Raw genomic sequence first — 72,089 nt, 5'->3', positions numbered from 1 at the left:
AGCATTCCAACATCCTGCCTGGCATTCTCTCTACTCTAAGCAAACAAAACAAAACTTACCAGAACCTACCCTCGCCTCTGCATGTTCACGCCAAAGCCTGTTGAGCCAAAGCCGTCCCACTCTGCTCCCTCTCACTCCGCTGCCCGCTGTATATGGTGGTCTTTTTTTTTTAAACCTTTGGCACTCTGTGTCACGCGCCTGCGCAGTCTAGCCTCTTTCCCCGAGCAGTGTAAAAAAAAGTCTTCCCTCCGAGATTCCTACTCCTTCTCTCTCGGCCTCTTGCTCCATCCATGTGCCTATCCAGATTTCCCTAAATCAAACTTGCATCATCACTTTCCACAGTCTCACCACCCTCTGTGAAGAAGTTTCCCTTCAATGTTTAACATTTCACCTTTCACCCTTAACCCATGACCTCTAGTTCTGTCTCACCCAACCTCAGTGGGAAAAGCCTGCTTATCTATATCCCTCATAATTTTGTACACTTTTGTCCAATCTCCCCTCAATCTGCATTCTAGAGAATAAAGTCCTAACCTATTCAATCTTCCCTTATAACTCAGGTCCTCCAGTTCCGACAACATCCTTATAAATTGTCTCTGTACTCTTTCAACCTTGCTTACTTCTTTCCTGGAGGTAGCTGACCAAAACTGCACACAGCACTCCAAATTAGGCCTCACCACCGTCTTATAAAGCTTCAACAAAGCATTCCGACTCCTGCACTCAATACTTTGATCTGGGGCAGACGCTAGCACAACACTTTACAATACAGGCGACCCAGGTTCAATTCCTGCTGCTGCCTGTAAGGAGTTTGTACGTTCTTCCCCTGACCATGTGGGTTCTCGTCCAGGTGCCCTGGCTTCGTCCCACAATCCAAAGACATTAATTGGTTGTTGTAAATTGTCCTGTGATTTGGCTAGGATAAATTGATGGATTGCTGGGCAGTGTGGCTCGAAGGGTCTACTTCCCGCCCTACGTCAATAAGTAAATAATAAAAGTATGTGCCAAAAGCTTTCTATACGTCCCACGATAGCCCCTTTCAATGAATTATGTACCTGTATTATGGAACTATGATGTTATGGCCATTACAGAGAGTTGGATGTCTCAGGAGCTTTGTATGCCAGGCTTTAGATGTTCCAAAAAGAACTGAGAGGAAGGCAAAAGAGGTAGGGGTAGATAATTAGGGATAGTGTCACGGCTGCAGAAAAGGAGAAAGTCATGTATGGATGATGTACTGAGTTAGTGTGGGTGGAAGTCAGAAAGAGGGAAGGGGCAATAACTCTACTGGGTGTTTTTTATAGACACCCCCTCCCAGTAGTACCCAATAGTAACAGGGACATCGAGGAGCAGATAGGGAGACAGCTTCTGGAGTGGTGCAATAATAATAGGGTTGTTGTGATGGGAGATTTTAACTTTCCTGATATTAATTGGCATCTCCTGAGCACAAGGGGTTTAGATGGGGTGGAGTTTTTAGGTGTGTTCAGGAAGGTTTCCTGATGCAATATGTACATAAGCCAGCTATAGGAGAAGCTGTGCTTGATCTGGCGTTGGGAAATGAACCTGGTCATGTGCCAGATCACTTGGTGGGAGAGCATTTTGGAGGTAGTGACCATGATTCTATCTCCTTCACCATAGCGCTGGAGAGGGATAGGAGCAGATGATTTAGGAGAACATTTAATTGGGGTGGGGGAAATATGATGCTATTAGACAGGAACTCGGGAGCATGAATTGGGAGTAGATGTTCTCAGCGAAATGCACAGCAGAAATGTGGCAAATGCTCAGGGAACATTTGCATGCAGTTCTGCATGGGTATGTTCCAGTCAGGCAGGGACAGGAAGGTAGGGTTAAAGAACACAGAGTTAAAGAATTTAGAAAATCTAGTTAAGAAGAAAAGAAAAACTTTCAAAAGGTTCAAGAAACTAGGTACTGTTAGAGCTCTAGAAAATTACAAGGTTGTTAGGAAGGAGTTTAAGAATGGAATTAGGAGAGCCAGAAGGGGCCATGAGAAGGCCTTGATGAGTAGGATTAAGGAAAACCCCCAAGGCATTCTACAAGTATGTGAAGAGCAAGAGGATAAGACATGAGAGAATAGGACCAATCAGGTGCAATAGTGGAAACTTGTGCATGTAGTCGGAGAAGGTAGCAGAGATACTTAATAAATACTTTGCTTCAGTATTCACCAGGGAAAAAGACCTTGGCAATTGTAGACATTAAGAAAGAGGAGGTGCTGGAGCTTTTGAAAAACATTAAGTTAGATAAGTCACCAGGACCGGATGAAATATGCCCTCGGCTACTGTGGGAACGAGGGAGGAGATTGCTAAGCCTCTGGCGATGATCTTTACTTCATCAATAGGGAAGGGAGAAGTACCGGAGGATTGGAGGGTTGCAAATATTGTTCCCTTGTTCAAGAAAGGGAATAGAGATAACCCAGGAAATTATAGACCAGTGAATCTGACTTCAGTGGTGGGCAAGTTGTTGCAGATGATCTTGAAAGGCAGGATTTATGAGCATTTGGAGAAACATAATCTGATTAGGGATAGTCAGCATGGCTTTGTCAAGCCAGGTCGTGCCTTATGAGCCTAATTGAATTCTTTGAGGATGTGACTAAACACATTGATAAAGGTAAAGCAGTGGATGTAGTGTATATGAATTTCAGTAAGGCATTTGATAAGGTACCCCATGCAATGCTTATTGAGAAAGTAGAGGCATAGGATCCAAGGGGACATTGCTTTGTGGATCCAGAACTGGCTTGCCCACAGAAGGCAAAGAGTGGTTGTATTCTGCATGGAAGTCAGTGACCAGTGGTGTGCCTCAGGGATCTGTTCTGGGACCTCTCCTCTTTGTGATTTTTATAAATGACCTGGATGAAGAAGTAGAAGTGTGGGTGAGTAAGTTTTCTGATAACACAAAGATTGGGGGTGTTGTGGAGGGTTGTCAGAGGTTACAGCGGGACATTGATAGGATGCAAAACTGGGCTGAGAAGTGACAGATGAAGTTCAACCCAGAGAAGTGTGAAGTGATTCATTTTGGTAGGTCAAATTTGAATACAGAATATAATATTAATGGTAAGACTCTTGGCAGTGTGGAGGATCTGGGAGATCTTGGGGTCCATGTCCACAGGACACTCAAAGCTGTTGTGAAGGTTGATGGTATTGTTAAGAAGGCGTGTTGTGTGTTGGCCTTTATCAACTGTGAGTTCAAAAGCTGTGAAGTAATGTTACAGCTATGTAAGACCTTGGTCAGACCCCACTTGGACTACTGTGTTCAGTTCTGGTCACCTCACTACAGGAAGGATGTGGATACAATAGGGAAAGTGCAGAGGAGATTTACAAAGATGTTGCCTGGATTGGAGGGCATACCTTATGAAAACAGGTTGAGTGAACTTGGCCTTTTCTCTTTGGAGCAACGGAGGATGAGAGATGACCTGATAGAGGTGTATAAGATGATGAAAGGCATTGATCATGTGGATAATCAGAGGCTTTTTTCCAGGACTGAAATGGCTAACATGAGGGGGCACAGTTTTAGGTGCATGGAAACTGGTACAGAGGGGATGTCGGGGTAAGTTTTTCCACACAAGAGTGGTGGGTGTGTGGAATGCACTGCCAGCGGTGTTGGTGGAAGTGGATACAATCGGGTCTTTTAAGAGCCTCTTAGATAGATACATGGAGCTTAGAAAAATAGAGGGCTATGTGGTGGGGAAATTCTAGGCAGTCTCTAGAGTAGGTTACGTGGTCGGCACAACATTGTGGGCCGAAGGGCCTGTAATGCACTGTAGATTTCTATGTTCTATGTTCTGTGTTCTATATTCCCAAATCCAGTTGTTCTACCACACTTCCCAATGCCCTACCGTTCACTGTGTAAGACCTACCCTGGTCTGTCCTCTGAAAGTGCATGTTTGTCTACATTAAGTTCCAACTGGTCCAGATCTTGTGTCTGTCTGCCAGCCCCCCTCCCCCTCCTCCACGTTCCCAGTGCTGAGGTAACTGCCTTACATGCTGTGCGGCTGATCTCATCGTCACCATGGTGATCCCTGATTCCTCGGCTGCGAGTGACGCCAAGGCATAGACATGTCCCCTGCAGACACTGCCACCCTTAATAGTTCATTCACAGGGACATACTTTTAAGGTGATTGGAGCAATGTATAGGGGGGATGTCAGAGGTAAGATTGCTTTTACACAGAGTAGGGGCTACATGGAATGCCCTGTCAGGGGAGGTGGTCGAGGCAGATACATCGGAGATTTCAGAATCTCTGAGATAGGCACATGGATGATAGAAAAATAAAGGGCAATGTGGGAGAGAGGAGTTACATTGAACCAGAAGTATATTAAAACGTTGGCAGATCATTGTGTCTGAAGGGCCTGTACTGTGTTATACAGAAGAGAAAGATTAGCATCATTTGTCACATGTACATAGAAACATAAGATGAAATGTGTCGTTTGGGTCAACAACCGCAAGTGTGGCCATGCTTCTGGTACCCACATAGCGTGCCCGGAGCCCACTAGCCCTGTCCCACATGTCTGTGTGATGTGGGAGGGAACCGGAACACCCGGGGAGGACTCACGGCCGCGGGGAGAACGTACAAACTCCTTACAGACAGTGGTGGGTTTTGAGCTGCAAAGCGTTACGCTAACCGCTATGCTACCGTGCCAGCAGGAAACACTCAGCGACTCAGTAACGAGATTCAGGGTTGTTTGCTATCACTTCCCGTACACAGGTGTACGGGAGAACGAAATAATTGTTACTCCAGATCCGATGCAGCACAAAAAAACTCAATGAGGTAAAGAATAAAATCATAATAAAAACACAATAAATACAAATACTTAAGATAACTTAGATACATAGATTGAATGTGTGTATGTCCCATAAAGTGACACTAGGCTGTCTGTAAGGTGACTGAAGGGAAATAGTAAAGTAGTGGTGGGTTAGTGGGTGGAGGATTTGATCAGATTCACTGTTTGGGGGAAGAAACTGTTTTTGCTCAGGCAGGCAGATTAAGGTAGACATCAATGTCTCAGCTGGGGTTAAATTCTTATCTCCCAGCCAGCTTCTTAACGTATAGCCCTTGTTCCGTTTGGAGTGCGAAGCAAAGGTCACAGCCTGCTCATCACATCACCATACTAATTGCTGTTGCTATGCCAAAGCTGGTGACGTCATTATGTTCTCCAAGCTCAGTCTGTTTGTTAAACACAAGGGATGCTGGAAATCTTGGGCAACACACACACAAACTGCTGGGGGAGCCCAGTTGGTGAGGGAGCATCTCAACCCGAAATGTTGACTCTTTATACCTCCCCCCGAACTCCTTGCCCCCACCCCCCACCATCACAGACGCTGCCTAACCGAAGCTGGAAAAAAGGACTTCTAGGGAGTAATTTCTGGTTTGCTGCCCTTCCCACACGTCAGTGAGGGTAAGAATAGGATGGTTTAGCAGGAGAGTACGTGGCTGGAGAACGGGTGCCAGAGGCAGGGGATCAGATTTATGAGTTATTGCGATCTCTTCTGGGGAAGGTATGACCTGTACAAAAGGGATAGGTTACACCTGAACCCAAGGGGGTCCAATATCCTTGTGGGCAGGTTGGCTAGAGGTCTTCAAGTGGGTTTAAGCTAATTTGGCAGGGGGATGGGAACTGGAGAGATAGTGCTGAGGATGGGGTAGTTGGTTTACAAAGAAAGTGTGTAGTGAGACTCCTGGCAAGGAGAAGCTGATGATGGGGCAAAATTGCAGTCAACAGGATGAGTTGCAATGTAAAAGATGGACAAGATCAAAAAGGGTGAATACAGGACTGAAGGTGATGGATTTGAATGTGTGTCGAATATGGAATAAGGTTGCTGAACTTGTAACACAGTTGCAGATAGGCAGGTATGACATGGGCATCACTGAATCATGGCTGAAGGAAGATTATAGCTGGGAGCATAATGACCAAGGACGCACATTGTATCAAAAGGACAGGCAGAAAGGTAGAGGGTGCCTTTTGGTAAAGATGAAATCAAATCATTAGAAAGAGATGACAAAGGGTCGGAAGATGCTGAATGATTATGGCTAGAGCTAAGAGTAAAAAAACTTTGATGGGGGTTGTACATAGACCCCCAAACAGTAGTTAAGATGTAGTCTACAAATTACAGTGGGGGTTAGAAAATGCATGCCAAAAGGGTAACGTTACAATAGACATGGGGGATTTCAACATGCAGGTAGATTTGGAAAATTAGGTTGGTGCTGGATCCCAAGAGGGAGAATTACTAGAGTGCCTACAAAATAGCTTTTTAAAGCAACTCATGGTTGAGCCCACTAGAGGATCAGCTATTCTGGATTGTGTGTTGTGCAATGAACTGGAATTAATTGGAGAATTTAAGGTTAAAGAACCCTTATGGGCAAGTGATCATAATATGATCAAATTCATGCTGAAATTTGAGAAGGAGAAGCTAAAATCAGATGTAACAATATTACAGTGGAGTAAAGGGAATTACAGAGGCATGAGAGAGGAGCTGGCCAGATTGAGTGGAAAAGAACACTGGCAAGGATGATGGCAGAGCTGCAGGGCTGAAATTTCTGGAAGCAATTCAGAAGGCACAGGATATATACATCCCAAAGAGGAAGAAGTATTCTAAAGGAAAGATGACACAACTGTGGTGAACAAGAGAAGTCAAAGTCAACATAAAAGCCAAAGAGAGGGTGTATAATAGAACAAAAATTAGTGGTAAGTTAGAGGATTCTGAAACTTTTAAAAATCAACAGAAGGCAACTAAAAATTGAAAAGGTAAAAATAAAATATGAAAGTAAGCTAGCCAATAACATTACAGAAGATACTAAAAGAATGTTCAGATACATAAATTGTAAAAGATAGGAAAGAGTGGATATTGAAGCACTGGAAAACGATGCTGGAGAGGTAGTAATGGGGGACAACAAAATGGCAGACAAACTGAATAAGTACTTGACATCAGTCTTCACTGTGGAAGATACAAACAGTATGCAGGAAGTTCAAATGTATCAGCGGGTAGAAGTGAGTGTAGCTGCCGTTATTAGGGAGAAGGTGCCTGGGAAACTGAAAGGTCTGAAGGTAGATAGGTCACCTGGTCTAGATGGTCTATACCTCAGAGTTCTGAAAGAGATGGCTGATGAGATCATGGAGACATTAGTAATGATCTTTCAAGGAATCACTAGATTCTGGAATGGTTCCAGAAGAATGGAAAATTTCAAATGTCACTCCACTCTTCAAGAAGGGAGAGAGGCAGAAGGATCGATCAAGTGGATAGTCAGAGGCTTTTTTCCAGGGCTGAAATGGCTAACATGAGAGGGCACAGTTTTAAGGTGCTTGGAAGTAGGTACAGAGGAGATGTCAGGTGTAAGTTTTTTACTCAGAGAGTGGTACGTGCGTGGAATGGGCTGCCGGCGCCAGTAGTGGAGGTGGATACGATAGGGTCTTTAAAGAGACTCCTGGTTAGGTACATGGAGCTTAGAAAAATAGAGGGCTATGGGTAACCCTAGGTAATTTGTAAGGTAAGGACATGTTCGGCACTACTTAGTGGGCCAAAGGGCCTGTATTGTACTGTAGGTTTTCTATCGTCGTGGCTATCCCTCGAGGTTGAGGATGATGGTCTTTGTTCTGAAGACCCGCCTGGGAGGTTAGTTAGGAAAATTCAGTCGCTAGGTATACATGGAGAGGTGGTAAATTGGATTAGACATTGGCTCGATGGAAGAAGCCAGAGAGTGATGGTAGAGAATTACTTCTCTGAGTGGAGGCCTGTGACTAGTGGTGTGCCACAGGGATCAGTGCTGGGTCCATTGTTATTTGTCATCTATATCAATGATCTGGATGATAATGTGGTAAATTGGATCAGCAAGTTTGCTGATGATACAAAGATTGGAGGTGTAGTAGACAGTGAGGAAGGTTTTCAGAGCCTGCAGAGGGACTTGGACCAGCTGGAAAAATGGGCTGAAAAATGGCAGATGGAGTTTAATACAGACAAGTCTGAGGTATTGCACGTTGGAAGGACAAACCAAGGTAGAACATACAGGGTTAATGGTAAGGCACTGAGGAGTGCAGTAGAACAGAGGGATCTGGGAATACAGATACAAAATTCCCTAAAAGTGGCGTCACAGGTAGATAGGGTCGTAAAGAGAGCTTTTGGTACTTTGGCCTTTATAAATCAAAGTACTGAGTACAAGAGTTGGTATGTTATGGTGAGGTTGTATAAGGCATTGGTGAGGCCGAATCTGGAGTATTGTGTTCAGTTTTGGTCACCAAATTATAGGACGGATATAAATAAGGTTGAAAGAGTGCAGAGAAGGTTTACAAGGATGTTGCCGGGACTTGAGAAACTCAGTTACAGAGAAAGGTTGAATAGATTAGGACTTTATTCCCTGGGGCATAGAAGAATGAGGGGAGATTTGATAGAGGTATATAAAATTATGATGGGTATAGATAGAGTGAATGCAAGCAGGCTTTTTCCACTGAGGCAAGGGGAGAAAAAAACCAGAGGACATGAGAGGGCTTCTTCACACAGAGAGTGGTGGGAGTATGGAATGAGCTGCGAGATGAGGTGGTAAATGCGGGTTCTTTTTTAACATTTAAGAATAAATTGGACAGATACATGGATGGGAGGTGTATGGAGGGATATGGTCCGTGTGCAGGTCAGTGGGACTAGGCAGAAAATGGTTCGGCACAGGCAAGAAGGGCCAAAAGGCCTGTTTCTGTTCTGTAGTTTCTATGGTTTGTATGGTTTCTAAGTGGCCCACAGAGTGAAGACGCCTGTGTGTGTATTTGTTTAACGTGTACTTGATGTTGCACTCCAAGAAGCACACGATAATTCACAAATCAACCAACTGATTCCAATGGCATGGAAACCACGACGATTGGAGATAATGGATTTGTTGCAGCCTTCATCCACCTTCACAGCCGTTGAGTTCAAAGTAACTTCGTCCTCCTGTTCAACTGTTGAGGTTATCTATGTTTAAAGGAAATTATAGGTCAGTTAGTCTGACCTCAGTGGTTGGGAAGATGTTGGAGTCGATTATTAAGGATGAGGTTTCAGGGTACTTGGCGGCACATGATAAAATAGGCTGTAGTCAGCATGGTTTCCTCAGGGGAAAATCTTGCCTGACAAATCTGTTGGAATTCTTTGAAGAAATAACAAGCAGGACAGACAAAGGAGAATTGGTTGACTGGATTTGGATTTTCAGAAGGCCTTTGACAAGGTGCCAGACATAAGGCTGCTTAACAAGCTACGAGCCCATGGTATTACAGGAAAGAATCTGGCATGGATAAACAAAGGCTGACTGACAGGAGGCAAAGAGTGGGAATGAAGGAAGACATTTCTGACAGACTGCCGGTGACTAATGGTGTTCCATAGGGATCTGTGGTGGAACCAATTCTTTTTATGTTATATGTTAATAACTTGGATGATGAATTGACAGCTTTGTTGCAAAGTTTTCAGACGATATAAAGATAGGTGGGGGGGCAGGTAGTTTAGAGGAAGTAGAGAGGCGACAAGTAGGACAAGGACAGACTGGGAGAATGGGCAAAGAAGTGGCAGATGGAATACAGCGTCGGGAAGTGGATTGTCATACACTTTGGTCGAAAAAATGTAAGGGTGGATAATTTTCTAAGTGGAGGAAAATACAAAAAAACAGAGGTGCAAAGGGAGTTGGGAGCCCCCGTGCAGGATTCCCTAAAGGTTAATTTGCAGGTTGAGTCTGTGGTGAGGAAGGCAAATGCCATTTTAGCATTCATTTCAAGAGGACTAGAATATAAAAGCAAGGGTGTAATGTTGAGGCTTTATAAAACAATGGTGAGGTGTTGCTTGGAGTATTGTGAGCAGGTTTGGGCACCTTGTCTTGGAAAGCACGTGTTGAAACTGGAGAGGGTTCAAAGGAGGGTCATGAAAATGATTCCAGGATCGAATGGCTTGTCATATGAAGAGCGTTTGATGGCTCTGGGACTGTATTCACTGGAATTCAGAAGAATAAGGGGTGACCTCATGAACCCTATTGAATGGTGAAAGGCCGTGGTAGAGTAGATGTGGAAAGGATATTTCCTAAGGTGGGAGAGTCTAAGACTAGAGGACACAGCCTCAGACAGAGGGGTGTCCTTTTAGAACAGAGATGAGGAGGAATTCCTTTAGCCAGAGGGTGGTGAATCTGTGGAATTCTCTGCCACGGGCAGTTGCTTAAGGCAGAGGTTGATAGATTCTTGATTGGTCAGGGCATTAAGGGATACGGGGAGGATGCAGGAGAATGGAGCTGAGAGGGAAAATGGATCAGCCATAGTGAAATAGCCTAGCAGACGATGGATCAAATGGCCTAATTCTGCTCCTATATCTTATGGTCTTCTGTTTTTATGACCCTGCTGAGTTCCTCCAGCAATTTGTATTCTCTTTTGGTTGTCCTGGTTAAAGATTAGTTTTATTTGTCACGTCAAAACATACAGTCAAAATTTGTTGTTTGCTTCAAATCAAATCAAATCAGTGAGGATTGTGCTGGGGCAGGCCACAAATATTGCAATAGTTCCGGCACCAACATAGCATGCCCACAACTTAGTAACCCTAACCCCGTACGTCTTTGGAATTTTTTGAGGAAACTGGAGCACCTGGAGAAAGTCCACAGGGTGAACATATAAACTTGTTACAGACATTGGCAGGAATCGAACCTGATTGGTGATCACTGGCACTAACCACTGCCCCTTTTCCAAAGCTGCCTTATTCAGTGAATACAGCAGCACATTATTATAATATCACAGTGCTTCACCATGCCCTCTATTGCAGTTTCAAATTTGAACATGATCTCTATCCCGAAAGCACTCAAGCCCCCGAGATCAAAGAAAGTCCCCACTGTATCCATGGGACATTGTTTCTTCCTTCTCCAGGATATCTGGGCATGGAGGTAACCAATGAATGTGCCTCTACCACTACCCCTGGCAGAGCGTTACACCCACCCATCACTCCCTGTGTGACCAAACTGACACCAACCCCCCTCCCCACCCCCCGTACTCTCCTCCAATCTCCTTAAAACCTTGCCCCTGGTGTTAGCCATTTCCACCCTGGGAAAATGTCTCTGGGTATCCACTCGATCGATGTCTGTCATCATCTTTTACCCCACTCCCCAGAGTGAGGGGGTCTAGGACCAGAGGGCAGCCTCAGAATTGAAGGACATCCATTTAGAACAGTGATGAGGAGGGATTTCTTTAGCCAATTCTGCTCCTATGTCTGAGGGTCGTATGGTCTGTCAAGTCACCCCTCATCCTCCCTCGCTCCAAAGAGGAAAGCCTTAATTTGCTCAACCTGTCCTCATATGAAATGCTCTCTAGTCCAGCAGCATCCTGGTAAATCTCCTCTGCACCCCCTCTAAAGCTTCCTCATCCTTCCTATAATGAGGCGACCAGAACTGAACACAATACTCCAAGTGCAGTTCAAACTTTAATTCCAACTGCCATTCAGACGTGGCCAAACCAATTTTATAAAGCTACAACGTACACTCAGTGGCCACTTTATTAGGTACAGGAGTGAAACCTGCTGTGATCTTCTGCTGCTGTATCCCATCGATGTGTTGTGTGTTCAGAGATGCTCTTCCGCGCACCACTGTTGTAATGGGTGGTTATTTGAGTTACTGTCAGCTGGAACCAGTCTGGCCATTCTCCTTTGGCCTCTCTCACTAATGGGTGTTTTCTCCCGCGCATTGGATCTTTTCTCTTGCGCACTATTCTCTGCAAATTCTAGAGACTGATGTGTGTGAAAATCCCAGGAGATCGGCAGTTTCCGAGACACTCAAGCCACCCCATCAACAATCATTCCGCAGTCAAATCCACTTACATCACATATCCGCCACATTCTGATGATTGACCTGAACAACAACTGAACTCCTGACCATGTCCGGGTGCTGTCACATGATTAGATATTTACATTCATGCGCAGGTGTACAAGTGGCCACTGAGTGTTACTGCCAGTCTCTTGAACTCAATGTTTAACTAATAAAAGCACTGTAATGTCCTGCTCATGGAACAAACCAGCTTTAGAAAGGAGAAGAAGGAGCATCAGGCCACTAACTGTTCTTGGTGTGGGCTGTGAGCCTGCCTGCAACGGAGAGGAGTCTGTGCACAGAGGAAGGTGTGGAGTGTAGCAGCAAGTATGTGTCTTAGACACTTCTCTCAAGGTCACAAGACTCTGTTGGACATTGGTGGTGTGGTATGCTGTGAGTCTAATTCATTGGCTTTGTGGCGAATGGATGGGGGAGATGCATAGGCTCGTTTGTAGCGGGACCATGCCTCGAGCCGCGGTGTTGCCTGTTTGCTGCGACCCAGGGGAATGGTGTTGGTGGCGGTGTGCACCCTTGGAGTGCCGGAGACGGTGCTGCTCTCCGGGGTTCACTCAGCAAAAGAAACGATGTATCATGTTGGACTGCAGACTGCTGCAACATTCACGGACTCTGGGACTTGGACTATATATATTTATTGTGTGACTGTACTTTACTGCTGTCTTATATGTGCTATATGGGCCTTGTGCTGTGTATGGCTGTGGGTGCTGTGTGTTTTACACCTTGGCCCTGGAGAAGCATTGTTTCGTTTGGATGTATCCATGTATTGTTGGATGACAATTAAGTCTGAACTTGAACTTAAACTGTGCTGACATCAGTTGTATCAATATATCGGCGTTATCTGTGCTGTCGTCAGAGTACTAGCTTCAATGGACCGCCAACAGCGTACTGGCGTCAGCTTTCTCTCTGTTCCTCTTTCTCTGTGAAGTATGAGGGGTGATTGATAAGTCTGTGGCCTAAAGTAGAAGGAGTCAATTTTAGGAAACCTGTAGAAGTGGCCCACAGCAGGGGTGATTGATAAGTTTGTGGCCCAAGGTAGAAGGAGATGTGTTATACAGCTCCTCTCCTCTTCATACCAGTTATCTCCCCAGCCCTGATGAAGGGTCTTGACCCAAAATGTTTCGCTCCATGTTGCCTGACCTGCTGAGTTTCTCTAACAGCTGTGTGTTGCTCCAGATTCCAGCATCTGCTGTCTCACGTGCCTTGACTACTTCGAGTCCCACAACTCAGAAACAGACCCTTCAGCCCATCTAGTCCATGCCAATCTGATCTGCCTGGTTTCATCCACACAGAACCGTAACATAGCCCTGCATACTCCTCCCATCCATGCAAATTTCTCTTAAGTGTTGAAATCAACCCTGCATTCACCACTTGCACTGACAGCTTGTTCCTCACTCTCACCACCCTCTGAGTGAAGAAGCTCCCCCTCAGGTTCCCCCTTAAACATTTCACCCTTCACTCTTAACCCATGACCTGTAGTTCTACTCTCACCCAAGCTGAAAGGGGAAAAGAAGTCAGCGCAAGCTTGGAATTCACAGCCCAGAGTTCAGAGTCCTGGAGTTGTTACGGAAGGTCAACAGTCAGAGGCTGAATGTCAAAGACTGAAGTCAATGAGTCCAGAAGTCAGTGCCAGATGGTTGAGGCCCCAGGGTCGGTGAGTCAGTCCAGGCCAAGGATCAGAGATTGGAGGCCCAGAGGGGGCCTGACCTCGTGCTGGAGACCCGTCCATGTGTGTAGAAGGGTGGAAGTGTGAGAACGGGGCTGGCTTTGCTGTTGTTTTCCTGTTTTGTGTTGTTCTGCTGAACACTGTGGGCATGTTACTTTCACACAAGTATGTGTGGCAACATTGCGGGCTGCCCCCCCCCACCCCACCCCACCCCACCCCACCCCAAACCACTTTAGATCAATCTAACCCAACCCTTCCACTCAGCTTAATTTTTCTATCCCTCCATCTGCCTAAGAGTCTCTTAAATGTCCCTAATGTATCTGCCTCTACCACCACCTCCGGCAGGGTGTTCCACACACCCACCACTCTCTGTGTGGAAAAACCTACCTCTGACACCCCCCTATACTTTCCTCCGATCACCTTAAAATTATGCCTCCTCGTGTTAGCCATTTCCACCCTGGGGAAAAGCCTCTGGTTATCCACTCGATCTATGCCTTTTATCATCTTGTGCATCTCTACTGAGTCACCTCTGATCTTCCTTGGCTCAAAAGAAAAAAGCCCTACCTCACTCAACCTGTCCTCATTGGACACGCTCTCTAATCCAGGCAGCATCCTGGTAAATCTCCTCTGCACCCTCTCTGAAGCTTCCACATCCTTCCTGTAATGAGGCAACAAGAACTTCTCTGCAGCCTTTTCAGATTATTATTATTTTTAGAAGGGTAAAGTACAGCAACAGGCCCTTCCAACCCAGTGAGCCCGTGCTGCCCAAATACACCCATGTGATAGCCCTCCACTGGTCCGGGTCGACCACGGTTGTTACATCCCAGCTGATTACATGATGCGCAAGCCAGGCAGTATGATATGGAGAGCAAGCTGTTGCCCATGCAGCAGGCTCCCCACCTTCCACGCAGCTGTTGAATCCAAAGGAACGGTAGAGGCTGACTTAGCTTGGCAACAGCAGCGATCAGAGATCGGAAATCAGAGCTTTCCTTCGTCGAGATGAGCTGCCAACCACGGCTGACGAGCCTCATCTGCCCAAATCGACTGGTTTTAAGGCACCAGTAACCCACATTTGCCCCTTCCCCTGTCAGTAGAAAAGTTCCCACCAGGCTTGGTAGCTAAGCCACATGCGAAGGCCAGGAGCTGGACTTGGTTGTCAGAGGCTGTTTGAGTAGCATGCCATTGTGAGCATCTACAGTAATAGGTAGTGGGAGCTTATCCCCATTACCGTCCCTGGTTATGACAAGCTTAAGGAACCCATGTGACCAATTAACCTACCTTTGGAATGTGGGAGGAAACCAGAGCACCCATAGGAAACCCACATAGTCATGGGGAGAACGTACAGACCCCTTAGAGACAGCAGCAGAATGGAACCCGCGTCAATGACCTGGATGCTAACTACTGCCCTACTCTCCTGCTCTTTAATTAGGGTCATAGAATCATAGAGTCATAGACAAAACAGCACAGAAACAGGCCCTTTGTCCCATCTAGTCCGTGTTGACTATAATTCTGCCTGGTCCTATTGACCTGCACCCAGACCAAACCCCTCCACACCTCTCCCTGTTGTGTATTTAATATTTCAGTAATATTTGAATGATACAGTATTGTTCGATCCTTGTCGAAATAATTCATTCTGGTTATATGTATGAAATATGTAATGGCATACGTCAGTATGCCACCAGATCATATACGTATGCGCCTCACCAGAAGCAAAAACTAATGTACACAAGTTATGTCCCAGACACCTTGTTTTCCTTTTAGTTTTTTTATGTTTTGGAGTTATAAGACGTAAAAATCCCATCCATGTACCCATCCAAATTTATCTTTAAATGATAAAATCAAACCTGCATCCACTACATGCACTTTCATGACCCTCCGAGTGAAGAGGTTTCCCTCACGTTCCCCTTAAATATTTCACCTTTCACCCTTAACCCATGACCTCTAGTTGTGGTTTCTCCCAACCTCATTAATGATGTCTTTCTTAGAGATGAGTGACTGAATGCAGGTTTGAATCCTTGCATCAGAGGTGTATGTGCCCTGAGGAGATAGCTTCACACTTCAGGAAGGGGTTCTCCAGGCCAGGTTGGCAATACGGTGGTTTATTGTTAAATTCCATTAGCTTGCTGAATTGCAACAGGAGGGATGGAGGGGTAGAGGGGTAGTAGACCGAGAGACAATGTAGCCCGCGCGGAGTTACGAGAAGCTCGAATGCACAAGAGCCTGACCCAAACTCGGCGCAACTTCAGACCAGAACTGGCCGCCAAGGCTGCTTGTAGATCTGATCGTCATCCTGCTGTTGTCTTCCCGTCAACTTCCTACCCCCTTCCCCAGCCCTGGGGCTTGTGTGGGAACTCAGAGGAAAGCAAGGGGAAAAGCAGCTGACACTACAGGTTTTCCAAATGCATCGGACAATGGTTCGATTTGGCCGAGGGAGCGTGGCGCTTTGTGGGGGAGGAGGGTGTGACCGGAGACTCTCCCGGTATCAGTTCTCGAGCCGTTCATGGTAACGGACCGTGTGAGGGCAGGAGGGAGGGAGGAGGTTGAAAGGGCACAGGGGCCTTAAAATGGAATGAAAAAGGAGAGTGAAGAAGAGATGTGAGACAAAGAGAAAGGGGGAAGGAGGAAGAAGGGGAAGGATGTAGGGGAGAAGGGATACGTGGGTGGGAAAATAGAGGGGTGAGAGAGGAGAGAGGGCAAGGTGGTTGAGAGATGTAGGGGAAAACAAGGAAAGAGGATTGGAACCTATATGGGAATAAATATGGATCTGTGGAGAGAGAGAAGTTCGGAAGAAGACGGAGAGTGGGATGGAGGGAGGTACCGAGAGAGAGATGGGGAGATAAGAGGCAGAGCAGTGGAAGAGGTGAGGAGGTAGAAACTCACTGAGCTAAATTGAACCATTGTCCGAGGATATGGGCAAAGTGTGTGGGGCAGCATTTAGATGGGCCGTTGTAGGTGGTGCAGAGTGCGTAAGTACTGGACAATGTCCTGCTTGACCATGGACACGGGCAGTCTGGGGTGCCACCGCCGCATGGGTTTGCCGTCGGGGCCGATGAGAAACTTCTCAAAGTTCCACTTGACGTCAGACATTTTGAGCGGCTTCCAGTAGAGTCTGTCAGGGTCACCAAAACTGTCACCCACCGGGGGACAGGATCTCTGTGGAGAGAAAGAACAGGCATTCATTCAGGAGACGCATGACTAATTAAGTACTTTTCCTGGAGGAGTAATTGGTTTTCACTAAGATGGCGTCGCCAATGATCGCAGGATCCTCTCCGGATCCAACAGAAGTTGTAAATGTTTGCCTTAAACATTTTTGCTGTGATGGCAAGACCCTGTTGGACATTGGTAATACAAGATACTGCCCGTCCAGTTCATTGGTTCATTGTCCAGACCGACGGTGGGGCAGCTGTGTGGTCTCAGTTGTTGCACGGACCACGCCCTCGTGCCGTGGCATCACCTGTTACAGCCATCCAGCAAGGAGGCGTGGGAGGCGGCGTAGGAGAGAACAGAGTCGCAGAAGGTGAGTGCTGGTTGGGGGCTTAAACCCTGTAGGTCAGCTCTCCCGTTGGTGCTGCCCTCTATTGTTCACTCCCAGGATAACAAGCTGCATTGTGTTTGATTGTGACTGACCCAGCTCGACATGAGGAACTGCTGCAGGCTTGTTCTTGCGGAAACATGGCTCCAGGACAACACCCCATGCACCGTCAATCTACAGGGCATGCCACTCAGGCATTAGTGCTAATATTGTTTTGTCCCTGTATGTGCTGTGTGTGACTGTATCAGAATCAGAATTAATATCACTGGCACATGTCGTGAAATTTGTTGTCTTTGCGGCAGCAATATATAATAGCAAAAAAACCTGAATTACTGTAAGTATATATACTATACATTAAAAGGTTAAATTTAAAAAAGTAGTGCAAAAATAAAAATTAAAGAAGTAGTGAGGTAGTGTTTATAGCTTCATTGTCCATTCAGAAATCTGATGGCAGAGGGGAAGAAGCTGTTCCTAAATCATTGAGTCCATGTCCTGGGTGATGGAGTCCTGGACACTGTCTTTCTGAGGCATCACTCCTTGAAGGTGCCCTGGATGTATTGTGTTTTGCCCTTTGGCTTCAATGAAACACTGTTTTATTTAGGGGTATACCTATGTATGGTGGAATGACCATTAAAATTGAACTTGAACTGATGTACGAATTAGTTGTAAACTATTTATCAAGTATTTGGATGAGAATATACAAGGCATGGATAGTAAGTTTGCAGATGATACTAAAATAGGATAATGGTGAAGGCTATGGTGAAGGAATGGCAAAGTGTTTAATTCAGATAAGTTTGAAGTATTGAAGTTTGGAAAGTCTTACCCTGCTAAGACTTTCCCCAGCGAAGAGCAGGGCTGTGGCAAGAGTCTCAGAATAAAGAGATCATGGAGTGCATGTGTATGGTTCCCAGAAAGAGGAGTCACGGGGAATCTGGCGTAGTGAAGAAGGCTTATGCACACTGGCCTTCATCAGAGTTCGGAGGCTGTGGAAGAAGCTGGTGAGGCTGCATTGGAGTATAGTGTTCAGTTTTAGCTGCCCTCCTATAGGAAAGATGTTATCAAAAAGCAACACTAGAGATTCTGCAGATGTTGGAAATCCAAAGCAACACACACAAAATACTGAAGGAACTAAGCAGGTCAGGCAACATCTATGGAGGGGAACAACCAGTCAACGTTTCGGGCCAGAACCCTTCATCAGACCTTTCACCCTGATGAAGAATCTCAGCCTGAGCTGTTGACTTTTTAATCCCTCTCCGTAGCGGCTGCCCAGCCTGCTGAGCGCCTCCAGCATTTTGCATGTGTTATTAGACTGGAAAAAATGCAGCAGGGATCTACAAGGATTTTGTCAGGAATAACAGGATTGAATTGTAGGGCGAGGTTAGATTAATTCCTTGGAGCATAGGAGACTGAGATGAACAGTGGAGTGTATACTGACTGGCCTCATCAAGACGTTGTATGGAATGCAAAATTCTACAAATGTGATGGACACAGCCCAGTCCATCACATGCAAACCCCTCCCACAACTGAGCACTTTACAAGGAACGCTCCTACACCAAAGACCCCCATCTTCCAGGATATGCTCTCTTCTCATTGCTGCCACTGGGGACCCACTCCACCAGATTTAGGAACAGTTATTACCCCTCAACCATCAGGCATTCCAACTCACCTCAATGCTGAACAGATTCCACAATCTACAGACCCACTTTCAAAGACTCTGTTCTCAATATTATTTATTACTTATCTATTTATTGTTGTTATTGTTTGTTTATTTTTCTTTAATGCAGTTTACCTTCTTGTGCACATTGGTTGTTGGTCCGTCTTTGTGTGCTTGTGTGTACTTTTTCATTCTATCTACTGTGAATGTCCACAAGAAAATTAACCCTAGGGTTGTATATGGTGACAAATACAGTACTGTGCAAAAGTCTTAGGCACATATATATACTTAGGGTGACTAAGATTTTTGCACAGGACTGTAGTATCTTTACGTATTGCACTGTACGGCTACAAAAAAAAAATAAATTTCATAACATGTGAGTGATGATAAACCTGATTCTGATATGGGTCTCTGTTGTGGACTGGGAGTGGGAAGGGGGCAAGGAGAGGGGAATCATAGTTGGGAAAAGGGGAAGGGAGAGGGGAGGGAGCAGGAAGCACCAGAGAGACATCCTGTAATGATCAATAAACCAATTGTTTGGAATCAAATAACCCTGCCTGGTGTCTCAGGGCTGGGTGTGTCTGTACCCACGATACCCCTGGCCCTGGCACACCTTCTCTGCCACCTGTCCCGCACACCTTCTCTGCCACCCGTCCCACACACCTCCTGTGGCACTCCACCCTCGCCATTCCCAACATCCTTTATAAAGTCGCTCTCTGTGCCGTGTTGACAAATACAGTTCTGTGCAAAACCCTTGTTTTATATATATATACGCCCAAGACTTTTGCACAGTACTGTACATCCTTTGATAATAAATTGATTTTGAAATTTAGAGCGGAAGAGACTGAGAAGAGATTTTAAGTGATGTTAGAAAATCACAAGGGGCACAGACAGGGTGAATGCATTCAGCCTTTCACCCAGGTGGAAAGCTTCAGGAGGAGACACCAAATGGATATCTGGAATGGAAGCAGGCTGCTGGAGCAACCCAGTGGGTTGGGCAGCATCTGTGGAGGCTGAGGGAAGGTCGACATTGTGGATCAAAACGCTGCGTGACTATGTCAGTCCAATCTGATGACATTTGTAAAACCTCCGCAAATAAACACTCAGAGTTCACAAGGCAGCATCCAGCTAGAAAGACCATGAGACACAGGAACAGAATGAGGCCATTTGGCCTATCGAGGGCCCCGCCATTCCATCATGACTGATTTATTATCCCTCTCAACCTCATTCTCCTGCCTTCTCCCCATAACCTTTGACATCCTGACCAATCAAGAACCCATCAACCTCCGCTTTAAATATCCCATGACTTGGCCTCCAGAGCTACCTGTGGCAATCGGTTTCACAGAATCACCATCCTCCAGTTAAAGAAATTTCTCCTCATATCCAGTCGAAATTGTCGTCCCTCTACTCTGAGTTCTGGACTCCCCCACTATGGGATACATTATCTCTACATCATTTCCATCTAGACCTTTCAACAATCAATTGGTTTTAATGAGATTTCCCTCATTCTTCTAAACTGCAGTGAGTACTAATGTTCTCTGCCCCACCCAGGCATCACTGGAAGACAGTGTAGCATTCTCCTGGCCCCCCTATGTACACAGAGCATAGAACACAGAAAACCTACAGCACAATACAGACCTTTCGGCCCACCAAGCTGTGCCGAACATGTCCTTACCTTAGAACTACCTAGGCTTACCCTAACCCTCTATTTTTCTAAGCTCCATGTACCTATCCAGAAGTCTCTTAAAATACCCTATCGTACCCACCTCCTCCGCCGCCACGTTAAAAAACTACCCCCGACATCTCCTCTGTACCTGCATCCAAGCACCTTAAAACTATTCCCTCTAATTCTAGACATTTCAGCCCTGGGAAAAAGCCTCTGACTATCCACATGATCAATGCCTCTCATCATTTTATACACCTGTATCAGGTCACCTCTCATCCTCTGTCACACCAAGGAGAAAAGACCAAGTTCACACAACCTATTCTCATAAGGCATGCTCCCCAATTCGGGCAACATCCTTGTAAATCTCCTCTGCACTCTTTCCATGGTTTCCATGTCCTTGCTGTAGTGAGGCGACCAGAACTGAGCACAATACTCCAAGTAGGGTCTGACCAGGGTCCTATATCGCTGCAACATTACCTCTCGGCTCTTAAACTCAATCCCATGATTGATGAAGGCCAATGCACCGTATGCCTTCTTAACCACAGAGTCAACCTGCACAGCAGCTTTGAGTGTCCTATGGTCTCGGACCCCAAGATCCCTCTGATCCTCCATACAACCAAGAGTCTTACCATTAATACTATATTCTGCCATCATATTTGACCTGGGACAAAGCAGCACTGGAAAAAGCCCTTTGGCTCACGATGTTGTGCTGAACGACAGGCACACCGTCGTACGGGGGTTGGCGTGGTGTTGTTACAGTACCAGTGACCCGGGTTCAATTCCCAATGCCCTCCGTAAGGAACTTGTACCTTCTCCCCATGACAACGTGGGTTTCCTCTGGGTGCTCCAGTTTCCTCCCACAGTCAAAAGACATGGGGGCTAGTCAGTTAATTGGTCACATGGGCACAGTCTCATTGGGCTGGTAGAGCCTGTCACCATGCTGCATCTCTAAATGAAATAATTAAACGGTTAATTATACGCCCATCAGAACTAATCCTTTCTGCCCACACATGTCTGTAACACTCCGTTCTCTGCACGTTCAGGTGTTGATCTACGAGACTCTTGACCACTTCTGTCATATTAATCACCAGCACCACCCCAGGCACCCACCGCTCTCTGTGTAAAATCAACTTGCCAGTCAAACCTCCTTTCAAATCACCCCTCTCACCTTCAATGCACGCCCTCTGGTACTGGACTTTTTGACCTGAGGTAAAGATTTTAAGCTTACATTTAGATTTTAGAGATTTAGAATAGTCCCAACAAGCCATGGTGTCCAATTAGACCCATGTGACCAGTTAGCCTACTAATCAGTACGTCTTTGGACTGTGGGAGGAAACCAGAGCACCCAGAGGAAACCCGCGGGATCATGGGAAGAACATGCAAACTCTTCACAGACAGTGGTGGGATTTACAGCTGACACAGTAACAATGCTGACCGCTGTGTTAACATGCTGTCCAGCTCTCTACTCCATCTAAGCCTCTCATAAACTTTCATCAGCTCTCCTTTCAGCTTCCAGAGGAAACAACCCAAGTTTGTCCACCTCTCCTTCCAGTACAGTACAGAGCATCCTCTCCAATCCAGGCATCCTCTCTAATCCAGGCATTCTCTCTAATCCAGGCAGCATCCTGGTGAACCCCTGATTTACTTTGATTTATTCAGAGCAGGAGTTCCCAACTTTGCCTACGCCATGGACCAAAACCATTAAACAAAGTGTCTGTAGACCCAAGGTTGGGGACCCCTGGTTTAGGGATACCGTGCAGAATAGGCTTTTTCAGCTCTTCGAGCTGCAACCACCAACAACACTGATTTAACCCTCATCTAATCATGGGACAATTTACAATAACCAATTAACCTGTCCGGTGTGTCTTTGGACTCTGGGAGGAAACCAGAGCACCCAGAGGACACACATTCACACACTTGCACACGGGAAGGATGTACAGACTTCCTTACAGAGGATGTCAGGATTGAATTCAAACACCAGTGCCCTAAGCTGTAATAATGTCGTGCTAACCTCTGCGCTACTGTGGCATCCCCAGTAAGAACATAAGAAATAGGAGCGGGAGTAGGCCATCCCTGCCATTCAATAAGTTCATGGCTGATCTGTCCGTAAACTCAGCTCCATCTACCTGCCTTTTCCCCATAACCCTTAATTCCCCTATGTAAAAATGTATCTAACTGTATCTTAAATATATTTAGAGAAGAAGCCTCAACTGCTTCCCTGGGCAAAGAATTCCACAGATTCACCATTCTCTGGGGGAAGAACAGTTTCTCCTCATCTCCGTCCTAAATCTTCTCCCCTGAATCTTGAGGCAATGTCCCCTAGTTCTAGTCTCATCTACCAATGGAAACAACTTTCCTACTTCTAGCTTATCTATCCCTTTCAAAATGTTGTATGTTTCTGTAAGATCCTCTCCTCATTCTTCTGAACTCCAGAGAGTATAGTCCCAGGGGACTCAATCTCTCCTCATAGGTTAACCCCTTCATTCCTAGAATCAACCTGGTAAACCACCTCTCCACTGCCTCCAAAGCCAATATATCCTTCCTCAAATATGGAGAAAAGAACTGCACACAGTACTCCAGGTGCGGCCTCACCAGTACCCTGTATAGTTGCAGCATGACTTCCCTGCTCTTGAATTCAATCCCTCTAGCAATGAAGGCCAACATTCCATTTGCCTTCTTGATAACCTGTTGTACCTACAAGCCAACTTTTTGTGATTCATGGACAAGCACTCCCAAGTCCCTCTGCACAACAGCATGCTGCAATCTTTCACTATTTAATTAATAATCTGCTCTTCTATTATTCCTTCCAAAGTGGATGATCTCGCATTTCCCAGCGTTGTATTCCATCAGCCAGACCTTGGCCCACTCACTTAACCTATCTGTATCCCTCTGCAGACTCTCCGCATCCTCTGTACAATTTGCTTTTCCACTCAGTTTAGTGTCATCAGCAAATTTTGCTACGTTACACTCAGTCTCCGCTTCCAAATCATCAATATAAATGGTAAACAGCTGAGGGCCCAGCATCGACCCCTGCGGCACCCCACTCACCACAGACTGTCAACCGGAGAAACACCCATTTATATCAACTCTCTGCCTTCTATCGGTTAACCAATCCACTATCCATGCCAATACACTTCCTCCAACTTCATGCATCCATATCTTATTTAAGTTTCTTGTGTGGCGCCTTATCGAACGCCTTCTGGAAATCCAAGTATGTGACATCCACCTGTTCCCTTCTATCCACTGCACTCATTATGTCCTCCAAGAACTCCAGTAAGTTTGTCAAACAGGATTTGCCCTTTCTGAATCCATGCTGCGTCTGTCTAATGGAACCACTCCTTTCTGAATGTTTCGCTATTTCTTCCTTAATGACAACTTCAAGCGTTTTCCCGACTACAGATGCTAAGTTAACTGGCCTATAGTTGTCCGTCTTTTGCCTATATCCTTTTTTAAAAAGTGGCGTGACATTTGCTGTCTTCCAATCCTCCAGGACCTGCCCAGAGTCTAGAGAGTTTTGATAAATGATTACCATCGCGTCTACCATAACCTCTGCCAATTCCCTCAGCACCCTGGATCCATCCCATCAGGACCAGGGGACTTATCTATCTTCAGGCCCTTTAATTTGCTCATCATTATCTCTTTAGTGACAGTGATTTTATCGAGGTCCTCACCTCCCATTTTGTCCATAACATCCTTCTTTGGCATTCTAAACTAGAATGGTTGGGGGGTGGGAATCAAATTAAAGAGGCTAGGCGTGAGGAGGTTAGTTCACTACAGGGGGATGGGAACCAGTGCAGAGAGACAGAGGGGTGTAAAGTGAGGGTAGAAACAAAAAGTACTATGGAGAAAAGTAAAAGTGGCAGGCCGACAAATCCAGGGCAAGCATTAAAGAGGGCCACTTTTCAGCATAATTTTAAAAAGACTAAGAGAGTTGTAAAAGAGCGCCTGAAGGCTTTGTGTGTCAATGCAAGGAGCATTCGTAATAAGGTGGATGAATTGAAAGTGCAGATTGTTATTAATGATTATGATATAGTTGGGATCACAGAGACATGGCTCCAGAGTGACCAGGGATGGGAGCTCAACGTTCAGGGATATTCAATATTCAGGAGGGATAGACATGAAGGAAGGGGAGGTGGGGTGGCGTTGCTGGTTAAAGAAGAGATTAACGCAATAGAAAGGAAGGACATAAGCCGGGAAGATGTGGAATCGATATGGGTAGAGCTGCGTAACACTAAGGGGCAGAAGACGCTGGTGGGAGTTGTGTACAGGCCACCTAACAGTAGTAGTGAGGTCGGAGATGGTATTAAACAGGAAATTAGAAATGTGTGCAATAAAGGAACAGCAGTTATAATGGGTGACTTCAATCTACATGTAGATTGGGTGAACCAAATTGGTAAAGGTGCTGAGGAAGAGGATTTCTTGGAATGCATGCGGGATGGTTTTTTGAACCAACATGTCGAGGAACCGACTAGAGAGCAGGCTATTCCAGACTGGGTTTTGAGCAATGAGGAAGGGTTAATTAGCAATCTTGTCGTGAGAGGCCCCTTGGGTATGAGTGACCATAATATGGTGGAATTCTTCATTAAGATGGAGAGTGACATAGTTAATTCAGAAACAAAGGTTCTGAACTTAAAGAGGGGTAACTTTGAAGATATGAGACGTGAATTAGCTAAGATAGACTGGCAAATCACACTTAAAGGATTGACGGTGGATATGCAGTGGCAAGCATTTAAAGGTTGCATGGATGAACTACAACAATTGTTCATCCCAGTTTGGCAAAAGAATAAATCAAGGAAGGTAGTGCACCCGTGGCTGACAAGAGAAATTAGGGATAGTATCAATTCCAAAGAAGCAACATACAAATTAGCCAGAGAAAGTGGATCACCTGAGGACTGAGAGAAATTCAGAGTTCAGCAGAGGAGGACAAAGGGCTTAATTAGGAAGGGGAAAAAAGGTTATGAGAGAAAACTGGCAGGAAACATAAAAACGGACTGTAAAAGCTTTTATAGATATGTGAAAAGGAAAAGACTGGTAAAGACAAATGTAGGTCCCCTGCAGACAGAAACAGGTGAATTGATTATGGGGAGCAAGGACATGGCAGACCAATTGAATAATTACTTTGGTTCTGTCTTCACTAAGGAGGACATAAATAATCTCCCAGAAATAGTAGGGGACAGAGGGTCCAGTGAGATGGAGGAACTGAGCGAAATACATGTTAGTAGAGAAGTGGTGTTAGGTAAATTGAAGGGATTGAAGGCAGATAAATCCCCAGGGCCAGATGGTCTGCATCCCAGGGTGCTTAAGGAAGTAGCCCAAGAAATAGTGGATGCATTAGTGATAATTTTTCAAAGCTTGTTAGATTCTGGACTAGTTCCTGAGGATTGGAGGGTGGCTAATGTAACTCCACTTTTTAAAAAAGGAGGGAGAGAGAAACCGGGGAATTATAGACCGGTTAGCCTAACGTCGGTGGTGGGGAAACTGCTGGAGTCAGTTATCAAGGATGTGATAACAGCACATTTGGAAAGCGGTGAAATGATCGGACAAAGTCAGCATGGATTTGTGAAAGGAAAATCATGTCTGACGAATCTCAGAGAATTTTTTGAGGATGTAACTAGTAGAGTGGATAGGGGAGAACCAGTGGATGTGGTATATTTGGATTTTCAGAAGGCTTTTGACAAGGTCCCACACAGGAGATTAGTGTGCAAACTTAAAGCACACGGTATTGGGGGTAAGGTATTGGTGTGGGTGGAGAGTTGGTTAGCAGACAGGAAGCAAAGAGTGGGAATAAACGGGACCTTTTCAGAATGGCAGGCGGTGACTAGTGGGGTACCGCAAGGCTCAGTGCTGGGACCTCAGTTGTTTACAATATATATTAATGACTTGGATGAGGGAATTAAATGCAGCATCTCCAAGTTTGCGGATGACATGAAGCTAGGTGGCAGTGTTAGCTGTGAGGAGGATGCTAAGAGGATGCAGGGTGACTTGGATAGGTTGGGTGAGTGGGCAAATTCATGGCAGATGCAATTTAATGTGGATAAATGTGAAGTTATCCACTTTGGTGGCAAAAATAGGAAAACAGATTATTATCTGAATGGTGGCCGATTAGGAAAAGGGGAGGTGCAACGAGACCTGGGTGTCATTATACACCAGTCATTGAAAGTGGGCATGCAGGTACAGCAGGCGGTGAAAAAGGCGAATGGTATGCTGGCATTTATAGCGAGAGGATTCGAGTACAGGAGCAGGGAGGTACTACTGCAGTTGTACAAGGCCTTGGTGAGCCCACACCTGGAGTATTGTGTGCAGTTTTGGTCCCCTGTCCAATCCCTTTAGGATCTTATACGTTTCAATCAGATCCCCCCTCAATCTTCTAAATTCCAACGAGTACAAGCCCAGTTCATCCAGTCTTTCTTCATATGAAAGTCCTGCCATCCCAGGAATCAATCTGGTGAACCTTCTTTGTACTCCCTCTATGGCAAGGATGTCTTTCCTCAGATTAGGCTAGATGCAGGAAGATTGTTCCCGATGTTGGGGAAGTCCAGAACGAGGGGCCACAGTTTGAGGATAGAGGGGAAGCCTTTTAGGACCGAGATTAGGAAAAACTTCTTCACACAGAGAGTGGTGAATCTGTGGAATTCTCTGCCACAGGAAACAGTTGAGGCCAGTTCATTGGCTATATTTAAGAGGGAGTTAGATATGGCCCTTGTGGCTACGGGGGTCAGGGGGTATGGAGGGAAGGCTGGGGCGGGGTTCTGAGTTGGATGATCAGCCATGATCATAATAAATGGCGGTGCAGGCTCGAAGGGCCGAATGGCCTACTCCTGCACCTATTTTCTATGTTTCTATGTATATTAGGAGTGTCCTCCACCGTGAAGACCGACACAAAACAGTCATTCAATGCCTCAGCCATTTCCTTATCACTCAATATTAATTTCCCCTTCTCATCTTCCAAGGGACCTACATTGACTTTAGCCACCCTCTTCCGCTTTATAGATTTATAAAAGCTTTTGCCATCCTCTCACTGGAGACTCTACATGCTTCCTGTAATGGGACGGCAACTAGAAGTGTGTGCAATACTCTCGGAGTTCGGAGGGCCTTCCCAGCATGCTCTCTGGGACACACTCACCTTCAGGTAGGTGAACAGGGCCTGCTCGTTCTCGCCATTCACGTCACCCTTCTGGAATAGCTGAAAGTTGGGCACGTAGCCCCCCCCAGGACGGATATACCTGTGACCAGACAGCAAGGTGAAGTTGTGATGCAGTGAAGACCCCGCCCTCAAGTGCACCCCCACCACTTGAAACTAATGTGTAGCCCAGTAGAATTCCTCCTATCCCGTCCCATGACAGAACATACCCTCACAGCCTCTCTGCTTCCTCACACCACAGTGGATGTCCCCCCGCCTCTTCCTTCCCCCCCCCCACTGTATCGTTGTCGGAAAAATCACCAGCCAACTTCCCCATCTTCAGCCCAGTTTCATTACACTTAGTGGCCATTTTATTACGGACCCCGTACATCTACTTGTTAATACAAATAACTAATCAGCCAATTGGGGTAGCAGCAGTTCCTGCTTAAAAGCATGCAGGCATGGCCAAGAGGTTCAGTTGTTGTTCAGACTGGGGAAAAGTGTGACCTAAGTGACTTTTGATCATGGAGTGATTGTTGGTGTCAGGCTGGGCGGTTTGAGTATCTCAGAAGCTGCAGATCTCCTGGGATTTTTGTGTACAGAAGTTTCTGGAGTTTACAGAGAGTGGTGTAAAACAAAAAAAAACATCCAGTGAGTGGCAGTTCTGTGGGTGTTAATGCGAATGGTCAGACTGGTTCAATCTGACAGGGAGGCGACAGTAACTCAAATAACTACATGTTACAATAGTGGTGTGCAGAGTAGCATCTCTGAATGTACAACACATCGAACGGTGAAGTGAACGAGCTTCAGCAGCTGAAGACCACAAATGGTACCCCAGTGCATATCTCACTGCAGAGTGCCTTGCAGTCCAGGAGTAGACAATCTGTCACTCACTTCCTTCTCCCTAACACTAATGCTTGCTGGACTTTGCAGCTCCATACACACAAACTCCCATCAACAAGGCTTGACCAGCTCTGCACAGCCACTCCAATGTCTCAGGAAGGTCTTTCACTTACTTCAACAAGGGGTATATCTCCTCATTCTTTCCTGGTTCCTGTTTTCCAAACTGGTTGCAAGGGAAGGCGAGGATTGTGAAACTAAGGGGTTCCAGCTCTGTGTGCAGTGCATTCAGTTCTGAGAAGGGATCAGACACATTGACTGTGAATCGGTGAATTGATTCATTATTGTCACATGTACTGAGATACAGTGGAAAAACAACAGAAATTCTGCAGATGCTGGAAATTCAAGCAACACACATCAAAGTTGCTGGTGAACGCAGCAGGCCAGGCAGCATCTCGAGGAAGAGGTGCAGTCGACGTTTCAGGCCGAGACCCTTCATCAGGACTAACTGAAGGAAGAGTGAGTAAGAGATTTGAAAGTTGGAGGGGGAGGGGGAGATCCAAAATGATAGGAGAAGACAGGAGGGGGAGGGATGGAGCCAAGAGCTGGACAGGTGATAGGCAAAAGGGATACGAGAGGATCATGGGACAGGAGGTCCGGGAATAAAGACAAGTGGGGGGGGGGTCCCAGAGGATGGGCAAGGGGTATATTCAGAGGGACAGAGGGAGAAAAAGGAGAGTGAGAGAAAGAATGTGTGTACAGAAATAAGTAACAGATGGGGTACGAGGGGGAGGTGGGGCATTAGCGGAAGTTAGAGAAGTCGATGTTCATGCCATCAGGTTGGACACTACCCAGACGGAATATAAGGTGTTGTTCCTCCAACCTGAGTGTGGCTTCATCTTTACAGTAGAGGAGGCCGTGGATGGACATGTCAGAATGGGAATGGGATTTGGAATTAAAATGAGTGGCCACTGGGAGATCCTGCTTTCTCTGGCGGACAGAGCGTAGGTGTTCAGCAAAGCGGTCTCCCAGTCTGCGTCGGGTCTCGCCAATATATAAAAGGCCACATCGGGAGCACCGGACGCAGTATATCACCCCAGCCGACTCACAGATGAAGTGTTGCCTCACCTGGAAGGACTGTTTGTGGCCCTGAATGGTGGTAAGGGAGGAAGTGTAAGGGCATGTGTAGCACTTGTTCCGCTTACACGGATAAGTGCCAGGAGGGAGATCAGTGGGGAGGGATGGGGGGGACGAATGGACAAGGGAATTGTGTAGGGAGCGATCCCTGCGGAATGCAGAGAGACGGGGGGAGGGAAAGATGTGCTTAGTGGTGGGATCCCGTTGGAGGTGGCGGAAGTTACGGAGAATAATATGTTGGACCCGGAGGCTGGTGGGGTGGTAGGTTAGGACAAGGGGAACCCTATTCCTAGTTGGGTGGCGGGAGGATGGGGTGAGAGCAGATGTACGTGAAATGGGGGAGATGCGTTTAAGAGCAGAGTTGATAGTGGAGGAAGGGAAGCCCCTTTCTTTAAAAAATGAAGACATCTCCCTCGTCCTAGAATGAAAAGCCTCATCCTGAGAGCAGATGCGGCGGAGGCGGAGGAATTGAGAGAAGGGGATGGCGTTTTTGCAAGAGACAGGGTGAGAAGAGGAATAGTCCAGATAGCTGTGAGAGTCAGTAGGCTTATAGTAGACATCAGTGGATAAGCTGTCTCCAGAGACAGAGACAGAAAGATCTAGAAAGGGGAGGGAGGTGTCGGAAATGGACCAGGTAAACTTGAGGGCAGGGTGAAAGTTGGAGGCAAAGTTAATAAAGTCAACGAGCTCAGCATGCGTGCAGGTAGCAGCGCCAATGCAGTCGTCGATGTAGCAAAGGAAAAGTGGGGGACAGATACCAGAATAGGCACGGAACATAGATTGTTCCACAAACCCAACAAAAAGGCAGGCATAGCTAGGACCCATACGGGTGCCCATAGCTACACCTTTAGTTTGGAGGAAGTGGGAGGAGCCGAAGGAGAAATTATTAAGAGTAAGGACTAATTCCGCTAGACGGAGCAGAGTGGTGGTAGAGGAGAACTGATTAGGTCTGGAATCCAAAAAGAAGCGTAGAGCTTTGAGACCTTCCTGATGGGGGATGGAAGTATATAAGGACTGGACATCCATGGTGAAAATAAAGCGGTGGGGGCCAGGGAACTTAAAATCATCGAAAAGTTTAAGAGCGTAAGAAGTGTCACGAACATAGGTCGGAAGGGATTGAACAAGGGGGGATAAAACTGTGTTGAGGTATGCAGAAACGAGTTCGGTGGGGCAGGAGCAAGCTGAGACAATAGGTTGGCCAGGACAGGCAGGTTTGTGGATCTTGGGTAGGAGGTAGAAACGGGAAGTGCGAGGTGTGGGTACTATAAGGTTGGTAGCAGTGGATGGGAGATCCCCTGAGTGGATAAAGTCAGTGATGGTGTGGGAGACAATGGCCTGGTGCTCCTTAGTGGGGTCACGATTGAGGGATAATAAGAGGAGGTATCCGCGAGTTGTCGCTGTGCCTTGGCAAGGTAGAGGTCAGTACGCCAGACTACAACAGCACCCCCCTTATCGGCGGGTTTAATAATAAGGTTAGGATTAGTGCAGAGGGAGTGGAGAGCAGAGCGTTCCGAAGGAGTGAAGTTGGAATGGGGACAAGGTGCGGTGAAGTCGAGACGGTTGATGTCCCGTCGGCAATTAGCGATAAAGAGATCCAGAGCAGGCAGAAGACCAGAGCGGGGTGTCCATGAAGAAGAGGAGGGTTGAAGACGGGAGAAGGGGTCATCGGTGGGGGTGGAAGAGTCCTTGCCGAAGAAGTAGGCTCGGAGACGGAGACGGCTGAAGAAAAGTTCCGCATTATGGCGAACACGGAACTCGCTGAGGTGTGGGCGAAGGGGGACAAAGGTGAGGCCCTTACTGAGAACAGAGCGTTCTGCCTCCGACAGTTGAAGGTCGGAGGGGATGGTAAAGACCCGGCACAGATGAGAGCTGGGATCAGAGGGGGGAGGGGGGAGGCTGGGGGTGTCAATGGAGAGGGGAGAGTTGGGGTGAGAGGAAGATGGAGCCTCCGAGGGCCCAGGAGCTGACGGTGGGATCTGAGGGAGACGGGGTTGCAGAGTGGTGGTGGGGGAAAGCGAGACGAGAGTCACAATAGCAGTACATAAAGACCCGGCCTGGAGTTCAAGGCTGGAATCTTGAGAGCTCGGATCAGAAGGGGGAGGGGGGTGGCTGGGGGTGTCAGTGGAGAGGGGATGGTTGGGGTGAGAGGAAGATGGAGCCTCTGAGGGCCCAGGAAAAACTTGTCTTGCACACTGTTCATACAGATCAGATCATTACACAGTGCATTGAGGTAAAACAAGGGAAAACAATAACAGAATGCAGAATAAAGTGTTACAGATACAGTGCAGGCAGACAATAAGGTGCAGGTTTAATGAGGTAGATTGTGAGGTATTTACAAAGATAAGACCATAAGACCACAAGACAACAAGACATAGGAACAGAATCAGTCCATCAAGTCTGCTCCGCCATTTCATCATAGCTGGTCCTGGAGTCCATCCAATCCCATACACCTGTCCTCTCACCATATCCCTTGACGTTTGACCATTCAGGAATCAACCAACTTCCTCTTTCAATATATCACGGACTTGGCCTCAACCACAGTCTGTGGCAGAGCATTCCACATATTCACCACCCTTTAGCTAAAAAAATTCCTCCTTACCTCTGTTCTAAAGGGTCGCCCCTCAATTTTGAGGCTGTGCCCTCTAGTTCCGGACACCCCACCATAGGAAACATCCTCTCCACATCCACCCTATCTAGTCCTTTCAACGTTCAGTAGGTTTTAATGAGATCCCTGCCTGCATTCTTCTAAATTCCAGTGAGTACAGGCCAGAAGCTGCCAAACGCTTCTCATACGTTAACCCCTTCATTCCCAGAATCATCCTTGTCAACCTCCTCTGGACTCTCTCCAATGACAACACATCCTTTTTAAGATAAGGGGTCCAAAACTGTTGACAATACTTGAAGTGCAGCCTGCCTGGTGTCTTATAAAGGCTCAGCATTATCTCATTGCTTTTATATTCTATTCCCCTTGAAATAAATGCCAACATTGCATTTGCCGCCTTTACCACAGACTCAGCCTGTAAATTAACCTTCTGGGGGTCTTGCACGAGGACTCCCAAGTCCCTTTGCCCCTCTAATGTTTGAACCTTCTCCTCATTTAGATAATAGTCCACACTATTGTTCCTTTTACCAAAATGTATTATCATACATTTCCCAACACTGTATTCCATCTGCCATTTTTTTGCCCATTCTTCCAGTTTGTCTAAGTTCTGCTGCAATCACATTGCTTCCTCAGCACTACCTCCCCTCCACCTATCTTGGTATCATCTGCAAACTTTGCCACAAAGCCATCAATTTCATTTTCTAAATCATTGACAAACAATGTGAAAAGTAGCAGTTCCAATACTGACCCCGAGAAACACCACTAGTCACTGGCAGTCAACCAGAAAAGGCCCCTTTTATTCCCACTCACTGCCTCCTGCCTGTCAGTCATTCCTCTATCCATGCCAGTATCTTTTCTGTAACGCCACAGGATTTTATCTTGTTAAGCAGCCTCATGTGTGGCACCATATCAAATGTCTTCTGAAAATCCAAGTAAATAACATCCACTGCCTCTCCTTTGTCCACCCTGCTTGTTGCTTCTTCAAAGAATTCTAACAGATTTTTTAGGCAAGAATTCCCTTTACAGAAACCATGCTGACTTTGATTTATTTTATCTTTCGCATCCTAGTAACCCAAAACCTCATCCTTAATAACAGACTCCAACACTTTCTCAACTACTGTTAGGCTAACTGGCCTATAATTTCCTCTCCTTTGTCTTCCTCCCTTCTTAAAGATTGAAGTTACATTTGCAATTTTCCAGTCCTCTGGGACCATGCCAGAGTAAAGATCAGAGATGAGGTGGAATTTCTTCAGCCAAAGGCTAGTCTTATGGCCTTAAACTTATTCTACTCCGGCAAAAAAGACTGACTATAAATCCTGACTATGGCTCTCATGGGTTTATATATTTTGAGCAGTAATCTCTTCCTTACCAACGTACTGTTGTGTCAATCCTCAGAACGTTGCCACGTTGACGATCAGCACAGTTTTCCCCCTGTATTCACTTAAATGGATGTTCCTGCTCCCATTTAAAGCCATCGCCTGGTATTCGTAGATGGTGCCAGGAACAGACTTACAGTGAGATGTCTGCAAGAGCAAGAACAACATTAAAGTCAATCATTTCTCCCTCACCTTATCACTTCAAAATTAACTCAGGAGGGCCAAAAGAAGGCATGAGGTTGCTCTGGCAGAAAAAGTGAAGGAGGACCCCAAGTGCATCTACGATATATTAAGAGCAGAAGGATAGCAAGGGACAAAATGGGTCATCTGGAAGATCAGAGTGGTAATCCATGTGTGGAGCCAAAGGAGATGGGGAAGATCTTAAATGGACTTTTGTTTGCTTCAAGGTCGGAGACAGTTTGTAGAATTATGGCAAAGCAGGTTATGTTGGAAGAGGTGTTTGCTGTCTTGAAGTAAGTTAGGATTGATAAATCCCAGGGCTTGACAAGGTGTTCCCTTGGACCATGTGGGAGGCTAATGCCAAAATTGCAGGGGGCGTAGGAGAGATACTTAAAATATCCTTAGCCATGATGAGGTAGCCAAGGATTGGAAGATCGCTAATATTGTCCCACTCTTTAAGAAAGCCAGGGAATTATAGGCCTGAGTAACTGACATCAGTTATTGTAAGTATTCTAAGGGAGTGTAGAGACAAGTATTTAGATAGACAGGGCCTGATTGGAGATGAGTCAACATGGCTTTGTGCATGGTAGGTCATGTCTAACCAAACTTTTTTCGGGGGAGTTACCAGGAAAGGAACTGAAAGCAAAACAGTGAATGTTGTCCACATGGACTTTGGCAAGGCCTTTGACAAGGTTCTTCATGGATGGTTGGTCAAGAAGGTTCAGTCACTCAGCATTCAAGATGAGGTAGTAAATTGGATTAGACATTGGCTTTGTGGGAGAAGCCAAAGAGTGGTGGTAGATTGTTGCCTCTCTGACTGGAAGCCTGTGGCTAGCCAGGTGTCACAGGGATCAGAGCTGGCTCCATTTTTATTTGTCATATCAGTGATCTAGCTGACCATAAGACGTAGGAGCAGAATTAGGCCATTCAAGCTAGTGTCACGACTGCAGAAAAGGAGGAAGCCATGGAGGGATTGTCTACTGAGTCTCTGTGGGTGGAAGTTAGGAACAGGAAAGGGTCAATAACTCTACTGGGTATTTTTTTTATATAGACCACCCAATAGTAACAGGGACATCGGGGAGCAGATAGGTAGACAGTTTCTGGAAAGGTATAATAATGACAGAGTTGTCATGGTGGGAGATTTTAATTACCCAAATATTGATTGGCATCTCCCTAGAGCAAGGGGTTTAGATGGGGTGGAGTTTGTTAGGTGTGTTCAAGGAGGTTTCTGGATACGATATGTAGATAAGCCTGCAAGAGGAGAGGCTGTACTTGATCTGGTATTCGGAAATGAACCTGGTCAGATGTCAGGTCTCTCAGTGGAAGAACATTTTGGAGATAGTGATTACAATGTTATCTCCTTTACCATAGCATTGGCGAGGGATAGGAACAGACAATTTAGGAAAGCATTTAACTGGAGTAAGGGGAAATATGAAGCTATCAGGCAGGGAAGCATATATTGGGAACAGATGTTCTCAGGGAAATGTATGGCAGAAATATGGCAAATGTTCAGGGGATATTTGTGTGGAGTTCTGCATAGGTACATTCCAATGAGACGGGGAAAGGATGGTAGGATACAGGAACTGTGGTGTACAAAGGCTGTTGTAAATCTAGTCAAGAAGAAAAGAACTAGGCGGTGATGATTGTGATCTTGATTATAAGGCTAGCAGGAAGGACCTTAAGAATAAATTAGGAGAGCCAAAAGGGGCCATGAGAAGGCCTTGGCAAGCAGGATCAAGGAAAACCCCAAGGCATTCTACAAGTATGTGAAGAGCAAGAGGATAAAGCCTGAAAGAATAGGACCAATCAGGTGTAACAGTGGAAAAGTGTGTATGGAACCAGAGGTGATAGCAGAGATACTTAATGAATACTTTGCTTCAGTATTCAGTACAGAAAAGAATCTTGGCGATTGTAGGGATGACACAGCGGACTGAAAAGCTTGAGCATATAGACATTAAGAAAGAGAATTTGCTGGAGCTTTTGGAAAGCATCAAGTTGGATATGCCAATGCGACGGGATGAGATGTACTCTAGCTACTGGGGGAGGCAAGGGAGGAGATTGCTGAGCCTCTGGCAATGATCTTTGCATCATTAATGGGAATGGGAGGGGTTCTGGAGGATGGGAGGGCTGTAGATGTTGTTCTCTTATTCAAGAAAGGGAGTAGAGATAGCCCAGGAAATTATAGACCAGTGAGTCTTACTTCAGTGGTTGGTAAGTTGATGGAGAAGATCCTGACAGGCAGGATTTATGATCATTTGGAGAGGCATAATATGATTAGGAGTAGTCAGCATGACTTTGTCAAAGGCAGCTCATGCCTTACAAGCCTGATTGAATTTTTTGAGGATGTGACTAAACACATTGATGAAGGTAGAGCAGTAGATATAGTGTATATTGATTTCAGCAAGGCATTTGTTGCAAGGTACCCCATGCAAGGCTTATTGAGAAAGTAAGGAGGCATGGGATCCAAGGGGACATTGCTTTGTGGATCCAGAACTGGTTTGCCCACAGAAGGCAAAGAGTGGTTGTAGACAGGTCATATTCTGCATGGAGGTCGGTGACAAGTGGTGTGTCTCAGGGATCTGTTCTGGGACCCTTTCTCTTCGTGATGTTTATAAATGGCCTGGATGAGGAAGTGGAGGGATGGGTTAATAAATTTGCTGATGACACAAAGGTTGGGAGTGTTGTGGATAGTGTGGAGGGCTGTCAGAGGTTACAGCGGGACATTGATAGGATGCAAAACTGGGCTGAGAAGTTGCAGATGGAGTTCAACCCAGATAAGTGTGGGGTGGTTCATTTTGGTAGGTCAAATATGATGGCAAAATATAGTATTAATGGTAAGACTCTTGGCAGTGCGGAAGATCAGAGGGATCTTGGGGTCCAAGTCCATAGGACACTCAAAGCTGCTGTGCAGGTTGACTGTGTGCTTAAGAAGGCATACGGTGTATTGGCCTTCATCAACTGTGGAATTGAGTTTAAGACCCGAGAGGTAATGTTACAGATATATAGGACCTTGGTCAGACCCCACTTGGAGTACTGTGCTCAGTTCTGGTCGCCTCACTACAGGAAGGATGTGGAAACTATAGAAAGGGTGCAGAGGAAGGGTGCAGAGGAGATTTACAAGGATGTTGCCTGGATTGGGGAGCATGCCTTATGAGAATACATTGAGAGAACTTGGCTTTTTCTCCTTGGGGCGACAGAGGATGAGAGGTGGCCTGATAGAGGTGTACAAAATGATGAGAGGCATTGATTGTGTGGATAGTCAGAGGACTTTTCCCAGGGCTGAAATGGCTAACACAAGAGGGCATACTTTTAGGGTGCTTGAAAGTAGATACCGAGGAGTTGTCAGGGGTAAGTTTTTTTTATGCAAAGGGTGGTGAGTGCATGGAATGGGCTGCCAGCGACAGTGATGGAGGTGGATACAATAGGGTCTTTTAAGAGTCTCTTGGATAAATACATGGAGCTTAGAAAAATAGAGGGCTATGGGTAAGCCGGGGTACATGTTTGGCACAGCATTGTGGGCCGAAGTGCTGTAGGTTTTCTAAGCTATCAAGTCCACTCTGCCATTTCATCATGGCTGATCCTGGGTCCCACTCATCCCCATACACCTGCCCTCTCACTATATCCCTTGATGCCTGACCATTCAGGAATCTATCAAATTCTGCAGGCTTGGCCTCCTTTGCAGTCTGTGGCAGAGCATTCCACAGATTCACCACTCTTTGGCTAAAAAAAAAATTCCTCCTTAGGGTTCTAAAAGGTCACCCCTCAGTTTTGAGGCTGTGCCCTCCAGTTCTGGATACCCCCACCTGAGGAAACATTCTCTCCATGTCCACCTTATCTAGTCCTTTCAACATTTGGCATTCAAGACGAGGTAGTAAATTGAATGAGACATTAGCTTTGCAGAAGAAGCCACAGAGTGGTAGTAGATGGTTGCCCCTCTGACCAGAGGCCTGTAACTAGTGGTGTGTCTCAGCGGTCGGAGCTGGATCCATTGTTGTTAATCATCTTTGTCAATGATCTGGGTGACAATGAGGTTAACTGGATCAAATGACACCGAAATTGGGAGTGCACTGAACAGCGAGGAGGACTATTGGAGTTTGCAGCAGGATCTGGGACAGCTGGAAAAATGGGTTGATAAATGGCAAGTGGAATTTAATACAGACGATTGTGACGTGTTGTGCTTTGGTAGGAAAATCAGGGTAGGATTTACACAGTGAACAATAACTCTCAGGTCTCCCCTCCTTTATCTTGTATCAAAATGTCAACTATTTATTTCCCTAAAGTTCAAAGTAAATTAATTATCAAGGTACATACATTTTATAGTATACAACACTGAGATTCATTTTGTTGCGGGCATACTCAATAAATCTAATAACTATCATAGAATCAATGAAAGACTGCACCAACTTAAATGTTCAGCCACTGCAGAAGACAACAAAGTGTGCAAAAACAAAAAGAAAGAATAAATACAGAATAACAAACAAATAAATAAATAAGCAAACAATAACTATCAATAACATGAGATGAGAGTCCTTGAAAGTGGGTTCATAAGTTGTGGGAACATTTCAGTGAGGGGGTGAGTGAAGTTGAGTGAAGTTATCCCCTCTGGTTCAAGAACCTGATGGTTGAGAAGTAGTAACTGTTCCTGACCTGCTGAGTTCCTTCAGAATTTTGTGTGTGCTGCTCCGGACTTCCAGCAACGGTGGAATCTCTTGTGTTTACATTCATTCCTTATAGGCCAGCAAATTCTACTCTTCCCGAATCAGAATCAGGTTTATTATCATCGACATATATCATGAAATTTGTAGTAGCAGAGCAGTGTTATACATAAAATATAGTATAAATTCCAATAAGAAATATATAGTTTAAAAATTAAATAGGTAGTGCAACTAAAGAGCCTCCACCATCCTTACAGATAAAGAACCACCCGAAGTTGATAATTTATGCCATCAATAAATTAGTTTCTCTCCTGTACGACACACACAGACTAAACAGGTAAGTCAGCATTTATGGAAAAGAAAGAACAGTCAATGATTTTGGCCAAGACCCTTCAACAGGAGCAAACTTGATGGACCAAATGGCCTAATTCTGCTCCTATATCTTCTGGTGTTATGGCCCTGCCGTAACGTCCTGTTAGGCTATGCCATCCTAACTGTGCTGGTAACGGCTCACACAGTGGGCTCAGTCACTGCAGAAACCGCATACTGGGTGGGGCTGTCTTATTTGGCAGACAGAATGTTTAGACCTGCGGCTGTAAGTGAGATTTCCAGCGTGTCCCAGCTCCCCATGCCAGAGTCAGTGTTGTATGACAGGTATTATCAGTGGGTGCAATCTAACCTCTCGGAAACAAGCTCCAGTAAGCAGAAATATTGCAATAATCAGGGTAATCTCTACCTGAGTGATCCAGGTGACCAGAAGCACCCTTCACCGGGTACGTCCATCACTGGGACTGCTCATCCCTGAGGCCTCTCAGACCTACTGGTCCCATTTGCCTACACTTGGCCCATATCCCTCGAGATGCAGCTCCTTAGAGACCGAGTTAGGGAACTGGAGCTGCAGCTCGATGACCTCCAGCCTGTTAGGGAAAGTGAAGCAGTGATGGACAGGAGCTACAGGGAGGTAGGTCTTGCTAGACAAATGGGTGACCATCAGGAGAGGGAAGAGAGAACGTCAGGTAGTGGAGAGGACACCTGTGGCTGTCCCTCTCAACAATAAGTACTCCATTTTGAGTACTATTGGAGGGAGGGCCTACCTGGTGAAAGCTACAGCGGCCGTGCCTCGGGCACTGAGTCTGGCCCCGTGGGTCAGAAGGGTAGGGAAATGAAGAGGGTGGCAGCAGTAATCGGGGACTCTATAGTCAGGGGGACAGATAGGTGATTCTGTGGACATGAAAAAGAAACACAGGTGGTATGTTGCCTCCCAGATGCCAGGGTTCACGAAGTTCCTGGACACGTCCACAATACCCTGATAAAAGAGGGTGAGCAGCCAGAAGTCGTGGTACATATTGGTACCAATGACATAGGTAGAAAAAGGAAGGAGATCCTGAAAGCAGAATGCAGGGAGTTAGGAAGGAAGCTGAGAAGCAGGACCTCAAGGGTAGCAATCTCAGGATTGCTGCCTGTGCCATGTGACAGTGAGGACAGGAGTAGAATGAGGTGGCAGATAAATGTGTGGCTGAAGAATTGGAGCAAGGGACAGGGATTCAGATTTCTGGATAATTGAGACCTCTTCTGGGGCAGGTGTGACCTGTACAAAAGGGACATGTTGCACTTGAATCCGAAGGGGACCAATATTCTTGCAGGCAGGTTTAATAGATCTGTTGGGAGTAGTTTAAACTAATATGGCAGGGGATGGGAACCAGTATGATCGAGCTGAGGATGAGCCAGCAGGTTTACAAGTAGGTGAGTGTAAGGAAGAACAAGTCAATGATTGGGTACAAATGCAGACAGAGCAGAATTAAATTGTACCACAGAGTCAAAATTCAAAAAGGGTGAAGAGTGCAGGACTGAAAGTGCTGGATTTAAATGAGCATAGCAATCAGAATTAGGTGGATGAACTCACGGCGCAATTCAAAATATGTCAGTGTGACGTTGTGGGCATCACTGAGTCGTGGCTGAAAGAAGGCCATAGTTGGGAGCTCAACATCAAAGGATATTAAAGGTGGGAAGGCACAGGGTGGTGGTGTGGATCTGTTGGTAAGAGATGAAATTATATCTTTGTGTAACACACTGATAATGTAATGGTTTCTCTGTAGCAGCAATGCTTGGGTTATGACTAGAGATGACGGGGTTTGGAATGCTGTTGTTCTTTCTTGTGAGTCTGGAAGAGAGATTTTCGCGGTCTTTGGTCGGCGAGAGGAGAAGAAGGAAGATGCGCGTGGAGAGAGTTGGTAGACTGCCGGACGGGGATGGCCGGGAGCGAGGGTCCGAAGGTCGGCGACGATCGGAGGAGGTCGATGGTTGACGATCGGCTTATCAGTGAGATCCAACATTGCACAATAGACTGTTTCATAAGATTGGGCCCTTTTTTTTTCTTTTTTCGTTTCTTTACTGACCATGTAGTCCAAGTAAGAATTATAAAGTTTAATCACTTAATCGCATATTGTGTACTATTTGTTATTTCGGGGTACTGATTTGTAACAGGGGACACATTGTGCATTATCCACCCAAACGAGATTTCTTCAGTTTGGCCAGGCCAGGGGCTATCACTCCCTATATCAAGCCACTAGCCAAAGCGAGACTTACATCTAGAAAGAGGTGAGATAGGGTTAGAGAATGTTGAATCTTTGTGGGAGGAGTTAAAAAACTGCAAGGGTTAAAAAAAATTATATATCATATATAGACTGCAAATAGTAGCCAAGGTGTGGGGTTGGGATTGAAAAGGGAGCTGGAAGAGGCATGTAATAAGGGTAATGACACACTTCAGGAGGTGGGAGATGTGGGAGAGGCTGGGGGAGAGAGAAGGGTGGGGAGATAGGGAGAGGGGGAACTCATTTAAGTTCCAGGAGACTTGGTATGTCACCAAAGACTCTTGCAAATTGTTATACACGTACCACGGAGAGCATTCTGACTAGATGCATCACCATCTGGCATGGAGACTCCAATGCGCGGGATCACATGAGGACGCAGAAGATTGTAGACCCAAACTGCTCCATCGTGGGCACAACCTCCCCCACCATCGAGGACATCTTCGAGAGATGGTGCCTCAAAGGTGGCAGTATCCACCATTAACAGCCTCCAGCACGCAGGACACGTCCTCCTCTCATTACGACCAACGGGGATGAGATCAAGGAGCCCGAAGACCTGCACTCAGTGATTCAGGATCAGCTCTTACCCTCTACCGTCAGGTTTCTGAATGCTCCCTGAACACTAATTTGCACAATTCATTCATTCATTTATAGTGAATTGTGGTAATTTCCTGTATTGCAATGTACTGCTGCCACAAAACAACCAATTTCCTGACATGTACCAGTGATATCAAACTTGACACTCTGATCTAGCCACGTGGGTTTCCTCGGAGTGCTCCAGTTTCCTCCCACGTTCCAAAGATGGACGGGATGGCGTTAGTAACTTACTAAGGGTTGGCGTGCTATGTTGTTGCTGGAAGTACGGCGACATTTGCAGGCTGCCCTCAGCGCATCCGCAGGCTGTGTTGGTTGTCGACGCAATCAACACACCTCAAGACTCAAGATTCAAGACTGTTCAATGTCATTTCCAGCACACAAGTGTAAAGGAGAACACTCTGGATCCTCCGATGCCGATTAGGTAAGGAACACAATGATAAGAAACACAACATGGAGATGGCAGCTCTGGGTCTGTTCTCACTGGAGTATAGCAGAATGGCAGGGGGGTGGGGTGTAAAACTACATTGAAACCCATCGAATCCAGAGGATGGTGAGTCTGTGGAATTCACTGCCACAGATGGCTGTGGAGGCCAAGTCATCGGGTATATTTAAAGCGGAGATTAATAGGTTCTTGATTAGTCAGGGTGTCAAAGGTTATGGTGGGAAAGCAGAAGAATGCGGATGAGAGGGACAGTAAATCAGCCTCAATGCTGTGGTTGAGCAGACTTGATGGGCCAAATTCTGCTCCTGTGACCTACGGTCTTAAGAATCTGGTCCTTTCCTGGCACCTGTCTCTATATATGCATTGGTGGTGGGTTGGCTGGTGCATTGTGCAGTTTTAACTACCCATTGTCGAGCCTTCCTGTCTGTCACAGTGCAGTTTCTGGACCTAGCTGAGATGCAGCTTGTTAGGATGCTCTCTACTGTGTGTCCCACTGAAGGTTTCAATGGCCGTGTAAGAAATAATGCAGAAAAATCTTTAATCTTCGAAGTGCTGAGGTTGTTTACTCTGCTGATAGTGCCAGATTGATCATTAAACAATGGGTAAATCCGGATGTTTTCTCTGTACTGTTTGCTTTGTTACAGAGCCGGGATCAGATTGGTTGAAAAGCTGTTTACCCAGAGAGCTGTGTCAGATGATAGATGAAGCTGGAGGTGTATTGGCTGACGTGGCAGAAAATAACTCAGTAACTGCGCGTTCAATTGGCTGCATGGTGACTGACCTGTTCTTTGAGGCAATGCCCTGCTTACCACTGGTTTAACAGTGGCTGGTTACCTCTCACTGACCCTCCTGATGTACCTGTTCTGTTTATACACAGTCCAGCCTTCTCATTGCCACCGTCAGGGAGGAGGTACAGGAGCCTGAAGGCACACACTCAATAATTCAGAACAGCTTCTTCCCCTCTGCCATTCGACTTTCTGAATGAACATGGAACCCAAGAACACTACCTCAGGATATCAGAATATTTTTGCATTACATATTCAGTTTTTCAAAGTTCAAAGTAAATTTCTTATCAAAGTGCATACTGTGTATTTTGACATACAAGACCAGAAGATACAGAACTAGAACCAGGAGCAGGAGTTGGCCATCTGGCCCATCGATCCTGCACGCCACTCAATAAGAAAAGACCATGAGATATAGGAGCCAAATTAGTGCATTTGGTTGATCCAATTTTCCTCTCAGCCCCAATCTCCTGTCTTCTCCCTGTAGCTCTCCTCTCCCCTCCTCCTCAGCTGCCCATCACCTCCCTCTGTGTCCCCTCCTCCTGCCCTTTCTCCCTTGGTCCACTCTCCTCTTCAATCAGATTCCTTCTTCTTCAGCCTTTACCTTTCCCACCTTTCACCTGCCAGATCTCACTTCATCCTCCTCCCCCACCTTCTTATTTCGACTTCTGCCCCCTTCCTTTCCAGTCAGGAGAAACATCTCAGCCTGAAACATTAACTATCTGTTCATCTTTTCCGACAGGGAGAGAGGGAGGCGGGGAAGAGAGAGAGGTGGGGGAGGGGGGAATAGGAGGAGGAGAGGGGGGAGGGGGAGAGGGGAGGAGGGGGAGGGAGAGGAGAAGGAAGGGGGAGAGAAGGGGGAGAGAGAGGGGAGGAGGAGAGAGGGGGGAGAGGGGGAGGAGGGGGAGGGGGGGAGGGGAGAGAGAGGGGGAGAGAGAGAGGGGGAGAGAGAAAGGGAGGGGGAGAGGGGGGAGAGAGAGGGGGCGAGAGAGAGAAGGGGAGGGGGAGAGAAAGAGAAGGGGGGAAAGAGAGGGGTCTATCCTAGCTCTTCTCCATAACCTTGCAAATTTTCTGCAGTTGAAGTTTATGCATTTCCACGGTGGAAACCGTCTCCTCTGCACCCTATCAGATTCCAGTCATACAGTAAGATCAGGAGGTATTTCTCAGAGAAATGGAATAATTCTCCCAAAATCTTAACAAAATTGGGAGGTATTAGATTCAAGAACAGTATTTCTTGGCATTTATTTCTAATTCCTCAGGTGTCTTTGAATGGAGTAACTTGATTGTTACAGCACAGGCCATTCAACCCATTGGGTCCATTCTAGCTGCTAGTAATCCCATTGGTCCCATTTTCCAAAATTGTGCACAGCGCTCCATGTCTCGCCACGCCCTGAACAACTGGAACGGAACCTTCCTATCAATGATCCCTCCCATCTGCTCAACAATCTCTTTGACACCCTGCCATCAGACAGAAGGTACCATAGCGTTAGGACAAGAACTGTTCGGATGGGAAACAGCGTCTTCCTCCAGGCTGTGAGGCTACTGGACTCCCTGTCACCACTCGGGTCTCTTCACGTAAGAAGCACCAGTAGTGTTATACTGTTTACTTTTTAACTTGTGTCATAAGTGCACTTAATAATTTGTTAATTTATTTGTGGTAATATTACTTTATTTTATTTATATAGGGTTCTGGCCCTTTGATCTGCACTGCCCGGCAATTGCCCAATTTAATCCGAGCCTAATCGTGGGACAATTTACAATGATGGATTAAGCTACCAATCAGAACGCCTTTGGACTGTGCGAGGAATCCAGAGCACCCGGAGGAAACCCACGCAGTCACTGGGAGAACGTACACACAGCGGGAATTGAACGCAAATCGCCGGTACTGGAAAGCACTGTGCTAACCATTACGCTTGCATATGACTGTTTGTTTGTGTGTGAGTTATATGTACTGTGTGGTGCCCCTTGGCTCAGAGGAAAGTTGTTTTGTTTGGTGGTATACATGCGTACAGCTGAATGACAATAAACTGAGTTTGAGCACCTCCGAGCCTCCAGCTCTACTGCTATAAGTGCCAAATTGCCTTTGGCTTTCTTAACTACTGGTTTGACCTGTCTGCTAACACTGTGTGAATCATGCTCCACAACACGTAGATCACTTGCTTGTACTTCCCTCCTTTGTGTTTCTCTGTTCCATTGAGAAAACAACTTACCTTCTGATCCACATTCCGGCAAGCTGTACCATTTGGGGTTCAGAGACTGAATCACAAACCAACAGGTTCAGGATCAGCTGCTTCCCTTCAACCATTCGGTTCTCGAACCAACCAGCACAACCCTAATCACTAGAGCTTAGCATCACAATGACCACATTGGTCACTTTGGACTAAGGTCGAGTCCCAGTGAAGGTCTCAGACTGAAACATCAACTGATATTTATATAGTTATTTATTTATGGAGCTATGCGGCGTGGAACAAGTCTTCACTGCCCAACAAGCTGCACCACCCAGCAACTCATCTATTTAACCCTAACCTAACCATAGGACAGTTTACAATGACCAATTAACCTACTAACCAGTACATCTTTGGACTGTGGGAGGAAACCAGAGCACTCGGAGGAAACCTACAAGCTCAAGGGAAGAACGTATGTACGGGGTCTTTCTTTTTTTGTATGTTAAATTTAAAATGGCTTCTTTGTTATGTTAAATGCTGAGAAAGTCTCCAGCTAGACATTTGCCTGGGTTAATACAGACAGCAGGGTGCTATTAGCCAATGGGTGGTCATGTATTGTTTTGTTTTCAGATGATAATGTTGTCTCATATGACTGGGGACGGGTTTTTGGGGGGAGTCGGAGGAGAGACGGGGAGGACGGAGGAGAGACGGGGAGGATGGTGGAGAGACGGGGAGTCGGGGGAGAGACGGGGAGGATGGCGGACGTGCGGAAAGGCTCCGGTCGATCACTTCGGGTGGTCATCAGGAATTGATTGAGCTCCAACGGTTGCGCACGAAGAACTTGGACTTTGATAAGTCTTGGCGCCTCTTTTTTTCATTACTTCCTTTTCTGTATCGAATTTATATTACTGTCATAGACTTAGTGATATCTATAAAGTGTACGTGGTAAAACGTACTGTGTGTGCTGGCTGATGATTGATGTTTGGGATTGATTCGGGCGGCAACCGACTCCGTAGGAAGCGTTCAGGCAGGTGCTGGGTGGGATTTCCCTTAGACATATATGAGCCAATATAACTGAGCGTTACACGTACAAACTTTTTCACAGAGGACGCCGAGATTGAACTCGGAACTGCCTAACTCGGTGCCTCCCTTATGTGATGCTCTTAACGAAGGATCTTGGCTGAAATGTCAACTGTTTATCCCCCTCCATAGATGCTGCCTGACCTGCTGAATTCTCTAGCATTTTGTGTGTGTTGATCTGGATTTTCGTTTATTATTTTTGTTTTACTTTTGTTTTCTTGCAAAAATTGTGTGTAATTTATGTATATCTTGGAAATGCTGTTTATCTGATGCCCTGTGCCTGTGATGCTCCTCCAAGTCAATTGTCTTTGCACCTGTGCAAACGTGTACTTGTGCAGATGACAATAAACCTGATTTTGATTTTGACTTCAGGAAACACCCTTTCCAGCTCTTCAATCAATTACCCACTCAATCTACACTCAGTGGCCACTTTATCAGTGACACCTGTACAGCTGCTCATTAATTCAAATATCTAATCAGCCAATCGTGTGGCAGCAACTCAACGCATAAAGGAATGCAGACATGGTCAAGAGGTTCAGATGTTGTTCAGATCAAACACCAGAATGGGGAAGAAATGTGATTTAAGTGACTTTGACTGTGGAATGATTGTTGGTGCCAGATGGGGTGGTTTGAGTATCTTAGAAACTGCTGATCTCCTGGGATTTTCACACACAACGGTCTCTAGAGTTTACAGAGAATGGAGCAAAAAATGAAAGCATCTGGGAAGTGGCAGTACTGTGGGTGAAAATGCCTTGTTAATGAGAGAGGTCAGAGGAGAATGGCCAGACTGGTTCAAGCTGACAGGAAGGTGACAGTACCTCTCAGAACCACGAGTTACAACAGTGGTGTGCAGAAGAGCATCTCTGAATGCACAACACATCACTCCTTGAGGTGGACGGGCTACAGCAGCTAAAGACCATGAACATACGCTCAGTGAAGGAAGTACATAATGAACTGGCCACTGGGTGTATGTATCCCATTGCAGAGTCAGTGTTCTAACAATATACCATTCCACCTACTTTTCAAAATTCCAAGTTATGTAAATTTTATGATCAAAATACACATAAGTCACCATATACAACACTGGGATTCATTTTCTTGTAGGCATCCTCAATAAATCTATAGAATAATACCCATAACAGAATCAAAAAAAGACCATACAACTTGGATGTTCAAGCAGAGTGCAGAAATAAGTAATAAATATTGAGAACATGAGATGAAGAGTCCTTGAAAGTGAGTCCATAGATTGTGGGATCAGTTCACTGATGGGGTGAGTGAAGTTGAGTGAATGGTTAAGAGCCTGATGGCCGAGGGGTAATAACTGTTCACTCAGGTGGTGTGAGTCCTGAGGCTCCTGTACCTTCTTCCTGATGGCAGCAGTGAGAAGAGAGCACAGCCTGTGTAGTGGGTCCCCAGATGATAGATGTTGCTTTTCTGTGACACTGTTTCATGTTGATGTGCTCAGTGGTTGGGAGGGCTTTACCCATCATGGTCTGGGCCACATCCAGTACTTTTTGTAGGATTTTCTGTCCAAGGGCACTGGTGTTTCCATTACCAAACTGTGACACAACCAGTCAATATACTCTCCACTACATATCTATACTACTGCGTCGACTCAGGCCTAGGGGTCCAGCGTCGGGCACGATGACGGACTCTCCACTTCTCTCTCTCCCTCATCCGTGTGTTCAGTTCATCTACATTAGCCGCGCCGCTGTCTTCTAGGAGTGTGTTGACTATAGTCTTGGGGGGGCGCCCAGGGTTCACCCTCCCGTGCTTGGGCTCCCATATGATGACTAGGCTGGCAGGTAGCTCGGGGTGGCGTAGACAGTGCCCCGCTAGTTGCAGTCTTCTGGCTTCGATTTTAGTGGTGAGCATCAGTAGGTTGTTATAGAGCTCAACATTCGTCATGTGCTGTTGCTAACTCACATCAAGAGCCATCTGGAGCATTCGTGTATAGCAACCGTCTAGAGACTTTCACATAGTCCTGGTGAGTGTCCACGTCTCGCATCCGTACGTAAGAATAGACTCCATGACTGCCATGAAAATCCTCTTTTTAAGCCCTCTGGTCAGGTTCGACTTCCAGATTTCCTTCATGTCGTTCATAGCCCTCCACGCCAGCGCCTTCCGTATCTTTATGTCCTTCTCCGAACTCATCATTCTTGACCCGAGGTACTTGTAGGACTTTCTTAATAGTATCATTCTTTACGGTCTTGAGAGTACCCTCGTTGCAGTTAAACGCCATGTACTCTGTCTTTTTAGCATTTAGGTGAAGTCCAACTTTATTGCACTCAATTTCCACTTGTTATCAAAGTTTTAGATGTCAAGTCAAATCTTTGCAAACTTCTAAGGAAGTAGAGGCAATCACGAGTAAATCTGCAGATGCCGGAAATTCAAGCAGCACACACAAAAAATGCTGGTGAACTCAGCAGGCCAGGCAGCCTCTATAGGAAGAGGTACAGTCGACATTTTGGGTTGGGACCATTTGTCAGGACTAACTGAAAGAAGATAGTAAGAGATTTGAAAGTTGGAGGGGGAGGGGGAGATCCAAAATGATAGGGGAAGACAGGAGGGGGAGGGATGGAGCCAAGAGCTGGAGAAGGGAGAGGATCATGGGATGGGAAGTCTGGGGAGAAAGAGAAGGGGGGAGGGGAGCCCGGAGGGTGGAGAGCAGGCAAGGAGTTTAGTGAGAGGGGCAGAGGGAGGAAAAAGAGAGAGAGAAAAAAAGGGGGAAAAAATAAAAAATATATAAAATAAATAACGGATGGGGTGTGAAGGGAAGGAGGGGCATTACTGGAAGTTACAGAAGTCGATGTTCATGCCATCAGGTTGGAGGCTACCCAGACAGAATATAAGGTGTTGTTCCTCCAACCTGAGTGTGGCTTCATCTTTACAGTAGAAGAGGCCGTGGATAGACATGTCAGAATGGGAATGGGATGTGGAATTAAAATGTGTGGCCACTGGGAGATCCTGCTTTCTCTGGCGGACAGAGCGTAGGTGTTCAGCAAAGTGGTCTCCCAGTCTGCGTTGGGTCTGGCCAATATATAAAAGGCCACATCGGGAGAACCGGACGCAGTATATCACCCCAGCCGACTCACAGGTGAAGTGTTGCCTCACCTGGAAGGACTGTCTGGGGCCCTGAATGGTGGTAAGGGAGGAAGTGTATGGGCATGTGTAGCACTTGTTCCGCTTACAAGGATAAGTGCCAGGAGGGATGGGGGGGACGAATGGACAAGGGAGTTGCATAGGGAGCGATCCCTACGGAAAGCAGAAAGGGGGGGGGGAAGATGTGCTTAGTGGTGGGATCCCGTTGGAGGTGGCGGAAGTTACGGAGAATTATATGTTGGACCCGGAGGCTGGTGGGGTGGTAGGTGAGGACAAGGGGAACCCTATTCCTAGTGGGGTGGCGGGAGGATGGGGTGAGAGCAGATGTGCGTGAAATGGAAGAGATGCATTTGAGAGCAGAGTTGATGGTGGAGGAAGGGAAGCCTCTTTCTTTAAAAAATGAAGACATCTCCTTGGTCCTGGAATGAAAAGCCTCATCCTGAGAGCAGATGCGGCGGAGACGGAGGAATTGTGAGAAGGGGATGGCATTTTTGCAACAGACAGGGTGGGAAGAGGAATAGTCCAGGTAGCTGTGAGAATCCGTAGGCTTATAGTAGACATCAGTGGATAAGCTGTCTCCAGAGATAGAGACAGAAAGATCCAAAAAGGGGAGGGAGGTGTCGGAAATGGACCAGGTAAACTTGAGGGCAGGGTGAAAGTTAGAGGCAAAGTTAATGAAGTCAATGAGCTCAGCATGCGTGCAGGAAGCAGCGCCAATGCAGTCGTCGATGTAGCAAAGGAAAAGTGGGGGACAGATACCAGAATAGGCTTGGAACATGGATTGTTCCACAAAGCCAACCAAAAGGCAGGCATAGCTGGGACCCATACGGGTGCCCATAGCTACACCTTTAGTTTAGAAGAAGTGGGAGGAGTCAAAGGAGAAATTATTAAGAGTAAGGACTAATTCTGCTAGACGGAGCAGAGTGGTGGTAGAGGGGAACTGGTTAGGTCTGGAATCCAAAAAGAAGCGTAGAGCTTTGAGACCTTCCTGATGGGGGATGGAAGTATATAGGGACCGGACATTCATGGTGAAAATAAAGCGGTGGGGGCCAGGGAACTAAAAATCATCAAAAAGTTTCAGAGCGTAAGAAGTGTCACAAACATAGGTAGGAAGGGATTGAACAAGGGGGGATAAAACCATGTCGAGGTATGCAGAAATAAATTCGGTGGGGCAGAAGCAAACTGAGACAATGGGTCTACCTGGACAGGCAGGTTAGTTGACAACTGCATTGGCGCTGCTTCCTGCACACATGCTGAGCTTGTTGAATTCATTAACTTTGCCTCCAACTTTCACTCTGCCCTCAAACTTACCTGGTCCATTTCCAACACATCCCTCCCCTTTCTGGATCTTTCTGTCTCTGACTCTGGAGACAGCTTATCTACTGATGTCTACTATAAGCCTACTGACTCTCACAGCTATCTGGACTATTCCTCTTCCCACCCTGTCTCTTGCAAAAACGCCATCCCCTTCTCGCAATTCCTCCGTCTCCGCCGCATCTGCTCTCAAGATGAGGCTTTTCATTCCAGGATGAAGGATATGTCTTCCTTTTTCAAAGAAAGGGGCTTCCCTTCCTCCACCATCAACTCTGCTCTCAAACGCATCTCTCCCATTTCACGGACATCTGCTCTCACTCCATCCTCCCGCCATCCCACTAGCAATAGGGTTCCCCTTGTCCTCACCTACCACCACACCAGCCTCCGAGTCCAACATATAATTCTCCATAACTTCTGCCACCTCCAATAGGATCCCACCACTAAGCACATTTTTCCCTCCCCACCTCTTTCTGCCTTCCGCAGGGGTTGCTCCCTATGCGACTCCCTTGTCCATTCATCCCCCCCATCCCTCCCCACTGATCTCCCTCCTGGCACTTATCCTTGTAAGCGGAACAAGTGCTACACATGCCCTTACACTTCCTCCCTTACCACCATTCAGGGCCCCAGACAGTCCTTCCAGGTGAGGCGACACTTCACCTGCGAGTCGGCTGGGGTGATATACTGCGTCCAGTGCTCCCGATGTGGCCTTTTATATATTGGCGAGACCTGATGCAGACTGGGAGATCGTTTTGCTGAACACCTACGCTCTGTCCACTAGAGAAAGCAGGATCTCCCAGTGGCCACACATTTTAATTCCACATCCCATTCCCATTCTGACATGGCTATCCATGGCCTCCTCTACTGTAAAGATGAAGCCACACTCAGGTTGGAGGAACAACACCTTATATTCCGTCTGGGTGCCCTCCAACCTGATGGCATGAATATTGACTTCTCTAACTTCCGTTAATGCCCCACCTCCCCTTCACACCCCATCCCTTATTTATTTTACATATTTTTTTTATTTTCCCCCCTTTTTTCTCTCTTTTTTTCTCCCTCTATCCCTCTCACTATAACTTCTTGCCTGCTCTCCACTCTCCGGGCTCCCCTCCCCCCTTCTCTTTCTCCCCAGGCTTCCCGTCCCCTGATCCTCTCCCTTCTCCAGCTCTTGGCTCCATCTCTCCCCCTCCTGTCTTCTCCTATCATTTCGGATCTCCCTCTCCTCCTCCCACTTTCAAATCACTTACTAGCTCTTTCTTCAGTTAGTCCTAACGAAGGGTCTCGGCCTGAAACGTCGACTGTACCTCTTCCTAGAGATGCTGCCTGGCCTGCTGCGTTCACCAGCATTTTTGTGTGTGTGTTGAAGGAAGTAGGGACACTGCTGTGATTTCTTCATAATTGCCATTACTGTACATACTGGGTCCAAGACAGGCCCTCCAAAATAATAACACTTGAGTATTGAAAGTTTCTGACCCTCCCCAGCTCTGAGTCTCCAGTGAGTTTTCCTCCTCTCGAAGTCTATCATCAGCTTTTTGGTCTGGCTGGCATTGAGTAAGAGGTTGTTTTTAATGGCACCGCTCAGCGAGATTTGCATCATCAACAAACTTGGAAACTTACATTTTGTTCCCTGCTCGAAGTAAACAACAAACAAAAATGAGGGCCAAGAACCGATCGCTGTGATATTCCACAGGTTACTGTCCATCCCTCTGGCCTGAAAGGGACGCTGAATTCTAAGAATGACAGCGGCTTTCTAAACCATGTCAACGCACTCCCTACAATGCCTTGTGATCTTAATTTACACGACAGCCTCTTGTCTGGTAATGTCAGATGCCTTTTCGAAATCTAAGTATATTACACCCACAGCTTTTCCCCAATCAACCCTCCCTGTCACATCTTTAAAAGAGTCCTAGCAACTTTGCAGAGGAGATTTCCAGGATGCTGCCTGGATTAGAGAGCATGTCTCATGAGGACAGGTTGAGTGAACTCGGGCTTTTCTCTTTGGAGCGAAGGAGGATGAGAGGTGACTTGATAGAGGTGTACAAGGTGATAAGAGGCAGAGGTTGAGTGGGCAGCCAAAGACTTTTTCCTAGGGTGAAAATGACGAATACAAGGGGCATAATTTTAAGGTGACTGGAGGAAAGCAGAGCAGGGGTGTCAGAGGTATGATGTTTACACAGAGAGTGGTGGGTGTGAGGAACGCGCTGCCAGGGGTGGTGGTAGAGGCAGATACATTCAGAATATTTAAGAGACTCTTAGATAGGCACATGGGTGATAGAAAATTGGTGGGTTGTGTGGGAGGGAAGAGTTAAATTGAACTTGGAGTAGGTTAAGAGGATAATACAACATTGGGGGCCGAAGGACCAGGACTCTACTGTAGTGTTCTGTGTTTATGCTCTAACTTCCTCACATATGAATTAACCTTCATAAAGACACGTTGACTACATTCCTTTTCCACAGTGATTCATTATTTGCGATTATTGACTCTAGCATCTTGGCAACAATCAACGTTTAGATCACCAAACCACTACTTCCCCACCTCCTGTCTTTCTGAAAACAGAAACGGAACTAGATTCAGTTTATTATTGACACTCATGTACCGAGATACAACAAAAACCTTGTCTCACATACAGGTCATACCAATTAATTCATTACACAGTGTATTAAATGGTAAAACAATAACTTATAACACAGGATATAGTGTAACAGCTACAGAATGTTTTCTGTCTGGCTGCATCCCGGCTAGGTACAGCAACTGCTCTGTCTGAGACCACAGGAAACTGCAGAGAGTTGTGGACACAGCTCAGCACATCACAGAAACCAGCCACCCTTCCATGGACTCTGTCTACACTTCTCCCTGTCTCAGCAAAGCAGCCAACAGAATCAAAGACCCCACCCACCCCAGACATTCTCTCTTCCCCCTTCTCCCATCGGGCAGAAGATACAAAAGCCTGAAATCTTCCCCAGTGTGTCAGTAGCCTTTTCACTGGTGATCACCACTTTGTCAAGTCATAACTTAACACCAGGACAGTTTCTACCCCGCTGTTAGTAGACCCTTGAGCAAACCTCTTCTACAATAAGATGGACACTTGACCTCACAATCCACCTCGTCATGAGCTTGCACCTTATTGTCTGTCTGCACTGCACTCTGTCTGTAACTGTAACACGTCATTCTGCATTCTGTTGTTGTTTTCCCTTGTTCTACCTCAACGCACTGTGTAATGATCTGATCTGTATGAACAGTGTGCAAGACAAGCTTCTCACTGTATCTTGGTACATGTAACAATATAAATCTAATAATGAACCAAATAATTTGACAGGTCTCCTGCTTGGATTCGAACTTGAGTCTTTGATTACTAGCCCAGCAAATGCTTCACTGCACCACCTCTTCTCTCAACGCTAGGATTACACTGTCTGGCGTGCACAGGATTGGAAAAAGCTGCAGAAATTGGTAAACTCAGCCAGCTCCATCATGGGCACCAGCCTCCCCAGCATCAAGGACATCTCCAAAAGGAGATGACTCAAAAAGGTGGCAGCCATCATTAAGGACCCTCTTCTCGTTGCTACCATCAAGGAGGTGGTACAGGAGCCTGAAGACACACACCGTATGTTTCAATAATAGTTTCTTTCTCTCTGCCATCAGATTTCTGGATGGATATTGAACCCATGAACAATACCTCACTATTTTTTTTGCTCTCTTTTTCCAGTACTTACTTAATTTACTTTTTAAAATATATTAATTCTTGTAATTTATAGTTTTCTTTATTATTATGTATTGCAATGTAACTCTTTCATTCATTATATTCTCTGTTGTATGACATGTGCAATTGTGGTCTTTCCATGACCATGATTGTTCTTGGCAAATTTTTCTACTGAAGTGAACTCAGCAGGTCGGGCAGCATCTGTGGAAACGATGAGTCGATGTTTCGAGCCGGAACCCTTCATCAGGACTGTAGCGGGAAGGGACAGAGGCCCTATAAAGAAGGTGGGGGGAGGGTGGGAAGGAGAAGGCTGGTAGGTTCAGTTGAAAAACCAGTAATTTGAAAGACAAAGGGGTGGGGGAGGGGAAGCAGGGAGGTGATAGGCAGGAAAACAATGGGTAGTAGAAGGAGGCGGAACCATGAGGGAGGTGATAGGCAGCTGGGGGAGGGGCAGAGTGCATAGGGATAGAGGAAGGGAGGGGGAGGGAATTACCGGAAGTTGGAGAATTCTATGTTCATACCAATGTAGAGGAGGCCGCACCGGGCGCACCGGATGCAATAGATGACCCCAACAGACTCACAAGTGAAGTGTTGCCTCACCTGGAAGGACTGTTTGGGGCCCTGAATGGTGGCAAGAGAGGAGGTGTAGGGACAGGTGTAGCACTTGCGCTTACAGGGATAAGTGCTGGGTGGGAGATCCGTGGGGAAAACGGAAAAAAAAACGGAAAACCCGATGCAGATTGGGGGACCGCTTTGTCGAGCACCTCCGCTCCGTCCGCCACAACAGACAGGATCTCCCAGTAGCCACCCACTTCAACTCTGCTTCCCACTCCCATTCAGATATGTCCATACATGGCCTCCTCTACTGCCATGATGAGGCTAAACTCAGGTTGGAGGACCAACACCTCATATACCATCTAGGTAGTCTCCAGCCCCTTGGCATGAACAATTTCCGGTAATTCCTTCCCCCATCCCAGTTTCACTCTACTCCCTCCCCCAGCTGCCTATCACCTCCCTCATGGTTCTGCCTCCTTCTATTACCCATTGTGTTTTCCCCTATTCTTTCTTCACCTTTCCTGCCTTTCACCTCCCTGCCTCCCTTCCCCCACCCCTTTATCTTTCCCCTTACTGGTTTTTCACCTGGAACCTACCAGCCTTCTCCTTCCCACCCTCCCCCCAACTTCCTTATAGGGCCTCTGCCCCTTCCCCCTTCAGTCCTGACGAAGGGTTCCGGCCCGAAACGTTGACTGATCGTTTCCACGGATGCTGCCCGACCTGCTGAGTTCCTCCAGCGTGTTGTGAGTGTTGCTTTGATCCCAGCATCTGCAGATTATTTTGTGTTTCTACGGAAGTGGTTTGCTATTGCCTTCTTCTGGACAGGTGACCCCAGCCATTATCAGTACACCTCAGAGACTGTCTGCCTGGCATCAATGGTCGCATAGCCAGGCCTTGTGATATAGACCAGCTGCTCGTATGACCTGTTGCCATGGCTTCACGTGACCCTGATCCAGAGGTAAGCAGGCGCTGCACCTTGCCCAAGGCTAGCGGGGGAAAGGAGTGCCTTGCACCTCCTTCGGTAGAGACACTTCTCCACCCACCACCCAATGAAAAACAACTGTGCAAGAACAAATTTCACAACATATGCCAGTGACTTTAAACTTGTCCCCCCCATCTTATATTCCGTCTTGGTATCCTCCAACTTGATGGTATGAACATTGACTTCTCAAACTTCCGCTAATGCCCCACCTCCCCCTCGTACCCCATCCGTTATTTATTTATTTATATTCACACATTCTTTTTCTCTCTCTCCTTTTTCTCCCTCTGTCCCTCTCACTATACCCCTTACCCATCCTCTGGGCTTCCCCCCTCCCCCTTGTCTTTCTCCCTGGACCTCCTGTCCCATGATCCTCTCATGTCCCTTTTGCCAATCACCTGTCCAGCTCTTGGCTCCATCCCTCCCCCTCCTGTCTTCTCCGATCATTTTGGATCTCTCCCTCCCCCTCCAACTTTCAAATCTCTTACTAACTCTTCCTTCAGTTAGTCCTGACGAAGGGTCTCGGCCCGAAACGTCGACTGTACCTCTTCCTAGAGATGCTGCCTGGCCTGCTGCGTTCACCAGCAACTTTGATGTGTGTTGCTTGAATTTCCAGCATCTGCAGAATTCCTGTTGTTTGCGTTAATCATTAAAAGCAGCTTTAAACTGTGCTGAATGTTTCTGTGATTCAGTCTCGATCCTGGTTAAATACTGACGACATTATTAGTGCATTACAATGCCACAGCTCCTCACACTAACATTCAAAATTCAAAATAAATTTATTATCAAACTACATATATGTCATTATATGCAACCCTGAGATTCATGTTCTTGTGGGCATAATCAATAAATCCAGTAACTGTAACAGAATCAATGAAAGACTACACCAACAGGACAAACAACCAATGGGGTGAGTGAAGTTGAGCGACGTTATCCCTTCTGGTCCAAGAGCCTGATGGATGAGGAGTAATAACTGTTTCCGAACTTGGTGTATGTGCTGAGGCTCCTGTACCTGCTTCCTGATGGCAGCAGTGAGAAGAGAGCGTGGCCTGGGTGCTGGGGGTCCCTGATGATAGATGCTGCTTTCCTGTGACAGCGCTCTGTGTAGATGTGTTCAACTGTGGGGAGGGCTTTACCTGTGATGGACTGGGCCGTATCTACTACCTTTTGAAGGGTTTGGCATCCAAGGGCATTGGATCCCATACCGGACTACGATGCAGCCCGTCAATATACTCCCACCACACATCTACAGGATAGTCAGAGTTATAGATGTCATCTTCACAAAGTTCTAAGGAAGTACAGCTGGGCCCAGGACATGTCCTCTGAAATGATCACACCGAGTTGCTGATCTTCCCCCAGCTCCAATCCCCCACTGAGGACTGGCTCATGGGCCTCCAGATTCCACCTCCTGAAGTCAATAATCAAGTCCTTGGTCTTGTAGATGTTGATTAAGAGGTTGCTGTCATGGCACCACTCAGCCAGATTTTCAATCTCCCTCCTATGCATTGATTCATCACCACCTTTGATTCAGCCTATGACAGTGATGTCATCAGCAAGCATTGGAGCTGTGCCTAACCTCGCAGTCATAAGTAAAGCAAGTGGGGCAGGGGCCTATGCACACAACCTTGTGGAGCACCTGTGCTCATGGAGGTTGCCAAACCGAACTAACCGGGGTCAGCAAGTGAGGAAATCAAGGATCCCGTTGCCCAAGAAGGTATTGATGGCAAGGTCTCGTTGGTCGTGGTGAATTTAAAATATGGAAGAGAACGTTGAACTCGAATGGGTCAAGGACAGTGGAAGCAGACAGATCAACTGTCCTTGTTCCTGCCATGTGCTTGGAGATGGAGACCACAATTTTGGGAACTGCTCTACATCCTCCATTTTGTGAGATGGAGTTGCTTTGTTCTCTGTGATTTAAAGTAGACACAGTGATGTTCCAAATAAGAAGTTATTTGTGAGGTGTTCTTTGATATAACCTAACATGCAGGTTTGTGAATGTTGGGGTTGGTGCCTGCCTGGAGTGATTTGACCTGCTACTGAAGGGAACAATGAGCCATAAATTACCGACGGTCAGTTGCCGGGGAGAGGGCAATAAATGGATGCTGGCCTGGAGCAGAGCCAATTAAAAGGTGTTAAAGGTCAATCAGATGACCTACAACCAATGAGACTGAAATGCAATATTTGAATTGGTGAGGAACGAGTATAAAAGTGGACACTCCGAGTGTGCTATCAGTGATCACTCTCTCAAGAAACCCACCATCACAAGGAAGAACCCCCACACCAGGGGCTGGGTGAAGAAAGTATTGATCATCTGGCCAGTGGAGATCCCTTATTTCAGTGTTACAAATCGGACAAGTGGTCTGACTGAGTACTGGTCCAGAGGGAATGGTAGGGTACATGTTCTAAGCTGTTGGCCTGGAGTCAACATAGTAACGTCATTGAGTGTGCAGACACAATAAATTACAAGCTTTGATTAATTACGAGTTGTGATGTGAATTTCCTAACCTAGATCCATCGACGAACGGCCAACAGTCTAGGGGCTTATTGATTACTTTTGATGGAATGACAGTATTGAATGCTGAGCTGTGGTCGATAAAGACCATCCTGATGTACGCACCCTTGCTGTCCAGATGGTCCAGGGTTGAGTGAGAAGCCAATGAGATGGCATCTGCTGTTGACCTGTTGTGATGGTAGGCAAACTGGAATGGATCCAAGTTGCTTCTCAGGCAGGAGTCGATAGGGTTTAGTTTGCAAGCAGAGCCTGTATCTGGCTTGACAAAGTGGTTCAAAGTACATTTATTATCAAAATATGTATACACTATACAATCTTGAGCTTCAACTCCTTACAGGCAGCCACAAAACAAAGAAACTCAAGAGAACCCATTTAAAAGAAGACTTTGAACACACAATGTGCAGAGAGAGAAAAAAAAACGCAAGCAAATAACATTTTAAATCGAAGTCCGTAAGAGAATCCCATAGTTCAACGCAGAGCTGAGTGAACCTCTTGAAGCAGTGATCTGAACCAACCTTGGACCCCGACACCCAGATCTTTTCAATCTGGCCCAGACCTAAACCGACGTCCAAACATTAACTTCTGTCAAATCATTACACTCTGTGGCTTGGACTTCAACGCCTCAACTCAGCTTGGCACAGTGTTTAAGTCTCCATCCAAACATCAAGTTCAGTTGAATCATTATGCTCTTGCCACCTCGATTCAGTCTTCAGCACGGTGAGAAGCATTGATCGTGTGGTTAGTCAGAGGCTTTTTCCCAAGGCTGAAATGGCTATCACGAGAGGGCACAGTTTTAAGGTGCTTGGAAGCAGATACAGTGGAGATGTCGGGGTAAGTTTTTTACTCAGAGAGTGGTGAGTGTGTGGAATGGGCTGCAGGCAATGGTGATGGGGGCGGATACGATAGGGTCTTTTAAGAGACTCCTGGATAGGTACATGGAGCTTAGAAAAGCAGGGGGTATGGGTAATTTCTAAAGTAAGTACATGTTCAGCACAGCATTGTGGGCCGAAGGGCCTGTATTGTGCTGTAGGTTTTCTACGTTTCTATGTTAAATCGATGGAACCTCAGGCCCTCCTCCCTTGTGGCGATACACCCGCATTCTAGAGCCATCTTGATCTGCCTTCAAATCCAAAAGGGATGTTACAGACTATTACATGTGATGATCGTTTACCAGAAAAAGTGTGGTTAGAAAACTATTCAGTTGACGAAGGGTCTCGGCCTGAAACGTCGACTGCACCTCTTCTTACAGATGCTGCTTGGCCTGCTGCGTTCACCAGCAACTTTGATGTGTGTTGGTTCAGTTGTTTTCCTTGTTTCATTAGCCACTGGCCAGAAGTCACTGAAGTTCACCAGCGCCATCTTAAATGGGAGTTTGCTGGGCAAAGGCTACTTACATGTTGGAGAAGAAATATAACATGTTTTACTGGGATGAAATAATATTTATTATTATTATTATTTTGATTCCTTTCTCTTTTTGAATTTGCAAAGTTTGTGTGTTTGGACATTGCTTGTTTGTCATTGTGCACAGTTTTCATTGATTTTATTGTATTTCTTTGTACTAACTGTGAATGCCTGCAAGAAAATGTATTTCAGGATTGTACATGGTGACATATACGTACGTTGGTAATAAATTTACTTTGAACTTTGAAACAAGAGTGAAATTTAACAGGAGGTTTAAACCCCTGAATTTCTTCCTTGCAGTGGGGGTGGGCTGTGAGATTATACAAGAGGCCATTCAGATCCACATGAGATGAATTTAAACTTCTCACAGAGACCCGGCAGGGAATTGACAATAGACCCAGTTGCTCAGATGGGGATGGGGACAGAGATTTCACTACCTCACGTCTGGTCAGTGTGAAAAGGAGATGGGGAAGAGAGGGGTGAGAGGGTAGGAGAGGGGGGGAGGGAGAGAGGGGGAAGTACCGACTCAATCCCCAGGGCCCCTTGTAACTAGTGACACACTGCCCCAGGATCTCCTGGAGATGACAGACACACACACACACACACACACTCACACACACTCACCTGGGGTCAACAACACACACTTGCCCTGCTTCCATGATGTAATCCTTGCCCGATCTCACTGTGAGCAACATCTCAGAGCTCCCATGGATACCATGTTCTCTACCACAGGGGGTGGAGGGATCAAAAGGATAAAATGCAGGCAGATTATACACAAGGGCTGGTGAAAATACCCCTTGTGTTATCTGCCCAGGCAGTGATACGTACAGTGCCTCCAGCCATTGAATATTTTCCGAGCAGTTTCTCAGATGTTGGCTACAGTTGTCACAGGAGGTGGAAAGTAAAATATTTGAATTTACGAAAGGTATTCTGCAATTTACACAAAGAAATGTTTTCCTATAAGTCTGACAAAGGAACACGAAGTCTCAGGATATAATTTAATAAAGCAACAATTCATTTTAAAATAACATTCACACTAAAGACAGGAACAATCACGATTAAAATACCACATGAGCATTTTCAGATAACTATTGAAGCAAAGATAATTTGTGCGAGAGGTTTACCACAACGCTGCCTGGATTGGAGGGCATGTGTTTTCACCAGAGACTGAACAAACTGGGGCTGTTTTCTCCTGCGTGTCGGAGGCTGAGGGGAGATCTGATAGTGGTTTACAAGATTAAGAAAGGCCTAGACAGAGTGGACAGGGAGTATCCAATTCCCAGGGTTGAAATGTCTAATACCAGAGGGCATGCATTTAAAGTGCGGGGTAATTTCAAAGGAGATGTGAGGGGCAAGTTTTTTCACACACAGATTGGTGGGTGTCTGGAATGCACTGCCAGGGTGGTGGTAGAGGTAGAAACATGAGGGACTTTTAGGAACGTTTAGATAGGCACAGGGACGTGAGGAAAATGGAAGGATATGGACATTGTGTGGACAAAAGAGATTAGTTTAGTTGGCCATTTGATTACTAATTTAATTGTGTCAGCACAACATAGTGGGCTGATTGGCCTGTTCCTGGGCTGGATTGTTCTATATTCTGAGACTAAAAACAACAGATTTCATGATATTTATCAGTGATAATAAAGCTGATTCTGAATCTGATAAAGCTTGCAGTGAAACACCCATACCCCATCATCACCCTGGTCTTACCTGGCTGGCTCCTGCCTGGAGACATCCAAGCAGGACGGAGATGAGGAACCATCTCTTCCTGAATCTCTCCATTACACACACGCAGTCAGCACATCACAGCATGGACTGAATCCACTCACTCCGGAGACTGAGAGCTCCCAGCAAACGTTGTCCTTAATAAACAGAGAACAGAGGGAGGCAGGGCTGACGTCAGCCAATCAGGGAGAGAGGTTTCTCATCTATTCTGATGGAGATCACTGGGTGTAACCTTTAAAAACCACACAGAAGAGACACTTTGGTGGATGGAAGCGTTGCTGGGCAACTCGCTGCCAAATACTGACACACTCTGGAGAATTTCAGCATGTTCTCTGGGAACAACTGTAAATACCAACAGACTCTCTGAGACCCCTGTAAATACCAACAGACTCCCTGAGACTCCTGTAAATACGGACACACTCCCCGAGACCCCCTGTAAATACTGACACACTCCCCGGGATCCCTGTAAATACTGACACACTCCCCGGGACCCCCTGTAAATACTGACACACTCCCCGGGACCCCTGTAAATACTGACACACTCCCCGGGACCCCCTGTAAATACTGACACACTCCCCGGGACCCCTGTAAATACTGACACACTCCCTGGTACCCCTGTAAATACAGACACACTCCCCGGGACCCCCTGTAAATACTGACATGCTCCCCGGGACCCCCTGTAAATACTGACACGCTCCCCAAGACTCCCTGTAAATACTGACACACTCCCCGGGACCCCCTGTAAATACAGACACACTCCACGGGACCCCTGTAAATACTGACACACTCCCCGGGACCCCCTGTAAATACTGACACACTCCCCAGGAGCCCTGTAAATACTGACACACTCCCCAGGAGCCCTGTAAATACTGACACACTCCCCGGGTCCCCTGTAAATACTGACACACTCCCCGGGACCCCCTGTAACTACTGACACACTCCCCGGGTCCCCTGTAAATACAGACACACTCCCCGGGACCCCTGTAAATACTGACACACTCCCCGGGACCCCCTGTAAATACTGACACACTCCCCAGGAGCCCTGTAAATACTGACACACTCCCCGGGATCCCTGTAAATACTGACACACTCCCCGGGACCCCCTATAAATACTGACACACTCCCCGGGACCCCCTGTAAATACTGACACGCTCCCCGGGACCCCCTATAAATACCGACACACTCCCCGGGATCCCCTGTAAATACTGACACTCTCCCTGGGGGCGCCTGTAAATACTGACATACTCCCCGGGACCCCCTGTAAATATCGACACACTCCCCAGGACCCCTGTAAATACTGACACACTCCCCGGGACCCCTGTAAATACACACACACTCCCCGGGATCCCTGTAAATACTGACACACTCCCTGGGACCCCCTGTAAATATCGACACACTCCCCGGGACCCCTGTAAATACTGACACACTCCCCGGGACCCCTGTAAATACTGACACACTCCCCGAGACCCCTGTAAATACTGACACACTCCCCGGGACCCCTGTAAATACCGACACACTCCCCGGGATCCCTGTAAATACTGACACACTCCCCGGGATCCCCTGTAAATACTGACACTCTCCCTGGGGGTGCCTGTAAATACTGATACTCCCTGGAAACCCCTGTAAAAACCGCCACAGTCCCCAGGACCCCCTGTAGATACTGATTCACTCTGGAGACAAATGCTGACATGTTCCCTGGGACGCCGCTGTGCACCCCAACACTCTCCCCAGGGCCCCTGAAAACACTGACACACCCTCTGGGCAGGTTGAGGAAGCCATGGGAAAATAAATCAGGACATGACTTTCACAATGAACTGGAGAGTGTTAGGGAGAACCTGGAAATTCAAGTACCTAGGACCAGGCATTAGCGGTGGACCAATCAATCTGAAGAGAGAGCTTCGCACAGGTTGGGGAGAAGAGTTTGAGAAAGGATCGTTTCGCGGGGACTGGTGCATTAGCAGTGGACCAACTGGTTTGTGATTCATTAGCAGCAGCAAATAAAAGTAAAGCAGGGTCAAAGCGGAGCGGCCATTGTGTGAGGGGGTCAGTGTAGGAGTGGGAACGAGGCTTTGGCAAGGAGACACAGGTAAGTGGCAGGTAAAGCTTTTGTAGTAGTTGCATAAAAAATCATTAAGTACAGCTAATTAAATAAAGGGATGCTGCCGGATCAGGTGATGAGCTGTAGCTGCACGGTGTGCGAGCTGGTGGACCTCACTGTGGTTCTTGGTGACCACATCTGCAGCAAGTGTTGACAGCTCGAGGAACTCAGGCTCAAAGCTGATGACCTGGAATCTGAGCTTCAAACACTGCAGCACATCAGCGAGGGGGAGAGTTACCTGGATTCTCTGTTTCAGGAGGTAGTCAAACCCATTCGATTAGCTGCCTCAAATTCGGTCTGTAGTCAGGGACAAGAGGGTGTGACTGTGAGTGAGGCAGGTAGTGAGATCCAAGAGATGTTGCTGGAGGAGCCTCAGTGTTGGAGCTTGTCCAACAGGTCTGAGAGTTTTGATCCCCGTGTGGATGAGAGTGGGGGCTGCAGGAAAGAGGAGCAGACTAACTGTGGCACTGTAGTTCAGGGAGCCATTCCAGAGGGGGGAGAGAAGAGAAATGTAGTGGCAATTGGGGATGGTATAGTCAGGGGAACAGACACGGTTCTCTGTCGCGAGGATAAAATGTCCTGAAGGCTATGTTGCCTGTCTAGTGCCCGGGTTCAGGACATCTTATCTGACCTGCAGAGGAATATGAAGTGGAAGGGGAAAGACCCAGTTCTCGTGGTCCATGTGGATACCACAACATAGGTAGAACGAGGAAAGAGGTTCTGCTGAGGAAGTTTGAGAAGCTAGGGACTAAATTAAAACAGTAGTAATCTCTGGAGCCACGTGCAAATTGGCATAGGATCAAGAAGATTATAGAGTTAAGTGTGTGGCTCAAGGATTGGTGCGGGAGAAGTGGATTTGAATTCATGGGAAATTTGCACCAGGATTGTGGAAGGAGGGGGCTGTACCAATGGAACGGTCTCCACCAGAACCGTGATGGGACCTGGATCCTCTCAAGTCGCATAACTAGGGCTGTGGATAGGGCTTTAAACTAAATAGTAGGGTGGTGGGTTAAAAAGTAAAAAAGAAAAGTGTGGATACAGACAAAGAAAAAACAAAAGATAAAAAAAGAGAAAAGAAAGAGTGGAGTAAAGAAAGGTCAAATGCAAAAGAGTAAAAGGTTACAAGACTTTAAAAGCACAATGAATGTAAGGGTACTTTATCTGAATGCCCATAGTATTCAAAATAAGATCAGCGAAGTTGTGGCACAAATCAGTGTAAAGGAGTATGATTTAGTGGCCATTACAGAGACATGGTTGCAGGGTGGAGCGGATTGGGAATTAAATATACAAGGATCTCGGGTAATACAGAAGGACAGGCAGGAAGGTAAGGGAGGTGGGGTAGCGCTCTTAATTAAAGATGAGATAGTGAGAGATGATTTAAAATCTAAGCAGCAGAATGTTGAATCCATCTAGGCAGAGATTAGGAACAGTAAAGAGAAAAAAACTCACTGGTGTGAGTTGTTCATTGGCCACCAAATAATAACATTGCAGTGACACAGGCAATAAACAGAGAAATATTGGAGGCATGTCAGAATGGAACAGCAGTTATCATGGGGGGACTTTAACTTGCACATAGATTGGGTGAATCAAATTGTTCGAGGCAGTCTTGGGGAGGACTTTATAGAATGTGTCCGTGATGCTTTTCTTGAACGGCATGTTATTGAACCTACAGGGAACGTGCAAAGAGACAGGTAACATTAGTGATCCTGTAGTTAGGGATCCTCTTGGAAAGAGTGATCGCAGTATGATTGAGTTTCTCATACAAACGGAGAGTGCAATAGTTTGAACTAAAACCAGTGTATTATGCCTAATGGAGACTACAATACGATGAAGGAGGATTTGGTTAGTGTAGACTGAGAGCACAGACTATATGGTGGGATGGTTGAGGAACAGTGGAAGACTTTCAAAGAGAATTTTCACGGTGCTCAACAAAAGTATATTCCAGTTAAAGGCAAGGACAGTAAGGATGGGGAGAGCCAGCCTTGGATAACTAAGGAAATAAAAGAAGGGATCAAATTAAAAGCTCGTGCATACAAAGTCACAAAGAGAAGTGGGAAACTGGAAGAATGGGAAAACTTTAAAAAGCAACAAAGTACCACTAAGTGAGCAATGAAGAAAGGGAAACTAGATTAGATTAGATTAGATTATGAAGTCACACAGTCCTCTTTTATTGTCATTTAGTAATGCATGCATTAAAAATGATATATTATTTCCTCCGGTGTGATATCACAAAACACAGGACAAACCAAGGCTGAAAAAAACTAACAAAACCACATAACTATAACATATAGTTACAACAGTGCAACAATACCATAACTTGATGAAGAAGTTCATGAGGACAGTAAAAAGTTCAAAGTCTCTCAAATGTCCCACATCTCACGCAGACGGGAGAAGGAAGAAAAACTCTCCCTGCCATGCCATCCGACTCTGAGTCATCTGAAAACTTCGAGCTCTGATCAGCTCTCCGACACCGAGTACTGAGCACCATCTCTGTCTGAACGATTCAGCCTCAATCTCGGTCGCCAACAGCAGGCAAAGCCTTCCCTCCAGAAGATTCCCGACCACGCAGTAACAACAGCAGCGAACTGGCGTTTCAGAAATTTCTCCAGATGTTCCTCTGTGTTTTCACGTCTGTCTCCATCAAATCAGAATTGTCCACGGCCCCTATTTAATGGATACGATGTCATTTTTCACCGGAGGGCCGAGCACGTGCGGCGCACTGCTCTCTCTCCTCCTGCCGTATTATGAAAATAAACTAGCTCAAAATATAAAAATGATAGTAGAAGTTTATATAATTATATAAAGTGGAAAAAGGTGGCTAAAGTGAATGTATATTTTCAGGAGTGTCCAGCACCCCAGCCATTCGTGTGGATGCTCCTGACGATCAGGAAGACTCTTGCCTGCAGGAGGTGCTGGTGAGACCTGAACAGCAGAAATCTTCGGTTATCTATTCTAACAGGATAACAGTGATTGTCAGGAAGAAATGCCACCCTCAGAGATTGCATATCTCTTTCCGATGGTGTTAGCTGCTAGTTTCTCAGTGAAGGAAAAGGAAGAGAAACAGTCTCCTGCATCGGGAATTTGAGCGTCGTCTCATACAAGTTACTGAGCATGCTTGGAGTTGAGAATTCAAGGACCACGCCATATCATCTTCAAGGTGATTCTCAGTCTGAGAGATTGTTAGACATTGTTAGAAACATTGCTAGGAACTCTGATGTCATGGAAAAAAAAGCAAGTGGATTCAGCGTACTGGATGTTTGGTATTCTGTTATAACTGTATTCAGAACAAAGCCACCGGCTACTCACCATATTATGTAATGTTCGCACACGAATCAAGATTACTTGTGGATCTTTGTTTTGGAACCTTCAGTGAGGACTTGCCACAGAAAACTGATCTCAGTTATGTGTCCAATATGAAAAAAGAATTGCAAAAAGCTTATGAGTTAACAGACGTTTCAGCTAGAAGACAAAACCAAGAAAACCACAAGTGATACGATCAAAAGATTAAACTTTTCTCAAATGACGCCCAGAGACAGAGTTCTAAAAAGAAATTTAGGGCTACAAGGGAAGCACAAGTTGCCCAGCTGCTGGATTTCTACCTTATGTCGTGGAGAGTCAGTTGTCAAACTTGCCAGCTTTTCGGTTGAAACCAGAAGACTGAAATGGTGCTGTAAAAATTCTCCATCGGAACCGTCTTTTACCTTTAGAGCAGGGAGTACATATTGACCCAGAGTCTGCCATAGAACCTACAACTGGTAGAAGGACTCTGCAATGGAGAAGAGCAAAAGAAAAGAAACAAGCCGAAGATAAGTCAAACAATAGTATGGTTTTGGTGGAAAGACCAAATGAATCTATACCACATCCCAATAACCTCATCTTCTGTACTGACTTAGAAAATGAGGAACTTGAGATGTGGTGTGACTTACCTTACGCAAACTTCCGAAGAGAAGTTGAGGAAGAGATCTAAGAAATCTTCAGTCTAGTCCTAGGTATAGTGGGGACTACAACCACTGGACAACCAGAAGTGATATTAGATAGTGATTGGGAATTGGACTGCAATATAACTGAAGATGAAGCCAAATCTAGTCAGAGGGCGGGGCGAACTGAGTTACAGGAAGGTATAAATGATAGACAGGATGAAACATCTCAAATTAAACATGAAAAATAAGGAGAAAAGACTTAGACAGATGAAATAGTGACTGAGAATGAACTATTAAAGGAAGATGAAACTGAGGAAACTGGAACTGAGGAAAGAAGATCACAGAGAGTCAGGAAACCTCCAGATAGGCTGGCATATGACACATCTGGAAATCAGAGTGTTGTGTCTATCCCAATGGTGAGATATGTTACATCCATTTACAAATAGATTGGAGGTCCTGTAATTGCTTAATTAGCATGCTGTAAGTTGTTTGCTTGAGCACTGTCAGAAGATAAGTGTGAACATAACTTACTGAGTATAAGTGTTGTGCTATTAATAATGGATTTGGTAAGTTCTGTAGAATGTAATGCTCTGGTTTAAGACTATGTATTACTTTATTAATACAATTATGCTGTCCGGTATTTTTTTTTGCAGAATTTCTCAAAATGCAATAAGCGACCCTTTAAATACAATACACAATTGAGTATTTCATTTTTGCTATTTAAGATTTAAAAATCAGTTGGTTACGTAAGGCTTGTTGAATTCGCCAATAGGATTTGTCTTGTTAACTTTTTAGTTGGAGAGAATGCGGGAAAACAAAGAGAGAGCCATTTTCTAGAGAGAGCACGGGATCAAAGGAAGGGAGAGGAGGAAAATGGAAATGAACGACGAACCTCACAGAAGAACATGCTGAAACGCTGACAGGACCCGTTTTGAAGGACAGATACTGACGTCGGAAAATCCTCGTGCAGACAATGGTCTCATGGAGAATGTGCAGATAACTTTTACTTAGCTAGTTAGCATACGACCTTGGAGAAAGTTTGACACCTTTTCTTTGGAAGTTGTGTTGATATTTATTTACGTTTCGCTTGGACTGTTTCTTTTTCAGCGCAAAAAAGAAAGGGTGCAGAGGAGATTTACAAGGATGTTGTCTGGATTGGGGAGCATGACTTATGAAAGCAGGTTGAGTGAACTCGGCCTTTTCTCCTTGGAGCGACGGAGGATGAGAGGTGACCTGACAGAGGTGTATAAGATGATGAGAGGCATTGATCGTGTGAATAGTCAGAGGCTTTTTCCCAGGGCTGAAATGGTTGCCACAAGAGGACACAGGTTTAATGTGTTGGGGAGTAGGTACAGAGGAGATGTCAGGGGTAAGTTTTTTTACTCAGGGAGTGGTGAGTGTGTGGAATGGGCTGACGGCAACGGTGGTGGAGGTGGATACGATAGGGTCTTTTAAGACACTTTTGGGTAGGTACATGGAGCTTAGAAAAATAGAGGGCTATGGGTAACCATGGTAATTTCTAAGGTAGGGACATGTTCGGCACAACTTTGTGGGCCGAAGGGCCTGTATTGTGATGTAGGTTTTCTATGTTTCTATGTTTCTATGCAAAACCATTCAGAACCATGAGTAAGTGAAATGAAGCAAAGTGGATTGATCAACCCACAATGAGCTCCAACGCATATGTGTTAAAGACTAATATATGTGTAATGGGTCCTTTTCCTTTATTTTGCTTGTTATGGTTTAAAATATTTTGTCAATACAATTTGGATCTAAGTTTAAACTGGTGTGAGTTAAATTATTGCTTCCTGGTGAATGCTAAATCTGCACGGGGGTGTCAGTAGTCGTATTAGTTATTGCCTTCGTTTTCCCTTAGAAGAAGCATTCAAACGTTTACTTTTGTGTTCACCTGAATTACATTTACCCTGGACATGTTGTTTATTGGAAATGGCCTTTCCATCGTTACTCCCCGTGCATTGTCAAGTTATGTTGCTGTTAGTCTGTACTCATGGCGGTGAGGGGTTACACGTAGGCAGATAGATAATGCTGAGAACAGGAGTTGTGGAGACCCTTGAAAGTGAGTTCATAGGTTGTGGAGTTTTGGTCGGCATGAACCAGCAGGGCTGAAGGGCCATAGAGGTGAGCAACCTGAGCGATGGATGGACGTTGCATACATCGGTATGCACATTATTGACTACAGCTCAACATTCAACACCATCATCCCCTCAAAATTAATCAATAAGCTTCAAGACCTTGGCCTCAATAACTCCTTGTACAGTTGGATCCTGGATTTCCCAGTCAGTGTGGATTAGCAGCAACGTCTCCTCCACGATCTCCATCAGTACAGGTGCACCAGAAGGCTGTGTGCTTAGCCCCCTGCTCCACTCGCTTTACGCTTACGAGTATGTGGCTAAGCACAGCCCCAAAGCTATTTTCAAGTTTGTTAATGACACCAATGTTGTAGGTGACCAATCAGCATATGGGAGGGAGACTGAAAATCTGGCTGAGAGGAGCCACAACGATCGAATGTCAGCAAAAGTAAGGAGCTGATTATTGACTTCAGGAGGAGGAAACCAGAGGTCCCTGAACTAGTCCTCATCAGAGGATCAGAGGTGGAGAGGGTCAGCAACATCTCCCTACACCTGTAATTTTGAACCCTCTCCATTTAGATAATAGTCTGCACTATTGTTCCTTTCACCAAAATGCGTTATCATACACTACCCAACACTGTATTCCATCTGCCACTTTTTTGCCCATTCTTCCAATTTGTCTAAGTCCTGCTGCAATCACATTGCTTCCTCAGCACCACCTACCCCTCCATCTATCTTCATGACATCCGCAAACTTTGCCACAAAGCCATCAATTCCACCAACCAAATCATTGACAAACAATGTGAAAAGTAACGGTCCCAATACTGACCCCTGAGGACCACTAGTCACTGGCAACCAATCAGAAAAGCCCCCTTTATTCCCACTCACTGCCTCCTGCCTGTCAGCCATTCCTCTATCCATGCCAGTATCTTTCCTGTAACACCACAGGATTTTATCTTGTTAAGCAGCCTCATGTGTGGCACCTTATCAAATGCCTTCTGAAAATCCAAGTAAACGACATCCACTGCCTCTCCTTTGTCCACCTTGCTTGTTACTTCCTCAAAGAACTCTAACAGATTTTTCAGGCAAGATTTTCCTTTACAGGAACCATGCTGACTTTGATTTATTTTATCATTAGTCCTCAAGTATTGTGAAACCTCATCCTTAATAATAGACTCCAACACTTTGCAGAACACTGAGGTTAGGCTAACTGGCCCATAACACTCCTCTCTTTTGTCTTCCTTCCTTCTTAAAGAGTAGAGTGACATTTGCAATTTTCTTGTCCTCCGAGACCATGCCAGAATCAAATGATTCTTGAAAGATCATGACCAATGCATCCGTTATCTCTTCAGCAACCTCTCTCAGGACTCTGGAATTTAGTCCATCTGGTCCAAGTGACTTATCCACCTTAAGACCTTTGAGTTTGCCTAACATATTTTCCTTTGTAATATCAATGGCACTCACTCCTGCTCCCTGACACTCTCGGACCTCTGGCAGGGTACTAGTATCTTCCACGGTGAAGACAGACGCAAAGTACCCATTAAATTCATTTGCCATTTCTTTGTCCCACATTACTACCTCACCAGCATCATTGTCCACTGGCCCAATATCAACACTCACCTCCCTTTTCCTCTTTATATAACTGAAAAAAGTTCTGGTATTCTGTTTCATATTATTGGCTATTTTGCCCTCATACCTCATCTTTTCCCTTCTTATATCTTTTTTAGATTATGAAGACTTTTTAGATTATTGTCATTTAGTAATGCATGCCATTTGTTGAATTTTAAAAGCTTCCCAATCATCCAACTTCCTATTCACTTTTGCTACCTTATATGCCTTTTGCTTGGCTTTTATCCAGTTCTTAACTTCCCTTGTCAGCCACGGTTGCCTACCCCTGCCACTTGACAACTGCTTCCTCTGTGGGACATGTCCATCCTGCACCTTGTGAACTACCCAGAAACTTCAGCCATCTCTGTTCTACTATCATCCCCATCAGTATCCTCCTCCAATCCACCTGGGCAAGCTCCTCTCTCATGCCTCTGTAATTCCCTTTATTCCATTGCAATAGTGACTTGTGCTTCTCGCTCTCAAACTGCAGCATGAATTCAATCATATTATGATCACTATCCCCTAAGAGTTCCTTTACATTAAGCTGACTAATAAAATCTGGATTATTACACAACACCCAATCTAAGATAGCCTTTCCCCAAGTAGACTCAAGCACAAGTTGCTCTAAAAAGATATCTCATAGGCATTCAACAAACTCCCTCTCTTGCGTTCCGACAACCATCTTGATTTTCCCAATCCCCTTGTATATTGAAGTCCCCCATTACAATTGTGTCATTACCCTTATTACATGCCCCTTCCAGCTCCCCTTGCAATCTCAACCCCACATCTTGGCTACCATTTGGAGGCAGATAAATGTGTGGCTGAGAAGTTGGTGCAGGGGGCAAGGCTTCAGGTTCATGGATAATTGGGCTCTCTTCTAGGGGAGGTATGACCTGTTCAAAAGTGACGGGTTGCACTCGAACCCGAGGGGGACCAATATTCTTGTGGGCAGGTTTGTTAGAGCTGTTGGGGGGGGTTTAAGCTAACTTGGCAGGGGGGTGGGAACTGGAGTGAAAGGTCTCAGGATAGGACAGATGGTAAAAAAGTAAAAATAAAATGCAGTCAGTTTGTCAGGAAGGACAGGCAGGTGATTGAACTTAGCTGCAGCAAACAGACTGAGTATCAGATCATCAGGAATGCAGAATCAGAAAGGATAGCAAATATGGTACTAAAGGTGTTGTATCTAAATGTGTGTAGTATAAAAAATAAGGTTGATA

At 46.0% G+C, this 72,089-nt stretch overlaps 1 protein-coding gene across 1 annotated transcript; it reads right to left on the bottom strand.

Annotated features, from left to right (window-relative positions):
* Positions 1-15,543: 15,543 nt before the first annotated feature.
* Positions 15,544-61,293, bottom strand: gpx3 (glutathione peroxidase 3). The gene is made up of 5 exons (XM_072264142.1): positions 61,145-61,293; positions 33,381-33,534; positions 28,449-28,566; positions 27,436-27,535; positions 15,544-16,613 (listed from the first exon to the last, which is right to left on the bottom strand). The coding sequence occupies exons 1-5, from the start codon at positions 61,214-61,216 to the stop codon at positions 16,395-16,397; spliced, it is 663 nt and encodes a 220-aa protein (XP_072120243.1). The 5' UTR covers positions 61,217-61,293; the 3' UTR covers positions 15,544-16,394.
* Between the last annotated feature and the right edge of the window lie 10,796 nt (positions 61,294-72,089).

Source organism: Mobula birostris, chromosome 7, assembly GCF_030028105.1.
Source record: "Mobula birostris isolate sMobBir1 chromosome 7, sMobBir1.hap1, whole genome shotgun sequence".
Classification (NCBI taxonomy): Eukaryota; Metazoa; Chordata; class Chondrichthyes; order Myliobatiformes; family Myliobatidae; genus Mobula; species Mobula birostris.
This window is presented reverse-complemented; position numbering and strand designations above follow the sequence as displayed.